This window comes from Lagopus leucura, unplaced genomic scaffold (assembly GCF_019238085.1).
Source record: "Lagopus leucura isolate 7727_CA_CO unplaced genomic scaffold, USGS_WTPT01 Super-Scaffold_741, whole genome shotgun sequence".
NCBI lineage: Eukaryota > Metazoa > Chordata > Aves > Galliformes > Phasianidae > Lagopus > Lagopus leucura.
In genome coordinates this window covers 2587299-2648246 of record NW_024962256.1, presented here as the reverse complement: position 1 = coordinate 2648246, position 60948 = coordinate 2587299, and the positions used below count along the sequence as shown (strand labels likewise).

Genomic DNA, 60948 nt, shown 5'->3' with positions numbered 1-60948 from the left:
TTTCATCTGTGCCCAACAAGAAAAGAAGGGAAGGAAAGCTACAGCTGTAATAAAGGTATCATGGGTATAGGAGGGCTGATAAGATAATGGCAGTTCTCTTAAGGTTTATTTCCTGGCCTTGATCTCTTGATATGGATCAAGATTACAACAGAGTTAATGGCTCTGTCACATGGTAATTGGTCTCAGGCAATTTTGGTTGCTACTTGCCAGACTGCCCTCTCTCTCTCCTTCTCATATGCAATCTGATGCAATATAGCATTGTAAGAACATAGAAGATAGCTCAATTAGGACAATTTAATTAAAAGCTAGGTATTTTGAACAGTTTTCATAAAACACCTTTGCAACAGAAGTTGCACCGTTTAACTGAGATTCAACAGCTGCTTAGAAAGGGCAGTTTAATCTCTTTAATCATTTCAGATTAAATATCATTCACAGTACTGCTTGATAAATGAATTATTAAAATATTTTACATTATCTACATTGGAAAGCTCATTAGAAGCCTCCCAGAGACCCATAACGCCCAGGAAATCAGCATCAAACATTTGGGCTTAACAGGAAAGCTCATTTCACTTTCTCTTATTTAACTTACTAGTCATTTACTATTCAAGTGAAATGAGCAGTACTGCCAAGAGTCCTCTGCTGACTCTTTCAGCCTAGGGATCCATCAACCTCTGCAGGGGTTCATCTCAGCACCAGTCCTCAGTGCACCCTGGGCCCCCACTGCACTCATCCACAGGCTTGACGCTGGTCTTGCTGGGTCAGGCCACTGGTTCAACCAGGATGCTGAACATCCAGGGGTTTCCACTGCCTGATGAGGGCATCCCACCAGGATGAAGTAAAGCTGGGACCCAGGAGCCTGGAGCTCTCTCGGTCTGCTGGGTGAAATAAGGGCCCTAGCACTGGGAACTCAAGAGTTTAGGTCTTGCTGCCTCGGTCTGCACTGGAGGGCAGAAAATGCAGTAATACCACATTACTTTTGTACATCTTCCGCCTGTCAAATGGGCTGGGTGCTGCCTGCTGCAGAGGACTTGTCACTAGTTTAATCAGATGTCTGCAAAATGCTTTTTGACCCCTATACATCTGTTCTTACAAGATGATCATCTTCTGCAATGAAGTTCCTACACAGGATGCTTGTCAGTTTGCCATCATTAATTTTACCAGGAAGGGAAGGAAATTAACCTGAATTTTAATGTTCGGCAAGCCCTTAGAAGTCTCCTTTGGGTACTGAAGCTTTCACAGCATGTCTTAAGGGGCATAATGGCAACTACGTAGCTCTTACACATGTCAATATTTACCTTCTGTTTTCTGCTTTCTTTAGCACATTCTGGGGAGATGGGAATCGTAGAACCACAGAATGCAGAGTGCTTTCCTTTCAACCTTTGTTAAATCAAGATCTTAATCAGAAGACAGCCAGAAGTGTGGCCAAATTTTATCACCAACACAAAGCAGTAAGGTGCTTTTAGCAGCGGGTTACTTCATTTCGAACTACAAGGAGACGTCAATACCACATCAATGCTCTGTGCGCAGTGGTGCTTGTTATTTCTGCCCTGAGCCGGGGCCAAAGCAGAGAGAAATCAATGGAGCACGCACTCTTTGCTCCCTGCTCTCCCCGGGGTTGCAGTGAAGGGCAGGTCGGCCTCTCTTCCTGGATAGGACGTGAGAGAACGACCTCAGGTTGCAGCAGGGTAGGTGCGAGGAACATTTATTCTCCAAAATGGTGATGCAGGGGAACGGGCTGGCCGCAGGAGCGGTGGAAGGGCTGCGCCCGGAGGCGCTCTGGAAAAGGGCAGCGGGGCATTGATGGATACGGGTTAGCGCGCGTGGCTGGGGATGGGCTGACGCTTCTGCCGCCGCGCTCCGACCTGCGTCCAAGACACGGAGCCGACCAGCACATTCTGCACGGCACCGGGAGCACGCCACGAGCACTACGGCAGAAGCACGAAGCAGCTCCGCCGGCACAGCGCTGCCGCGAGGACGGAACCGCACTGCGCAGCCGCGCGCCCTGTTCCGCCGCGCCGCCACCCGGCGCTCCCGTGACGTCATCGGCGGCGGCCCGCGGCGGCGCACGTGGGCGCTGACGTCGCGGTGCGGCCGGCGGGCGGGACGGCAGCAGGTGAGGGTGAGGGGGGCGGCAGGGCCCGGCCTGAGCGGGGTGGCGGGCGGCAGGAGGGGCTTGGGCGGGCCGGAGCACGGCGCGGCCCCCTTAATCGCGCTCGCCGGGCCCCGCCTGTTAGCCGCGGCCTGTGGAGGCATGGCGCGGGTGCCGCATCTCTGCTTGGAGCCAGCCTGTGCCCCGGGGGCTGATTGGTGTGTAGTATATAGGTCGCGTACCACGGCCTGCTGCTGCTCGGCCTTAGCGTTCCCTTCCGTAAAACGAGGAGCGGTCTCTCAGAGCGGTTGCAGAAACAAACCCGTGTAAAAACACAGAGCATTTAATCACGAGGCCCGACGTGTTTTCAGCTCGGGATGAGAGCGCTTTATGGGGTGCGAAGGTTGTGCTGCGTTTCACTTCTGCCCTTTGCTTTCTCAGGCACGTTTCTAAGGCCGAGCAAATTACCGAATGGTGTTTGGTGTGAGGGGAGGCAAGAGGAGTCCGGACGTGGGGAGCAGCGTGGGCAGGTAACGGGGTGGTCCGGTATCTCTGGAAAAGGTAGGGCGGGGAATGAGACCGTGCCCTGCGACCTTAATTGAGCTCTGCTTGGAGAAATTTCTTGCTGAAATGGTTAAATAATGATAGAGAAGCTGTGTTAGCTTCAAGCAGGGCAATAATTATGGATATGAAAGGAAAGGCCACCTGCTAAAATTTATATGAGGATCAGAGTGAGTGACAACGGAAGATCTCAGGGAAAATAGCTTCTTAGCACGTTTTTCATTGCTGCTCTGGGTTAGTTGTGTTTTAGCATTGCAAGTGAATCTTTCAACAGCAAGAATGCTTTTTAATTTTTTTTCCTCATCTCTTTTACTTGAAAACAAAATCATGGCTTGTCAGCAAGGGGCTTTATTAAAAAGAAAAGCCTTGTCATTCCTTGCCTGTTCAAATGAGACTTTCTGGCTTCTGGGGTTAAAGCACAGGTCTAGAAAGAAGGCTGTGTCCTTGTTGCTCTTTAACCTCTGTGTTTTTTCTCTCTCTGAACATAAATCAGCATCAGTGTTATGGAATGTTACATGAACTTGTTATGGAGGACAGACAAAAATGATCACAGTACAGTTCAGAGTAGCTTGCAAACTGCAAAAATAAAATACAAAATTTGTCTTGGATATAAATCTGAGGTATAATCTAATCCCAATGAAAGCACTGTGGTCAAGTTATCAATTTGATGATGTGGAGAAAGGTGACTTATGATCTTTATTTGCTTCTTGTGCTCTGGATTTTGAAAAACAGTATCTGTGGTCAGCTGGATTGTCTCACATATCTGGTGCGCTGAGAAGCTGTTGTGCTAAGAGGTGTAAATGGTGGACTCAGGTTGAGATCTTTACACCTGTAAGCAGCAGATTTTGATTCAGTTCTTGGCTTGGTCACAGCCAAGAACTTGTGTGGCCTTTGTCAAATCACATTGCCTTTCGATGATTCTGTGGAATAGAGGCAGCATTCCTGTTTAGATGACAAAACATCACGGAACAGAGACTGTACCTTACTGTGTTTTGGCACAGGACCATAATGTTTCTTAAGTATTTTGTTAGCTACTGAGGTGTAAATAGAGTTAAGAGCATGGATAAGTAAAAAGTATTTGAGGCCTGCATACTGTTTGCTTCTCCTATCTATAATCTGTTTGTGGACATGGCTGTGAAGTGAGTTGATAAACAAACTGGTCAGAATGAAATACTGCCTAGCATGACATTCAGGGAACACCGAGCTTATTCACCTTGCCCCGGAATGTGGTAGCATTAAAGTTACAAGATCCCATCTGTACTTAAAAATGAGAAAGAAATGGGTAGAGGACTGGGAAGGGGATTTTTGTTTTCTTAGGCACTGACAGGGAGACATGAGTGAAGAAAATGGAGACGATCTCTGAAGATGTTCAAGTTACTTAATCTTCATAGCCGTTCAGGCCAAGCCTCCTGCACAGCTTGCACATCCTTTGCAGTGAGCAGGTGCCTGCTGCTGCAGCCTTCTGCTTGCCAGCACAGCAGCATGGCTTCCTGCATCTCTGCATGATGCTCGCAGCAGGCTTCAGTTACTTGTAATTTTTGGGTAGCAAATTGAGAGGTTGACGTTCCTTGCCTTACCGAAGACGCATCTATTGCAGAATCACAGCAAGGGGTTGTGATTGACCTGTGTCCTTGTTTTCCCTTCCATCCACCTGTGTCCCATTCCTTCCTGCTGGGTCCCAGCTGAATTCTGTGGAGCTTTTGCCGAAGGTCTTTAGAGAAGGTTCCTTTAAGCTGCCTTAAGTCCTCTTGCAGTCACCTATAGGAGCTCAGTGGGCCATTCCTCCTATTATAGTTGTGTTCCTGCTGTGTGAGCTGGCCTGCAGCCCAGAGGTGAATGCACCTAGTGAAATTCTTCTGTCCTTGGGAACAGATTTCTTCTATCTGAGTTGATCTGATTCCCAGTCCAATATGAAATCCTGGACTATAGTGACAGTTTTAAAAACTGCTTTCTTAAGTGGTCCATTTCTGAGTCCCCAAAATGCATGGCCTGCTCTCCCAGCAGTGTGTGCTCCTGTGGCATGTAAGTCACAGTATTTCTACCCCCAGAGTGAAAAGACTGTTTCTTCCTGTGTGTGGGGTTACTTCTGATGTGTGGGGATTTGGGACCTTCAGCATCATGTGCTATTCCTTGGCTGTCACAGGGCTCCTCAAGCTGTTAGGTGTATCTGTGCTTGTTAGGCTTGCCAAGCTTAACACACATGCCACCCCTTCATGGCACCAGGAACCCTATCTTTCACCGGATTGTAAAGAGCCTTAACAGGGCAGACCAGGTTTTGACTTGCTGGGCTCCGACTGAACTCTCATTTTCAAGAGATGTGAGTAAAGTTGACAACATGGCAGAGAGAGGTGATGCTGGCACTATTGTCCTCAAAAGGAGTTTCTGGAGTTCTTAGTGGTTATTGCCTCCAGCCCATGTGTGTGAGTGTCCTGAGATGGCTGAAGAAGCTCTGAGGCTTTGTGCTTTGTTTTAGTTTCAGGTGGGAAGATGAGTCCAAAAATTACAACAGAACTGCTGAAGCAGTTGCGGCAGGTCATGAAGAGTCCTAGGTATGTCCAGGAGCCTGTGCAAGCCTACATAGTGCCCTCCGGAGATGCTCACCAGGTATGGATGGATGAATTATGGGAATGATTTTACTTTTTCTTGCCAGGGATAACAAAAATCATCCTTCATTCACTAACTCTCATGGTTCTAGAGTAACAGCCTGAGTAACCTGAGAACCATTGTTTTGGAAAACGTTTCTGGAATCTATTCAAGAGACTGAAGTTTTTATGTTCTTGTAACAAATCAGCCCGGATATTCCACCAGCAATTTCTCATCATATTGTCTCCGGGGAGAAAAGAGAGCTTGCCAGAGCACTTGCTGTCCCCATCCTGACTGGTGGAAAGTATGGATTTATGTGAGGAGGAAAAAGCATTATCTGGGCTTTAGTTTCCCCGTTAGCACCTCCTGACTAAAACATTCTCTTATATCTGGTGGTTGCAGAACTTTCCCTTTGCTAGATCCAGTTCTTGCTGGAATTTGCTGCTTTATGATAAAGCTCTTCAGATCCTATGCAGAGAGCCCTTGGGAGAGGCAGGAAAAGAGGATGTCACAATGACACTTTCCTTTGGAGTCTGATCTGCATCCGACAGTTCTGTGTGCTAAAGACAAGAGGAGTGGCTCAACATGGAAACCCGTGGTGGCAGCTGTTTCATGTGCTGCTTCCACTGTTTTTCTTGATTCGTGTAGTTCATTACATTATTTTTAAATTATTGACCTGCTTTTTACCTCCCCAGCCTGTTTGTTTGCTTGTCTTACTCATGTCTGCTCTGTTTGGAGACCTAAGAACCGCTAAGGCCTTTTTTTCCTCCTCAGCCGTTTTCAGGAAACAAAAGACCTGAAGCTTTTCTGGCTCACATCCAAAGCTCTCTTTTACCCTAGGGTGTACTAGAGCAAAATGCAACTCAGTCAGAACCTTTGCCCTCGACTTGGCACTGAGGTGTGCTGGGTCCAGACTTGCCTGTGCCCTGGGAGCGTATGTGCAGCATCATGTTTCCTATTATGGAGACCAAACTTGGGCAGGTAGAGGGGAGGCGCTTTCTGCAGCTGCTATTGTCTGCTACATTCCTGCCTCAAGCTGCCTCTGTCCATATATAACTCTGGTATCATTTCACTAGATGTTAAGTGCTGTCATGTGAGTTGAAGAATGTGACCCTCAGGACTTCTGGGTTTTTCTGTTGCTCTCTTTTTCCTTGACAGAATGCAGTTAAGTAGAGAACCCCATGTTGCTATTTCCTGCTAGGCAAGTTGATCAGGTTTCTTTGGAGAATGAATCTATCTAAATGGAAATGATTACTAAAAGCTGCTGATTTTGGTGCCTCTTGACTGGCTAGTGCAGGATTCTGTCTGTCTGTGAGGTTTGGGAATTGCTGCAGATTTAAGCATAGGCGGAAACCTGGTAATCCCAGAATAGCCTTACTGATTCCAGATATCTTGTGATGAGCTGAGATTTGCAGCTTTTGTGTGTTCCAAGCAAGTCTTTGTTTCCTGTATGCAAATAGGAACTTTACAGGCTGTGACTCAGAAGACTGTGGCTTGATGATACCTGAGCTTGAGCCTTTTCCTCCCTGTAGCCTGAGTTACTTCCTGCCTTTGCCTCTCTCAGCTGTTGTTGATGCTACCCAGGGATCCATATCAACAAAGAGGGATTTCCCTCCTGTGATATTGACGCTGGTTTTAGACCAGGGGGAGCATTCCCATTTTGGTTTCCAATTCCTGAATTGGACTGATGCTACAAATTGCTGATTAACTTTTGTTAGTAACCACTGTCACTGGGAATATTTGGACTTTTGTAATGCTTTTAATACTGGTTTTCCAGCCAATGCCAAAAATCTTAGGCTATATTGCTGCCTGGAGGCTTGCCACCAGCTCTTTCCTCTGGTTTCCATGCTTAATTGTGTGAGGAGATAAAGGACCTGCAGAGCTTCTCACACACAGCTGGCTCTATTTCTGGCTTACCCAAGGCTTTTAATACTTTGGGTTTGTGGCTTTTGTAGCCAGCAGTTAATTTTGGCTCCTCTGATTTTTTTTTTTTTTGAAATTTTTTTGAAATTTTGGTGCTGCTGTTAAGTTAGAAGGAGGTGTTTCCTTGGAAGTTTGGATAGTCCAAAGGCTGTTAAGAAAGAAGAGCCAAAAGTGGGCTGAAGTACAAAAAATCCTGCTTGCTTTTGTGAGTATTGTGCTTGAATTGTCAAAGGAGTGTGAAGGGATGAAATGCTGTGCTTTTGGGAGTGAGGTACTTATTTTCTTTGTGGCTCTGCTAAGAAAACTTGTCTAAGCTTTTGGGGGTGTTGCAGTTGTAAATGCAGTATCTATTTTTATGTTGAATTATCTAATTGACGTTGAATCTGGAGTCTATCCTGTGAGGATATTCAGAGATTGGAGGAACTTCCTTCTTAATGGGAGAGAATAATGTTTATATTGAAGCTTGGACTTTGAGCTAGTCACAGCTAACCTGGGTCTGGCTTCCACACCTCAGGTTTTGACTCAGGGAAAACAAATTTAGTCACATCTGACTGATCTTCCAGATCAAGGAGGTACCTACCCAGCTCAGGTCACTGTGTTTGGATTGGCAGAGATGCAGTCTTCTGCTCCTCTAAAATACGTGTTCTTAGCTGAGGAATCAGCAGAGCTATAAAGCAAAAGAGGATATGGCTTGTGCACAGGTTGTACTGACCTGTTCCAGATCTTACTGATGCAGTTAGGCTTTTGGCAGTAAATACTGAGCTCCCTCCGAGCACACAGCAGGTTGTGTTCTTTAATGGCATTGGTGTGGTAGTACTAAGGCCAGTGAACTGCAGTTTTCATTGCTATTCTTGGTTGACATTAGAATGCCCTGAGCAGAATAAGTTTTTAGATGTTAAGAACAGCCATGCAGACTGGTGATAAGCACCACTCGTTTCTTTAGGTTCTTCCTGGCTTGGTTGAGGGCCTCTTTGATGCAGCCCCCATTTTGTCTGCACATTTGGGACTGACAGGCATGGGGGAGAGCAGCCACAAAAAGCCTGAGAAAGTCCAGGTTGAAGGCCATGGGAGCTGCAAGACAAGCCCCAGGGAAATACCTTGCTGTGGCCTGTACTTTGTGTGGCATACGCAGGTGTTCCCCTTGTAATTTTAGCTTGTGCAAAGTACGGGCTCATCTTTGCACAGTGGGGGTTGCTGCATGGAACAGAACAGGTGGGAGTGCAGGAATTCAAACTGACAGATGAATGAACCCTCTTCCCCTCCAGATCCCTCATAAGCCCTCCTGAACCCTGTCCACTTCATTGTAAACTCTTAAAACTCTCTGGGTTTGTGTGTGAATGACACAGCATGAGATGTCTCCCATTCAATCAAGCCTTTTTTAGTTTAAACAACTTTTAGCAGATCTAAAACTGATAGACAAGCAAAGCAGCCTGTAGTCTCTCTGCTGTGTTGGTTAAGAGAAAAGGAAGATAAATCACTGGTCTGTTTTTAGAAATCCTTATGATATGATGCACATTGGGAAATGTCCGGCATTTGTTGGTGTTGGACCCTTGGGGAGTTGATACCCCAGCTGAGGAGTTGTAGAGGTGCACAGGGTGAATAGTTGTTAGGAAATTTTGAAATGAAAGGTTATTCTCCAGTCCAGCCTCACCCTGTTCTGCTGCTGGGAGATGGGTGCCTGGCATTTGACTGTCTTCCTGGAATGGCTTTGTTCTCTGCCTACTGATGTCTCCCTTGTTCTTTTGAGGAGAGTTAGTGGTACACTGATTGTGTTGCCTCATCACCTGGAGGTGCATGGAGGGCATCATCCCAGCCTGAGGGATGTTGTGGCCCTTCTCATCCCCACAGCTGCTGTGTGTGTGTGACAGCCTGCTGGGGGCTGAACAGGAAGAGGCACAGGGAGTGGGACTGCTGCAGAGCTGGAGGCACTTGTAGTTTGATACCTGCTCTATTTCTTCCTATTAGTGGTCAGATAAAATAGGGGATTTCTTGTGTGTAATCCCAGGGTTCTTGTTGGGCTGTCAAGAGCAAAAACTTGCTTAGCCAGATCCTCTTTTGGGCCGTGGGTTTTGCTTTTCTAAGACTCCATTTCAGCAGGTTAGTGGAGACTGGTGATAACTCCTCCTAGGAGAGGAGAGACATGGCTGTTCTGCATGGGTTTTGATGTTGGAGTGATTGGAGACCGAAATCAAATACTGGCTGCTAGTGATTGAGGAAAACTGCAATTTGTGCTTCTCACTTCTGTGCTTTTGAATCCTCTCTTTTCTTTAGGAGAACAGTGAAGAGGAGCAGATTTAAAGGGAGTATTATCTTATGAGCAGATGATTTAAAAATAGTCATATCCAGAGACCAAGAAATGCAATATCTATCACAGCAGGAGCTAAAACCTCCTGAGAATTGGGCTGTGGTTTCTCAGCTCATTTCCCAAAGTGTTTGTCTCCCCACAGCTGGGGAGAGAGCAGCTTTCTGGGCTCAGGAGCCCACTTTGGTTTCAGACCATTTGTAAGGTACAAATCCAGGGGTTTTGCAGATTGAACGTGAGTGCTGTCAGCCTGGATTAAGCTGATTTGCTGAGTTGTGCGAGTTAGTGAACAGGCCTGCTCAGCAGTTCTGACCTCCGAACTTGCCAGAATGGAATTCCATACAAATGATGTGTGGCCATTTCAAGGTACGTTTCTGTGACTGGCAGGTATCTGCGTGTTCTCAGACTCTTCATAATGCTGCCAGTAAAAGTGCCTGCAGAAGTGTGTTTGTGATGGGCTTGGGTTTCTCTCTTACCCACCAAGCCTTAGTTTCTGGTGTAGATGGGGTTTGAGTAGGTAGGGTAGAAGTGAGAGGTTCGGCATCTTATTTTTGAAAGGTCCAAAGGGCTTAAGGTTTCATAGTTTAATCACATAGATGTTTTTGTGGGGGAAAAAAAAGTCTTAAAGGAGTTTTGTTAAATTCTAGTGAGGGGACTTCGTTGAAGATAGTGAATTTTGCAGATTTTATGTGCTGATTACTATGGTCTCAAGATCAAGGGACGCTTCTGGTTTCTCTTCCTTTCACATTGCAGCTTCAAAGGCAGCATTTGTTTGTTGCCTAAAGGGGAGGCTGAGTGTGAAGTAAACATCTGCAAACTCTGAAGCACTTCAGTGTTTACAGACATTTATGGGAGAAAAGTACTGCAGCTTAAAAACCACCAACAAAAAAAAAATGCGCTAAAGCCCCCAAACCAGTTGGATGTAAATACAGTATAATCACAGATGATTAAACATTCTGGTGGAGTAGAGCTCAGACTTTTTTAACTAATTTCTTTCTGTGGCGCCCTTTATGAGGGAGAAAAAAAAAAGCTTATCAGAGTATTTTGTCATCAGCTGATTTATTTTTTTCCGTGTTGCTATAAATAATTTCTGCCTCTTTTGTTTTCCAGAGCGAGTACATTGCACCCTGTGATTGCAGACGGGCGTTCATCTCTGGCTTTGATGGCTCTGCAGGTACTTTTCCAGAACTTGGTTTCTTGCTAATCTACAGAATTCCCCTGTAAAGAAATAGTCCCATTCATGGCATAGAGGCACAGTGGAAAAGAAAACCTATCCAGCTTGTTTGCATGGTCTCCTCTCACTTCAGCATCTGCAGAATAATGTCTTGGCTGCCCACTGGAATTATGTAATATCAGTGCAATAACAAGTTTTCAGAAAATGTTTGACCCCTGAATGAACCTCTCACAAAGTAAAATCCTGTTAACTCTTTAATGTGGTGCTCACAGCCTATGTTTGTTTCTTTTGATGAGAAGGCAGCAAGAACAGATTTTTACATTGCCCTTTAGGGTTGGGTGAGTAGTAGATGGATTTTAGCTAGCCCTCTTGTTTAAACAAGAACAGGGCCAAAATGTTGTATTTGGAAACTGAGCGCTGTGGAAAAGTTTACTTATCTTGCTGAGACAGGATGTTTTCTTGGCTCTAGGATAGGTCTATGTCAAGAGACCTAGTTTTTACCCTAGATATACTCTATGTTACTTTCTTTGCTGTGTGATTGTTGGAAAGTCACTTTAATCTGTTTAGGTGTTTTTTTTTTTCCCAGTTGTAAATTGGCTTAATTAGTACTGCTGCCTATGTGTTTGGGGAGTCCATGTATCAGTTCCTGTGTACTGCTCAGGGACCTCATTTGGAAGCTTGTAAATTCAGGGCTGCAGGTAGATGCTAATGGATAATCCTATGTTAATTTCATGCCTTCCCTATGGCCTCTTCTTAACCTTTCTCTCTATTTTGGGCCCTTATTATGTACTTGGAAGGTCTGTGTTTCCAGCCTAGCTTGCAGCAAATGAGTGAAGTATTACCCAGGAGTTCACCTTTTAAACTCACTTGATGGAAAACACTTCTGTTTCATACATTTTCACGCTGAAGCATCTTGAAAGGGGGGTTTCAGAAGGCAGAGGTTAGTAAGAAGACAAAAAAATTGTATTTGGAGACACTACTCTGCTAATCTGGGCTTCAGTTCCTGTCTGTCTGCATCCCTCCATCTGGAGTTAGTGAAATAGGACAAATACTGAAACCAGCAGAATTTTCTGTTCATTGTTGCTGTTCAACCATCTCTGCTAAAGCTGTAATGTTTGGGAAAGGGATACAGCTGACATCTGGAAGTGATACCTGCTTCTGCTAGCCCAGTAACACCTTTTTCTTGTGAGTTACCAGAGCACAGCTTCCTCCCTGTAAGAAGATGGGATGGTGTTGGGATGCACGGTATATGTTAGTGTGACAACAGGCAGGTGGAAATCACATTCTCTGTTACAGGAGATTGGGAAAGCCTCATTTACCCAGTTGCACTGGATGAGATGTGCCTAAGTTGAATGTATCTGAGGCAGTTCATTAAGCTGTATAGCTGGATGTACTGTCTGTGGTAGGATTTTGAAGGCCATAGTGTAGGGGAAGAGGTGAATGTGAAACAGGACTACTGAACAGTGAGCCAAGTTGCTTTTAAGGGGAATTTAGGCTCTTTTCAAACACGCTCACTACTGTCTGTGTCTTTGCACAGTGGCTTCTGATCTCTAAATACCCTCATGTTTCTGCCTTCCTGCCTAGGTACTGCCATCGTAACTGAGCAGCACGCAGCCATGTGGACAGATGGACGCTACTTCCTGCAGGCAGCAAATCAAATGGATAGCAACTGGACACTCATGAAAATGGGTATGTGGGAGGGTGGGAACAGAGAACAAGTGCTGGCTGATTGAGCACTTTGTCCACGGTACAGCAGGGGCTGTAGGGGTACCCCATCACACTAGGTGTCTTAGGTATGCTGTCAGATCCTGCTCCTGCCTTAGGGTCCTGTGACTCTTCTTGCACGCTGACATGCATTAAGAAGTCTGGACTAGACTTTTTGGGTAGTGTGATGCCTTATTTGAACCTCTTTTCTCTCTTTTTTTTTTTTTTTTTTTTTTTTTTTTTTTTTTTTTAAAATCAATGAAGGTCTGAAAGATACACCAACTCAGGAAGACTGGCTGGTGAGCGTCCTCCCAGAAGGCTCGAAGGTGGGAGTGGACCCTTTCATAATTCCAGCTGGTTGGTTTTACTTCATTTCATAACTGGGCCAGGCAGTTAATTTTGCTTCCTTGTTTCTCTGGCTAAGCTGTTCTGTTGCTGCTGATGATACACAGCTTAATTTTGCTGTGTTTCAGCTTAAATGAGGTGGTGGTGAGTTAAACCATTATGCAAAATAGGTTGGATTTTGGTTTTAGGCATGTATTGTGAGAGCTTTGCAGCAGTGCATTGGCTGCATAACTCTGGATTTACGATGGACTTACAGTAACCTTATTTGCAAAGCAGCATCCCAGTCCACCTCCTTTCCTCTGTGCTTGTCACAGGCACTTCAGCACAAAGAGGCTTGCATTGGCCAACATACAAGCCAGAACACCAAAGCAGAACTCACTCTGCTCCTTTTGCTTGGTGATTTCAGTATCTCTGCAGTTTTCTCTGTAGGAAACACATTTGTGTAGAGGTGCCAGTTGTATCAGATGAACAAGTATTTGTATATTCATGCTTCAGAACATGCAGCCCAGTTGAAAGTTCACAGGGGAGATCTTTCCTTGGTTCAGATGAGCAGAGAATCAGACTCATGGCAGTGTCACTCAGCTAGCTTAGATCTAACATTCTGCACAGGAGTAGAGGAGATGGTTATATTGTTCTCTGAGGTGTTTTCTTACAGTGTCTTCTGTCTCCCAGCTTAGCAGTTCTTCAGCAGTAGCATGAAACTCCTGGGCTGCAAGGTTCTCTATCTGCTTCTGACTGCTTTTGTGAAACTGAAATTAAAATAGTTTTTCTTTTGCCTTTTATGGGAAAGGGAGGACGGGGAGCCTAGAAAGAAAGGAGACCCAGATTCCCAAGCTCGCTCGCAGTTAATGGGGCTGTTGTTCAACTGGTATGCATTCTTTGAAACAAACCTCTTATGTCTTTTCCTTTTGGTAGACCAGTGGAAGAGGATGTCCAAAGTCTTGAGAAGTGCTGGCCATGATCTTGTACCTGTCAAAGAAAACTTGATTGATACAATCTGGACAGACCGTCCTCAGCGGCCCTGCAAGCCTCTCATCATGCTAGACCTGAGTTACACAGGTGAGAAACTTTACTGCCGATAGGCGGACTATTTTTACTGCCCTGTCTCCCTTTGGTTTTGTCTTACAAAATAGTGAGATAAACTCTACTGGAACGGAGTATGATCCACTGTAGTTAGGTTGAGAAAGTGGTCGGACTAATGACTCTTTTGTCCTTGAAAGTTCACATGACCATTTGCTAGAAGCTGGATAACTTCTAAACAAATATATTGATGTCTGGAGAGAGCAAGTTGTTTGAGATAGTTTGTATCAGGTTATGAGGCAGGACTGAAGAGTGCAGGCAAAACAGTGTGCTTTGAATATCTCCAGAATCCCGTGCATTTGTGTTTCTGTTCTTATCTCCAGTAAAGTTGGTGACTGTAACCTTTCACACTGTGTTTTGCAGGGGTCAGCTGGAGAGATAAAATTGTAGCCCTCCGTTCAAAAATGGCTGAGAGGAAAGTCCTATGGTTTGTAGTAACAGCGCTGGATGAAGTAGCATGTAAGTCTTTGCCTTTTCCTTTTGTGTTCTTCCTATTAAATTCCCTCCCTGCCTTAGAAAGGAAGAACCCTGACAGAGTGAGAGGCATTCATGTCAGCCAGTGTGTTTGGAAGAGGTTAACTTGTATCAAGTGTAGTTAAGAAACGAGGTTGTAAATGATGAATCTGTACTTTTGTGCATTGCCTTTTTACACCAGTATAACTCCTGAGTACATTTTTGGCCTAGGAAATGCAAGCAAATCACCAACTTTGAGTAACAGCCTGGGAGAAGGGAAGGTTGTAAGGCTGTAATATAAGCCTGAGGCAGCCTAAAAACAAACAAACAAAAACAAACCACCAAAACCTGTGAGATTTTCTGACTGCAAAATATCTTCATGCTGCCTCATCCTATGGGAAAACGGAGGCAGTTTTCTGCTCTGGGGGCTGTGCTACAAACAAAGCAGTGCAACATGTGGCTTTGTTTACGTAAAGCAGGGGTGGGGTTCGCAGTCATCTTTCTGATCTTCACAAATTTTTACATTGATCTCTACCTCTCCAGAGTTTAGCAAATGCTTTGGTTAAAGTGAATGTCAGAGGTCAACCTTTGTTTCCAGATCACTTCAGCTCAGTATCCAAGGGTCCTGTTAGAAGGTCCCCTCTGTATTTGAGACCCCAGGTTAACTACGTCTCTACATCATGGCTCCCAGCCCCAAACATAGGAAGGGTGCATGTCCAGAAACAGCAGTGATTTCCCTGTGACTCTTGTTACTGGATTTGTGCATCCCAGTGTGCAGACTGATGTAGTGGGAAGATAGTCTTGGCAGGATGTGTGGTGCTAATGTATGTATTTTATGTCTAATCTGACAAAGTAAAAATAAAAATGGCATGTTCCTAGTTTCAGTACTGAAAACACAAAGTCACTGTCACTAGGAGAAGCCAGCATGTGGAGGTCTGTAGGCTCTCCTGGATCTGGGACGCTGAGCACAGGGCTTGTTTAATGAAAGAAATACTTACAGGAGTGGTGAATATGACTCCTCTCTGGGGATTCCTATGTGAGCAGAGATTGTCTGTCTCACCTTTTCAGGTGCATCTCCAATTAAATTAATGATAAATTGATGCCCTGAGGTGGTTTCAGATTAAATAACTTCAGCAAAGCTAAGCTTGGTTATGAATCAAGAGTTTTTAAGATGGACCAAAGGAGGTCATGAGAGAAACTTACTGCCACATGCCTAGTTAATTTCTTGTCCTAAGCTCAGGGAGGAATGGAAAGGTCTCTCTAATTTTATTTAATTCAATTTCCTGTATTAAACTCCAGACAAGTTTCTGGAGACAAAGAGATGGCTACAAAGAAGTCTATTGCCTCCTTACTGCATTGGGAATCGGCTGAGCAAGGAAGTTTTTACCCTTACAGTAAAGAGTTCTTTGTGGCTCTTTCCTGCTTTCAAGTGACCCGCTCCTTCCCTGGGGAGAATCTAACTCTATTTTTACTTTCATGGCAGAATTTGCACAGTTCAATGAATGCAGTCCGGGTTGTGATTTAGGACATGCTGGTTTTTTTCTTTCCCCAGCTGTCCTGCTGGCTGGTCTTATTGCCTTGAGTAACTCATTTCAGCTAATTGGATATCCTGGGGTTTTTATTTGACCCTCAAATCGGAAGTTTGGAAATGCTGAACATCTCCTTCCACTCCTGGCTTTGTATGCTGTTGTGAGGAACCTTTGTTGGAAAAAAACATGAAGACTGCAGTTTCATTCTGAGATACTGGAAGCCAAAATAAGAGGCCAAAAAAAGAGGCATTTTTGGTATCGCTTATTGTTTCCCTCCTTCCTCTAGTATCAAAAGAAGAATTGGAATGGAATAATATATCCTGTTTTAACTTTGAACTTTTCTGGCAGTTGGGAAGTGAGCTCTTACCACACTGCACAGACAAGAAAGGACAAATAATACAATTCTTTTGTTGTTTTTTTTACACTTCCATAACTTTTTTTTTTCCCCTGTACCTGCTTTGTTCTCAGCCCGCCCTCCTTTAGAAGTTAAAACCTAGTTTTCTTGCTGGATTACGGTGTTTAAACTGCAGTTCTGGTGCCATCTCCTGGCAAAACCTTGGGATTGCCAGAAAAACAGTAGGATGTGGGGACAGCTGGCTGTGAGGTGAACCCATGGCCTGCACTCATGACAACTCATTGCTTGACTGTATTTTGGTTTTCTTCAGTGCTGCAAGAGATGAACCAGGACTGTGATTCTTGGCATTCTTATTTTCCAGGGCTTTTCAACCTCCGAGGCTCTGATGTTGAGTACAATCCTGTGTTTTTTGCATACGCCGTCATAGGAATGAACACAATCAGGTGCTTGTATTCCCCTCTTCTGTTCCCCAAGATGCATTTTTCTCTGAGAGATCTGTTTCAACAAAGCTTTCGTCTTTTTAAAACACCTATGCTCCGATGTTTTAATGTTGCTTCTGAACCCTTTTGTCTTTGATATTAGTTAATTTTCTTCCACTGATCAGAGCTAGAGAGTTAGCCAAGTGCTCTGCTGTGCTCCTCGGCACTTTGGCTGACTTTCTGGGTGACTTTGGGCAGAACAGCTGATCCCTCTGTGTCACCCTGGGGCCCTGGGTGAAAAGCAGGTAAGAGTGAATACTAGCCTGGGTATTGGAAGACTTCTCTCTAATGCCATGGATGAGTTGCTTCAAAGCTTCTGAGACTACATAGTGAAGTTCAGGGCTGGTTTATGACAGAAGGCTTCTTTCCTGTGGCTGCACCATAAAATGAGCTTCCACAAGCACAGGTGTTTTAGAATCATGACCAAGCTGATTGGTCATTTGTTGATTGGTACAGGCTGTGTGTGAAGGGTGAGCTGAACTTTCCAGGTCAGTGAAAACAGAAAACAGTACAGTACTTAAAGCAACAGTAGATTTTCCATTTTGAGATGTTACCCTTGAAAATGAGGGAATAGCCATTATATACTTTGTTTCTCTCTCTTGCTTGAAGCATATTGATGGCATTCAGCCATTTTGAAATGTCATACAAACAAAAATGCTGTCAGCTCCTTCTCAGCAGGATGATGCATCGTAATTTCAAAGCAGAATTTCAGCTGCATGAAGGCCATTGGATAAAACAATAGAGAGCAGAGTGTAAGGCATAGTTGATAAACTCCCTTCTCCTGAAATGTCACCAAAACAGCATGGTTTCTTCCCTACCTTCCCTACCTGCTAGATTAGCTGCTGTCAGATGTGGTCCTACCTCTCTGCTCTGATTTTTTTTTTTTTTTTTCTCAGGCTCTTCATTGATGGTGACCGGATGATGGACCCAGCTGTGAGGGAGCATTTACAGCTTGACAGTATGCTGGAACCAGAATTTAAAATCCAAGTGATGCCATATGGATCTATTCTGACAGAACTGCAGGCTGTTGGTGGAGGCCTCTCACCCAAGGAGAAAGTGTGGCTCAGTGACAAATCCAGCTATGCTCTAACTGAGGCCATTCCCAAGGTGTGTGGCTCTTGCAAAGGAAAAAGGCTTTTCTACTGTATGTTCGGTGTGGTCAGGAATGGTGTTAACGAGGGGCAACTGGCCTCAGCTTCCCCTCTGCAAAGGGTGCTGCAGGTTGGAGTGGAAGGCATCCGGCCATACTGAGGTATTGAGACGTTGTTTAATCCTGGGGGTGCTCTTGATGGTGCTGCCCTTCCAACTCACTAAGCTGATTTACCCAAAGAATTGTCAGCTTAAGATAAGACAAGTACAGTGAGGGAGGGGAGGGAAAGGAAGAGCAGGGTGAACTCGGGTCAGTGTGCCTATAGCTGGAGCATCAGCATTATGTGGACCAGCAGTATGAGGTGGGAACAGAAATTGAAGCAGGAAAGTTGGGCTGGAGTTTTGAGAGGAAGCACTGGTTTGGTCTGAGTGTCTGAAGATGGTTCCTCTTATATCCTCAAGCCACTGAAATAAGTGGGGCAATGTATGATGTCTTGTATCAAAGACAGGAAGGGCAGAGTGACAAGAGTTGTAGCAAAGACCCTTGTGAGTACACAGATAACTTGGAGCTGCTGGTTGTCCGCAAAGCAAGCACATCTGTTGAGGGACAGTTGTACCATCTAAATAATTTTAGTACAGCTCTGTGTGCTGTATCTTACCCTTTTACTTGAACCTGGCTGTCTGGGAGCCCTGTGTTTCAACCTGGAAGTCATGAAAGCAGATGCTCAAGTTAGGACAGAACAGCAGCTATAGATTGATAAGTGAGATTTGCTATAGATCGCGTTGTCTCTGGAACATCATCCAGTTTACATCAGCATGTACTAAAAAAATATTGTGAAAAAATACACTACACAGCAGTATGGCTAGGAATCAGGGATGAGTGGGTATTTTCCAGATGTTGCCTTGGAAGACCAGACCCACAAAACGGAATCTGTGTTCATGTTGAGTTACTAAACAATCCAAGCTTACTACTTTAGAATTGCAAATTTGTTTAAAAAACAAACATAACCAAACCACAAGGCATGGTACATAAGCAAGACAGGCATATTTTACCTTTGCTTAGGGTTAAATTCTCTGGCACCATCAATCTTTCTAGGTGCAAGTAGCATCTGAATACAGAGCACTGACATTTTGCCCACTGCCTTTTGTTGAGGTTAGATTTTTGTTGAGCATAGATTTGGTGAAGCATCCAGGATAAATCGTTGTTAACCTCTTGTCTTCAGATTAGAGAACCTCTTGTTGTATTGTAGTTGGTGTCAATAGAATAGCCCCACTTTGAGTAAGTTGCTGTAGCTGATTCATACAGGGTATCCCTATTGACAAGTACAGCAGGTCTGGCCTAGATTAAGGAATGGGTCATGGGTCCCTTTCTCAGTGCAAACAGCCATTGCAGTGCTGGATGCCCTCTGTATATGTGGGGAGAGGCCCTGCCTCAAGGAGCTCTGTGCTATAGAGCATAGGAGCTGAGGAACTGAAATATCTTGATTTAAAAACACCTCAGAAAGCACTGACAGGGATGGAGATTTCCCAGTTCTTCATGCTGGGTGTTTTTCGCTAGTTCTACACCACTTCGTAAGAGCTGAGCAGCTGATCTGGTGTGCTTTGAAGAACCTCGGTGCTCTAAGTCCCTTTGCTGCCTGTTTCCACCAAAGCCAAATATTGACATTGGCAAAAATCCAGTTTGTTATTAAACACAGATCTGCAAACCCTTTACAGATTTGCCTACAACTGCATGTAAATATGCTTTTTCGCAGAAGATTAATAGAACCTGCTGGTATCTGTAAAAGACAAGTTGATCTAATACAAAATCTAGCTGTTGGAAAATCTTGTCCTTGCTCTGGGAGAATTTTGCCATGGCTTCTTTGAGACTTCAGTTTCTGCCTAAAGTAGCGCAACTCTCCTGCTAAAAGAATGTAAGAGTTTGGAAACTGCAAATTTGGTCTTTGCTGAGGGTCTGCCAGACCTTCCCTGTAGATTTGAGTGGTGTTTATTTGTATGCTGGTGTACTGAGAGCATGAGAACTGTGTGTTGCTTGGGCTTTGCTTGCATAGGTGTTTTGACCCCCCTTGTAGGGGCATAACAGAGGACTGTGGAGCAAAAGACTTCACTTTTGTTCCATCCTTTGATATTGACTGTGGTAAAACTTTGATAAGGATCTTCAGTGAATTTCTGAAGATATGCAGAGAACCAGCCAAGCATTCAAACCTAAGGGCAGCTGGTGTTTGGGGAAGCACGCAGTGGAAGGGGATCAGTTACTAGTTCTTGATACACAGGAAAGCTTTGTCTCAAACCACTGACATAAGCTTCTTTCAGAAGAGGATAGTATGTAAAGCTCAGCTTTGTAAAGTCTTTTTGTGGCTTTTGGGCTATTGAAGTATTTGTCAGAGCTGATGATCATTAGAAGTACTGGTACTCTCTGCTGCAAGAGCCAGACCCTTAAGGGGCTCTCCATGTTCAACTCCAGCTCTCAGTACCTGGGCTGGCTACCCTTTGCTCCCTGATGCTAGCAGTAAGGTAACACGTCAGGGTGGCTATTGAGATCTGTTTTCATAGCTTAAATTTCCCCTGAGTCCCTGGAATTGGTCTTTCTCCCTGGCTATCTCTGGTTCTTCAGGGTACAGCATTAACAGGAAAGCCATAGCTCAGATATTGATACGATATTTAGCATATCCAGTCTTGATCCTGCTTCATGACATGCTGTTAACCCTTCAGTTCCCTGGATTACCCTGATGGTTGATTTTTCCTTTAGTCAGGAGATGTTCCTGCTCTTTATTCCCCAGTATGCCATCAGTATCTCAGTGCTGAAGGTTGAGAAAGACTGCCAAAGTATGAATTGCGGCCAGGCTGAGTTATTAAACCTGTAGGATTACATAGTCTGACTAATCCACAAGTAATCCTGTCCTTCTGCTGCAGGCTTACCGGTACCTCACCCCATATACCCCCATCTGCATTGCAAAAGCTGTGAAGAATGCATTGGAAACAGAAGGCATGAGAAGAGCGCATGTAAGTGAAGCCTTGAGAGTCTCCTTGCACATGGCAGGAGGTTTGTTTTATCTTCAGGGGAAGAAATGGTATTTTCCTTTCAATTTTAGCGTTTGGGATTAAAAAGTAAGTACTAATTTGGATGGCAGATTAAAAAGGGTTGCCTACTGCTGTTGAAACACATCTTTTTTGGTTACAGTTCCCTCGGAGCGAAGAGCAGGATTTTAATTGCACAAGGAGCCAACCTTGCTCTGTTGGAAGACCATGCAGACTTGAAGTGTTTAGAATCTGAGCCCTCAAAGGGATGTTTTTTCTCTGCTGATAGTTCTATTGCTGGTCTCACTGAAATCTTAAAATTTTTACCACTTGAATAAACATGGCTTAAAGAGCATAGAGTGGTTATTGACACATGGTGCAAATACAGGCCACGATTGTCAAAAGCAGCTAATGTCCTTAGAGCACTCTGTTTTTGCATCACCATTGTGACACTCTGGAAATGAGTCCGATTTCCCAGGATGTTTCACATTTTCAAGCAAAGAAGCTGCCTGCGAAACAAGTTCACAGTGGAGCTGAAATTTTCTGGTGTTTATTTTGTGTTAGTTTTAAAGCAGAAGGTTTCACAACAGAAGAAATGTGCCAGTGAAAGCAGAGCTGACAGTTCTGGGGTTTTCTCATATTGCTGTTTTCTTGGGATCTGCTAGCTCTTATTTCAGTGTTTGTTTTAATAAGGAAAAAAAGCACTGAGCAGAGAAGGGCATGTTCCCCTGTTACATGGCCAGATGTGTTGCATGGTTACCTCTGATGAGCTGAAATGCATAAAAGACACTTGAAAATCATACAGCCGTGTTTGCTGAGTACTTGGTAATTCTTCAGAGTAAGATGCATCCCAGCTGAAAACCTGTATTAACATTTATGTATTTGTCCTCATATGTTTCCAATACTTTCAGTAATTAAAGGATGCAGAAGTTGGGAAGACCAGGTTACTTCTTAGTTTGTATTTCTGAAATTTGCAGGTTGAACTGCTTTGTTAAGAGCAGTATTTGTACTGAGGCTTGATATTTTTTTTTTCTTCTTCACAATTCAATTTTCATGTGCTTATTTTAACACAGATTAAAGATGCTGTTGCCCTGTGTGAGCTCTTTAACTGGTTGGAGAAGGAGGTTTGTATTATTGTTGTTATTATTTTTAAGTTGGAAACATTATTGCTAAGTAAAATTCTCCATTAGGGTAGACTAATTGTAACATTCTTTATAATGCCTTTGATACAAGTGGGGAAATAAGTGGGGTTTCTTCTCTTTGGTTTGGGGAATTTCAGTTATGCTTCTATCCAAGGCTGAATAAGTTTTGTTGAAAACATATTCCTGTTTATTGTACAAAGACCAAAACCAGAGCAGGTAAGGAGTGATATGAATACGCTTAATGTAGTGGTGATCACTATCTTGTGCTGGTTTAGTAGTGCAAAGCATAAAATAATGTCTGTTTTGGTGCAATACTATGCAGGTATTCCAGTGATTGTCAGCACTGACTGGCAGCATGGACAGATTTGGTATTTAAGAATGGAGAGGCTCAGTCATGGCATGTACAGTAAAAATGAAATAAAGTGAGATTACTCATTTGTCTCAAGACTGAGTTAAAAGTACATAGTGAAGATACAGAGTTCCAGATGTTACATAGTAACTTGTAAAGCTGCACTGCTGGTATGCTCCTGCTTGTCTGCATCCGTTGAATTCACCTATGGAAATGATTTGGTGCCTCCCAGACTGTGCCTTTTCACATCTCAGTGCTTCATGAAACCTGTTCCAAGGGCTGTGAGACCTCCCCCTTGTCCTCCTTTGCCTGTTCAATCCAGGGGAGGTTGATTCAGTTGCTCACAGATTTTGATTTATCACATGCTTAATGTAAAATTTAACATCCTTTGTTTTTCTTGCAACTGCTTCCATCTCTAGATTAGAGGCATAAAATTTCTGCTAATACCATATTCTGTTGAAATGGATGAGACTGTTCAAACTTTCTGTAACTTGTATTTGAAGAGATGTTGCCTTGGGAGTTGTTACTTTGTGCGTATCTCAGAGAAATCAATACTGCACTAAGTGGTCCCTGGGCAGGGTTCAGCAGTCATGCCCTGAGCAGCTTCCTGCTTCTCACATGCCACATACAATACTGCTGGGTTTGTGTTTGTAGTTACTGAGGAATGAGGACAGAAAACCTGGAAACGGGCCACTTTGCGCTTGGGTTTCATAATGCTCAGAGGGGGTCCTGCTGCTGAAGCATGCAGCATTTTCTTTGCTTGTTGGTGTACTAATTCAACCTGAATCTTTGTCCACTAGGTTCCAAAGGGAACAGTGACAGAAATAATTGCTGCAGACAAAGCAGAGGAATTTCGCAGGTAAAAAGTAAATCCCCTGTTTTATTTTCGTGAGGGCAGTTTTTTCCTTTGTTACTATTTTATTCTGTAGAAATCCAGCTCACTTGCAGGTATGTTTCACCTGAGGACAAACCATAACTCCAGCATTTCTTGAACATTTGAAAGAGTTGGGGGAAGAATTGGGTCTCCTAGAAGGTCCAAGTCCCAGCCCAGTGGATCCTATCTGATTTCCTTTTGAGATAGCAATGAGGTGTGCTGCAGGTTATAACACTTGAGTATAAGACTATTGCTTTGTTACCACAGAGGAGCTCATGTAAGCATTTGATTTAATTCTCTCCTGATGGAAAATTAGTATTGAGAGATACTCTAGTGTATATCTAATAGGATCTCTAGAAATGCCTGGAAGTAAGTAAAAAGAAGAAATTGCTGAGGACATCTCTTCCCTGGGTAGTATGAGTGGTAACCTTACATGTAAGAAAAGGATAGAGGTGGAAAACCTTTCCATGTTGTTGAAGGGATAGGGTTGGGATGTGTATGGTTTCCCTACCAAAGTGTTTCTTGCCCAGGCAGCTAACTTGGCTAAGAGGATGGCTGAGATGGAGTGCCCCGTCCTCAGTTTCACTTCATCTTTTGTATTCCTCTTGCATGTGCTGTTGTGATCACCATCTTTTCTTTCAGCCAACAGAAAGACTTTGTTGAATTGAGTTTTGCTACTATATCGAGCACTGGTCCAAATGGAGCCATCATTCACTACAAGTAAGAGAAACACTGCTGCTTCTTTCATCCATCAGCAAACATAGTTGGAGTGAGTTGTCTAGCTTCTTAGTGGAGTCACAACAGGGTACTCCAGGGAGGTGTAGTCACTGTTTGCCATCTTATTTTATTCCACCAGAACTTCCATGCATACTAACTAAAGATCTCTCCCTGCTGGCAGCATGCATGTGTTATGATGCTGATCTGCTCAGGGTCCATGGAAAAAGGCTTTTTTGTGGGTAGAAGTCGGAGAAGGACAAATATGAAGTGCAAATTGTTCTTCAGTACGTCCAGGAACAGATGTTGAAGGCTTTGCTGGAAGGAAGAAATCTATTCTCTGTACTTCAATGCTATTTGTTGTAGAAAATAAACTCCTTAGTATGATCTACCTGTTAGATTTCCATAATTGCCACAAAAAATCAGAACTGGTGCATCCAAGTGAGCGCCTGGTAAGGCTTCTGGGTTGTAGATATGAGCTGGAGGCCTTAAAACTGTGGACCAAACAACTTTGTGTTTAACTGAACAGGCCAGTTCCTGAGACCAACAGGACGCTGTCTGTCAACGAGATCTACCTCCTGGACTCAGGAGCACAGTACAAGTGAGTGGGATGAATGGGACAGAACCACTGTGTTTTCTCCTCCTAGTGACTGCCCTGCCCAGTCAGCTCTGGCAAGCATGGTGATGTGTGATTTTGACTGCAGTGCTGTTTTGCAGGGATCCTGCTTATTGTATCCCATGTGAAGGAAGATTGTGGGATTCCGAGTGTAGCCAGGAGCATCAGTCAGTGGGTGACTGAGTCAGAAGGCACTGAGCTAGTTTCTGGGCTGCTGACTGGGGCTTCTCTGAGTCATGTGATTGTAGCTGTGCTTTAGCTGGTGGGGCATGTTTCTGTTTGTTGCAGCTCTGCTCACTGATGATCATGTTAGTGTTGTGGGGAGCTGGGAGGAAGTCTGGCTATCCAGGTTTAGCCTTTGGCTGCCCACACAGCAGCCTGCACAGCTAAGTAAGGCACTTACCCTACCAGGATGTGGGCAGAAGGTAACGATTTGGTTGATATTGAGGTTGGAACAAGGTGGGGCAAAGGAGCAGGATAGCACTGCCCTGTGGCAGTTTTTGCCTTTCCAGAGAGAGGCTCAGGTGCAAAGTTTCTGCCACTTGGGTGTCAGGTATGTTTTTGGGCAGGTGTCATGTCTTTTGATGCACTCTCTGCTCTTTTGGCAGTGGCCTCAGTTCTCTGCAGCTGTTTATTGTGAAGCTCGGACTCCACAGATAATGAAGGAAGTAGTGTTTTCAACCAGTGTAAATGTATGAGAAGTGGTTTGTTCAGAGATGCAGGATAGACCTGGCTGTTCCTCTGAGAGCTGTGCCTTTTTGTTTTGTCAGTCAGGAAGAGCTTTGAAAATGAACCATGCAGGCATCCTTTGATAAGGCTTTTACAATGAGATCTTTACCCCACCTCTCTGATGGCCTAATTAGCAATTTCCTTGGTGCCACTATGAAAAGCAAGTCTTTGAATAGAATGTAAGCTGGACATCAATGACACTCAGCAGAGCATTGTGACAGGGATGCTCAGCTTGTCACCACTGAGAAGTTAAACTGTGAGTTCTTTGTTTCTATGGCCTGTATGTGCTGGGAAGAGTGCTGATACAGGAGTGAATGTTTCAAAGGTAACTCATTATTTCAAGAGCCTCTGTGTTTGACAGCAGGCTCAAAATAATATCTGCATATATAATATAATAATAACTTTCTGAATGTTTCAGACTAAATCCTATCCAAATGATGGATAATTTCTAGTAGCATAAAGCATCCTGAGGATGACGAGGACACTAAACCTGCTTACACATCCTTCTTCTGAGCTGTTAGCTGTAATTTGGACATATATATAATAAACATATATCTTCAAGCTGCTAATGAATCAATTTTCATACAATGGAATAAATTTGGCCTTCTCTATTGTGTTCAAGTGGGCAGGTAACAGCTAAACAGTTGAACCCCAAATTCACTTGATTTTTATGAGCAGCCTAGATTCTGATTTGAGAAGAATTTTGAGATCCTTATATTTGAAAGAGAATGTGCGTGTTCAGGAATTTTTGGGATTAGGATCTTTTATACAATCAGTTTTATGTAGCACAGAGCAAATAACTTTACCCAGTGGTTAGACTGGTTGCTTTTCTGCAGTATGACTGTTATTTTGTTTGTTTTTTCAATGCATTTTCACTTTGATCTTTCTTTTTTTCTCCTATTCTTTTCTTCCTGAATCTTTGTTTGCCGCTGGAAGAGATGGTACAACAGATGTGACCAGAACGATGCATTTTGGCACACCGTCAGCCTATGAAAAGGTGGGTTGCCCTCTCAGCATGTTCTGCAATTTGACCCTTATTTAAGATACTTAATCATGATGATGGCTTAAATTTAGTGATGTGCCTTACTGCTATGCTGTCTAAGGGATCTATCAAGTACTATGTCTTTAATAATGAAAGTGACAACGCTTTGATTAAGACTGAAGAGGAAGCTGTCAGACTTGAACTTTTTGAATATAAAGTGTTTAGAGAATGACACTGTTTTTTATCTCAAAATATACACCTCTAATTTACTAAATAGCATGTCTTCTCTACAAGGTAATAAAATGAGTGGGCTGAAGATACACATTACTGGTTTGCCCAACATGGGGTACTACAGGAGTTTAATTTAGCTTAAACCTCAGTGTCTAATGTAGAGCTGCATTAGTGGTTTGTGTCTACTGTACTGTGTCAAGAAAAAAAAAATACTCTGAGACTGATCTGAGGAGGTCCACATTGGAAATTCAGCAATATAATTTTCTTCATTTTAAATTGTTTCTTTAATTAACACCCAATTATTGTGGTTTGCTCAGTGATGAAAATAGGATATGCTTAGGAAGTGAAGCTCCTAGCCACAAAGAAAATCAGTCATGCAGGTCGGGAGAATCCTGCTGCTAAACTTGCAACTGTCCATATTAACTGAGGAAGATCTTCAGAGTAATTTAAACTCTTTTCTGCTTGTGCTTTGCTTTTGCACTGCATTGTCATAGGAGGAAATGAGCAGGTCTCTCCACATCCTTTGCATTTTGCTACCAGATGCTTCCTTTCTGTTCTGGGGACGGGCAATGTTTTGTCTCTCCCTTTTTATTTACAGTATACATTTCTTTGGCAGGAATGCTTCACCTATGTCCTGAAGGGACACATAGCTGTGAGTGCAGCCATTTTCCCAAATGGAACCAAAGGTAAGTTGATGAGTTGGAGTGCTTGACCATGACGGTGACTTCTGGAGAACCATTAAGTGATGTGAAAGCAGCATTATGATTGATAGGTCCTGATGTGTTGGGCAGATGTTGGTGTAACTGTCTGTGTCTGTTTCCATCACAGCATGTTGGATTCTGGATTATTGATTTCCCCTTCTTTTAGCAGCCACCAGTGATGAAAATTTAGAGAGAGAAATCTGAAGGGTATTCTGAGTGCTTTGTTTCTAGGGTGGTGGTGATGTTCCTCAGTGACTGGCACTCCTAGCACATCTGTGGCCTTTTTGTGCTCTGAGATTGTCTTTATGCTTTTATTCTAAGACTTATCAAAGCGATAGGTCACTTTCCAGTTCAAAAAGACTCACTAATTTTCTTCCAGTTAATGTGGAATCTCTTTCATCAGTGAATAGTGTGGCAGAAAAACACGTAGAGGAGCTGATTTGATTTTGTGCAGGAGAACGTGTGATATACGTTCACTGCTGGTGAATGCTGCAAGCTCTTTTCTCTCTAGTCAGAAGCTTGACATTAGCATGCCTCTTTGTAGGGTGGCTTCTAGTTCACATTCTTATGTATGTGAGGAAAAAGCATCTGGCTGCTGGTGTGCGAAACTCCAACTGAAATGAGCAGTACAGAGAGTGTCAGCACTTGCACGTAATTGATGTTTGCATGCAGGCAACAGAAATCCCCTACATTCTGGTTGAAAAAGCCTGAAGTGATGGAATCCAGGCAAGAGGTTTGGCTGGTTAGTTCACCAAGTAGAATTGCCAGGTCTTCCACACGAAGTTCTCTTCATGTAGCTGCCTGAATTCTTTGTGGGCCATTTAACTGCTAGATTCTTTCTTGAAAACCCAAGTAAAGCAAGCAGCAGTGTGCAACGTTTTGCAGGCTGTATTCTGAAGAGCTTTGCAACTTGAATGGGAGAGGGGTTCTTTCAATGAGGATGAGTTTGAGTGGCAGACTTCTGTTCTGTAACTTCTGACAAACCAATGACTTTTGTTTTTCCCCTTTTAAAATTTTTGTTTTCTTTGTGCATTTTCCAGGTTTGAACCCTCGATGTGATTATCAGTCTGTGAGGAAGCCTGACTTGAGCCTGAGTTGATCAAGTTTTCTTTCCATGTGTGTCTCTTCCCCTTGGCCTGCAGGTCACCTTCTAGATTCCTTTGCCCGTTCTGCCTTGTGGGACTGTGGTTTGGATTACCTGCATGGGACAGGACATGGAGTTGGCTCTTTCCTAAATGTACATGAAGGTCCTTGCGGCATTAGCTACAAAACCTTTGCAGATGAGCCCTTGGAGGCTGGCATGATCGTCTCTGATGGTATTTAACATTGACAGTTCTTTCTGGCTATTGAGGGAGGGACCAAGATCTTAAGATGCAGGGAGAACTCAGTGGTGAAGGGAGGATGTGATCGTAAGCTCTGGTCCTGCCTCCTCACTTTGTTACTTTGTCACTTAAGCTTTCTGTGTAAAGACACTATGATTTTAGCTGTCCCTATAAAGCATCTTTTCAGTTGAGTTCTGCAGACCTGCTTCCTTGTTTGTAAAGTGCAAACCTCAGCAGATCTGTGCTGCTGACCATAGTAGTTTTGGCATGCTGCCTCCCATTCTGCAGTGGAAGAGCTGGCTACAGAACATGGTGAACATGAGATTTTTCAGGAGCTATGCTATGGGTAATTTGAAATAGTTAATACATGCCTTATTTTTCCAGTAAGAAATAAACAACCTTGTGGGTTTTACTAAAAGACTTGCATTCCTTCAGGACTGCCAAGTCTTTCAGGGAGTCAGGAGAGAACTCTAAAATAATCTCAGGAAAGGGGGTTTCCTATTGGCCTTTTATAAAGAGATGAAGGCTTACAGAGTTTCTGGTACTTAGAACATGTACTTGGTGCTCTCTGTTGACTTGAAAGGAAACTCTCTGAGCTTGAGGGCTGTCTGTCTGGTTTCTCCTCTCTTTGAGAACTTCTGCTGTCACCTTGCTCGGGGCTTCTGTGCAGATTAAGTAGAGTCAGAAATTTGTTTGCCTCTCTGGGTGCCTGATGTCAAGATTGTTTAGCAACCTCAGTGAACTAAAGCTATGAAGGGGAAGTTTTGCCATAGGGAATAAGCACTTTCATAGTATAGTTGTGTGTCTTGGTTAATTATTGTCTGTTTCTACAGAGCCTGGGTACTATGAGGATGGGTCCTTCGGGATCCGAATAGAAAATGTTGTCCTTGTGATCCCTGCTGAAACCAAGGTGAATAACCTGCACAAGTTGTACCTTTCTTCATGACTCAGTGTCATAAAACTTGAGGTGGGACAGTGCTGCGGACAGTTAGTCCTACTCAAGACCGCTGCTCACCAAAATCCTGCTTTGGTGAAGACTGTTTCTAAGTCTCCTCTGTTAATGAAGATAGAGAAGACAGTTCTGCTTCAGCGGAGTTTCCATGGGTTAACATACATATTTGAGAGTTGTTCTAAAATGTTTTCTGTCTGGGTATCAAAGACCAGAACCTTCTTTAATGCAGCCACTTGAATTTATTGCTGTAGCATTAGTTGATGTCAGGTCAGTCCCCCCTGGCAGTAGAACCAAACCCACAGATAGATTTTGACATAATAATTTCTGGTCTGGTTGGGATATGCTTTTAGAAGTGCCAGATTGGAAGTTACTGTATGGTCATCAAGTCCTGTACAGTTGTGTATGCTCTTTAGAAAGTGACTATTGAAAGAAATGACTAAGATTTATATGGAGATTATCTCTTTGATATATGAGGAAAAAGTTTTGGTAAGTTGCTACCTTCTTATCTGAATGATATGAGGATGTTTTTCTAGTGGTCAGTGATGATATGAGCTGAACAGTATGATCTTGCTAGAGCAATTTCTAAAAATTTGCAACTTCATTTGTCTTTTGCAGTACAACTTCAAAAACAGAGGAAGCCTAACTTTTGAACCCTTAACACTGGTTCCAATTCAGACAAAAATGATTGATGTTAGCTTGCTGACACAAAAAGAGGTGAGTGAAAAGAACAGGTTTCCACTGTTTTCTATACGCTAGAACTGTGTTGTTCTAATTACATGAACCATTGTCCTCTGTTCTAGTTGGAAGATTTAGAGAGTGATTTTGAAGAACCTGACTTCATTTTCAACTTGATCCAGTTGTGGGTGGCTGGGTGGAATAGATGACTTCAGAATTCTTATCTGAATTATTCTGTGATGAAGGCAGCGAGGGTCTTCCAGTGATGCTTTAACACTGTATTTGCTGTTCTCGTGTGTTGTCTTTTGTGGCTCCTGCATTCATTTTCAGACTCTGGTGCTGTCTCCCCAGAGACTTACACTAATTACTGCCCCATGTTGCTGTCTGTATCTGATCATGATCTATCCCATTCAGCAGTGCCACATTTTGCAGTGCATATGGCCTCTGGGTAGACATCAGTCATACTTGCTCAGCAGCATTTATTTCCTAAATAGCTTTATACCATAGCTTTCTCTTTAGTTTCCCATTACCTTCACCTTGGTGTGTTTCATGCTGATTCTTATCATACTGTTCATTTTTCTTCAGCTTATCCTGCTATTCTGAATGATAATTCCATTTTGCGTTTCCTTTATCTGAAGAGGACTGTGAACAGTGCCAAGATTTACCTTAAGGTTACTTGTTGAGATCAATAGGGCAACTTGTATCTCAGCAGTGCATTGTTCAGAGTTACAAATGTGCAAAGCTTTTAATTAAACTGTGCCAAGGTAGCTATTCTGACTTGTTGGAGGCAGTGATTTGCAGATTTTATTTGAACAGTCATTTGAACTGAACTTCAGCACCTCTGAAAACCCAGGACTAATTGTTTCAGTTCCTTCTCTCATCAAATCTACAAGTCACTAGAATGCACTGGGGGTCTGTCTCTGGGACAGGGTGCCATCCCAGCCTCACAGCCCAGTTCCAAAGGGCACAATGCCCTACTAATGTCTTTGCCTTTATAGCTGTGTACAGCCACCAGCTATTCTGTGTTTGTACTGAATGTTGTATCCCTCCTTTTCTCTAGTGTAACTGGGTGAATGACTATCATCAAAAGTGCCGGGAAGTAATTGGAGCAGAACTGGAGAGGCAGGGTCGACATGAAGCTCTTCGATGGCTCATCCGGGAGACAGAGCCTCTAATCAGAGTTCAGTAGCACCGTGGTTGTCTTTGGTACGTGGAACATCAGGACTGCTGGGTGTCACAGCAATCTACATCTTCTTGGCTTTTGACACCACTGGGAGAAAGTTCTTCAGTAAACCTTTGGAAATCAGGAGGGGGATTTTGTTCAGTGTTTTTCTCCTTCCCATCGTGTGCGGGTAATGGAGGGAAAGAAGGGTTACTGACTCAACATTTTTTTTTGAGAGGGAGGGGAAGGTTGAGAATAGAAAGCAAATAAAATACGCAAGCATGTTGCTTTTAAAATGGAGGATCTTGAAATAATGATTGTAAGAGATAATACTGGAATATTTTATATGGTCTGTTTTTTTCACTGTGAAAACTCAGTATTTTTACATACTTGGGTTCCAGTTGCTAAGATTCTACCCACACAGCAGGACTGATTACTGAATAAAAGTTTCCAACCTGTTATTCACTTTACCTTCTCTTGCAGTCAGTGATGCGTTGAGTTTGACAGCCTGAAGAAGGGCAGGAACCAGAAAATTCCACCCTAATGTGTGTATCCAGCTCAGACAGTGAAGAAATACACATAGAGCTTCCTTGTGCTAGGAACAGGGCAGATGTTATGAAAAGGCCTGACAGGAGCTGTCAGTTCTGTCTATGCTTTGTGACAGATCGTGGAAGGGATTTGGTGATGCAGAGGGTTGTGCCTGTGGAGCTCTCTGGCCAGTACTTCTGTCTGTTGTTATGATGTACTGAGTACTTGTATAACCCTTGGCAGCACAGGATGAGTTGGCAGTATCACGGAATTACAGCTCTTCCTGGACACAGGGCAATTATTAAGTTAAAAAAGAAAAAAAAAAAAGATACAGTGGACAAAAGAAGGCTTCTGTGCAACTTTGGTTCAAAATCAGCCTGACCTCAGACAGCAGGAGCAGTACTCTGGATTGCTAGGCAGTGCACAAAGACATCTAGTGGCTAAGCGAGCTATTGCAAGGTAAGCACCGATATGAGCTCATCCCACCCTTCACCAGAGGGAGAATGTTCTATTCTGCAGTCTTCTGATCTGTCTTCTGAAAAATCCCTGTGTGCAGCCTCATCAGAGCATTGTCCATAATGCTAAATGGTGGTATAAGAATATGCTTACTGAAAGAAAAACTCATAATGTTTTAAACTGAAAAATCACTAAAGCTCAATATTGGATATAAAAGGAACAATTGGGTAACTCGCTCAGATTCCTGATATTTTAAAGAAATGGTCTGTGCAAATGAAAATGTTCACATATATATGTAGAATTCTCTTTTTTTCCTGCAAGAAATTCGTAGAGAGAAATGTTAATCTCTGTTAAATGGCATGAAATTGGTATTTACTGCAAGAGTTCCAGGAATTGGAAGCAGTATCATGTATTCAGACAGAAAAGAACTTGGAAGAGAAACTAGGGAGGAGAATTCCAGGAAATAACGTTGCCTGGCCTCCCAGTTATCTTGTCCAAGAAAGTGTAAAAGCAGAAGTGCAGTAAGTTCTTAAAAGTTTGTTTTGATACTACACATCCTACAGATACATGCATGCATTTAAATAGCCAAGTGGTTTCCCACCACTGCCTGCAAGTATTAACCATTAGCTGTCTGTGGGATTCCCTGCTCACGTATCAAGCAGTCCACATGAGTCATGAGTGCATGCCATCTAAAACAGGCTGGGGAAAAAGCTCTTCCACAGGTATGTATTACCTTTGATGGTACTGACTGCTACAGGATCAAAGAACAAGCAGGGGATCTCTGTAAAGGTTGTTACTTCCCAGTGAAATCTGTGCAGTAAGGCTGAATGGTTAGGCAAAAGAGAATGATGCCTACCAAACAGTGAAGCAGAACAGCCAGGGAAGCTGTTGTCCTTTATCTCAAACACAAAGCTACTGTGTTTGGCTCAGAGACCTCAGTGGGAAGTGAGGGATGGGGGATGTGACATCCAAAGCAATTTGTGCACTGCTAGGTTTGAATGGCCCAATTAGTCCTTCTTTCCCCCTGGATTACCTCTTTATGGGTTAATATACCAACCTGGGGTTGTTCCCACCCACGTCCCAGAAATATTTGGCCCTTTGCCATCCCTAAATCCTCTCTGCAACACTCTGAAAACACAATAAACACAAGTGCATTCTCTACTTTTTCATGTCCAAGCTTCAGATTCCTAATGGAAATTACACCTTTTATTTCTTCCAGATTTTGACCTATTCTGTGCCTACTTCTGCTGCTCCATCCTTCCATAACCCCTCCTTCCTTAGTCTGAGAGTATTACCAAAAGTGTGCTAGGCAGCAGTAAAACCCCTCTGCTTTTAACTTATGTGACTTGTAACTCACCTGTAACGGAAACTGCACTGTTTGTTTGCATGGCTCTTAAACCTATCACTTTACACAGCAGTTTTGAAGCAAGTTTTGGTTTACCCCAGCCTGGCCTTGGAAAGAAAAGTGAAACTGAGAACTCCATTGTTGAGGACCTGGCTGTCAAACCCATCAAACCCAGCTCTCCTGGGGACCAGGAGGTGACATCTTTCCTTTTCTGTCGTGTGGTGGCTTGATGGGGGATGTCCTCTGGGCAGGATGTGGGGTACACCAACATTTTGAGAAATGAGAAGCTGAGTGAGGCTCCTCAGCCCTGCCCAAAACATGCCTTTGTGTTCGCACCTGCTGCCTGGAGAGGATCTGTTGCTCCTTTTGGCACTCAGTGGGGGTGAAGTGACTGCTGGTGCTGAGGATTTTTGCTGTTTATTTCTGTTAACTTGCAGCAATTCGCACCTTGCTCCCTGAGTCTCCTAGGTCTGCTCCATTTTTCTGCCTTGTGTGAAGTAATTAAACTGCTTTGAAACTTCTCTGTTTGACCAGGGACAGCAGGATACCTTGCTGCAGGGTGGCAAAAGGGGACAGATCCTTCCCTAAGTCTTCTTTTTAGGGGACAAATTGGGGGTCCAGTGTCTGGTGGAGGTGTCTTGTGATCAGGAGTTAAATTGCCTGGTGTCAGTGCCCTCAGCTTGTTTTACACGATAAGGACAAAAGTCCCCATGGTTTTGGCTGCAATAAGAAAAAAAATGAAACAAGGGTCTCTAGAGGGTGGAAATATGAACTGGGTTAGTACTTAATTAAGTTGCCTATTAACAGTTGTGTAGCAGCTTGGAAGAATTTTAATGTACCAATTAAAGCAAGGAGCTATCTTCTCAGCTTCCCACCACCTCTGGGGACGCTGTCAAGAATGGGAAGCTTCACAGATCAAGTGCTGTTTATTTTGTTCCTTCCAGCTTGTTAAAAAGTGTTCTAAATTTGGGATGTGGTGGATGCCCATGGACATGGTTACTTCTGTGATGCAGTGAAGCATCAGCTGCCCGATAAGGATTAGCATAGAAAAGAAACAGGAACATAATGCTGTCTGACTCCATTAAAAACAAAAAGCAAACAAACAAACAAAAAAAAACAAACTAGTTTCTTATGATTCCTCTGTATTGCTTCATGAGGAGAAAGAGGTGTGGGGCAGCTCTGGAGCAGCTCACCCAGCTCTGTTGTAAGCAGCAGCGTTGGAGGCTCCCCACTCTGAACATGCCTTGTGCAAGATGTTTTGAGAAAGTTGCTGCTCTGACAGCTGGGGATCTTCAAATTTACAGCCAAAAGGTACTTAGAGCTATTTTAGACCAATTTGTTCACTTGCTCAGGTTGCTCTTTCTCCCTGGTTTTTCTCCCGAAGGTGCTGCTGAAGAGCAGTTGTGCCCTGATCACTGCATGTAGGCTCCTTATCCTTCCTCTGGGAGGAACTTGTGAGATAAGTCATCAGCAAAACCACACTTATAGAATGGCTTTAACCATCACATTTCTTGAGCACTGCTATTTTGGAAGAAGTAGAAATTTAACCCCAGAGTTGATAATGTCATGTTTTGTTCTCAGTCACATGCAATGTATCTCGTATTCAATCAAGCCAGGCTCATCTTACCAAGCTTCTGAGTGCCCCAGAAGGAAAAGACTGAGCAGAAAAGGTACATGTAACCTGGGGAGATGGGGCCCAAGGAGAATGAGAGCCATGGACCTTCCTGTGTCCAAACATCATGGGATCCGATTCCCTTCCATGGTGGTTTTGAAGGAGGGGAGGACAGATGGGTTCCTTGCATGAGGATGTGTCATTGGTACCTCAGCTGGGGAAGTGACAGCTTTCCACCCACAGCCCTTTAGGGTGGGCTTGGCTACAGGGACCAGAGTCTGCTGAGCGGATTTGAGGACGGGGGTTGGAATTGTCCCTCTGGAGCGGAGGCCCTTTTTGTCTCCCTAGACAAGAAAACAGAGGCTGAGCAAACCCTGCTGAGTTCTCCACACCTGAAGCTGCCATGGTGAAAACAAGCACTTGCAAAGCATTAGCAGAGGAGGGGCTCTTTAGTGCAACTTGATGGAATTCGTTGCACCTGGCTGGGGTTGGACTGGCTGCAGTGCCCATGGGGCTTCCTTGGAGCTTTGCTTCTCAGCACCTGGCACGTTGCCGTCACTAAAAGTTCAAAATCATCCTCAATATACAGACTTGGCTGCAAATGACAATTTTTCAGCTTCCCAGGGCTGACCAAGCCACAGCAGCTGCTGTCCAAATGTGCTTTATTGCAAGCTTGTGCTTCCTCTGCAGAGATGCTGCAGACCCCTTACTGCTGTCAGTGGGGCAAGTCCTGGCATCGAGGGTGTGCCTCAGAAAGGTACAGCTCCAACCACAGGCATTGCTTAAATTAAAGCAATGCCTTATGGAAAAGCATTATGGAAACCTGTTTTATTTGGGTATTTTGTCTCCCTAACGTTGGGAACACTGTCTCATTTAAAGCTGTTTCTAGATTTTATTGAGATAGCCTGGAAATCAGTCGGAACTTCACTGTTGGTGTCAGCAAAGCATAAGATGTGGAGGAGGATATAGAAACCAGGGTTAGGAGACTGTACAGTCACATATCTCAATTCCTTTAACAAGCCAGTGGTGGGATGAGGAGGGGGCCCCAGGTTTCTCAACTCCCATGGTGTGGTCTATTGGTGAATTTAAGTGCTGTGTACAATCCTGGCTTTAAATGCACACAGAGCCAGCAGAGAGCAGCCTAAGTCATATGAAAGTATAGATAATCTTTTTTTTTTTTTTTTTAAATTAATGCATTACCTGTTTTTTACTGGCCCAGGGTTGGGAAGTGCTGTAGGGAAGTTCTGTTCTTTGGGGCTGTCTCCACTATCTGCAGAGCCACTTTTACAGCTTAGGTGACATTTAACGAAAGAAATCCAATCCCACCCTTCTTCATTTGTCGTAAGGGTTCCACCAGAGCTTTCAGTATCCCTCCATCACCTCAAGTCAGAAAGCCCTGGACAGGCATCCCCCATTACTGCACTCCATCCTGCTCCCCGTGCATTTCTCCTCCTGTGCAGATGCTGCTCTGTGTGTGACATGGGACTCGGTGAGCATTCTCCATGTCCCTTGTGTGACATGGGACTCAGTGAGCGTTCTCCATGTCCCTTTGCATTTGGCTCATGTCCTCTGATAAACACTGCTGTGTTCCTCTTGAGGTTTGAATGGAGAATGAGCTGTGGGATTTTAGGCAAAGGCAGCATTATTTTGAAGCGCCACAGCCTTCCAAGAGGGATTTAAGGAGCTCTGAGTGGTTGGGAGAATATCTCCCCTCAAATCTGAACAGGCAGCTCAATAAGTGCAAAGTTGAGGAAAGTGTCTTCTCCCCCTTGTATGCCATTAATATTTAGGGCTGGCCCTCAATTATTCATTCCTTCAGGGTGTGCTTTTATCATCTCAGTGCTACAGGATTAGCTTGTGCACTGTCTCTGGGCACTCAGAAAAGACCTTTCTTTAAGATTTGTGAAATTTCATATCTGAGAGGACTTTTGCAGGCAAAATATATGCCATGCCATTAGTCAAAGAAAGCAAACCTTCCCCATCCCCACCCGCAGCTCCTTTCAGATCACACACTGCTGAGCACTGGCAAATGTGCAGGTTGCAGCTGTGACTTGAACATGTTGTCTCCTCCTGTTGCAGCAGCAGGGTACAGCTGGAAGGTTCTGCAGAAACATCAGAGGGATGTTTTGTCATTCCCAGCTGGAAAAGGTACTCCTCCAAGTGCTTTTCAGACCAGCATTTGTGGTGGGGTGACTAGATGGTCCATCTGAAACTTGTTGGATAATTAGCTAATGAGAAGGTGTATAAGGTACTTATATAAGGTACTGTGACTCAATCAGTTAACACAGAGGTCATGGCACATATGAATATAGGAAATTTGTTCCAGATGCAGGGCTAGCAGCCCAGGGCCAGACCCTGGACCAGCTCCATGCACCTCCATTGCCTTTGGCACAGCTGGATTATTTGTCTGAGCTGTGGACAGATTGAAGAAAGTGGTGATTAAATACCCGACTTATTGACATCTGCACTATAAATATCTGACTTGTTAATAGCCTGTCTTCACGCTGGGTCGCAAAGTCTGACAGTCATCTTGCTAAGAAAACCATAATCAAACCACATGTTTGGGAGCACAGCTTGATCAGGGCAGGGGCTGGGAGGAATCCCGTTTCATTTACTCTAATATTCTTTTTATTTAATTAAGCAAAGTTAACTATGGAATTAGCATTGCCTTTCTCCCTTCAGGAGCCTGAGCTGTGAGAGGCACGGGACCATGCTGCTGCAATCACTGCAATGGCAGAGTTGCTCAAAACAAGGAAAAAGCAGGAGGTGTTCTTTTTTCCTGCCTCATGAAGGTATTTTTTATGGTAATTCTTTTCTGCGATAAAGCCACGATAAGTTTTGCTAAATAGAAAAATTATTGGGCTTGAAACAATAACGTCTACCAAACATTTCATTTTCAGAGGTTGTGTAAATACTGACAATTCTAATTAAGCAACCAATCAGATTAATTTTTAAAGAAAAAAAATAAATTATAGGCTTTTCCATTTAGAAATTGCTGATTTAAAGCATTCTGACAGTTTTTGGAAATGATTTAAAATATTTTGGGGCATAAAACTAATGAAACCTGGCTGTCATTCCCTGTGCTGATTGGATTTGGAAAAGCATTGCCAGAGCACAGTGCTCTGTGTCTGCCTCAAGGAGGACTCGTGGTGCCCATCAGGGTGGGCTCTGAGGCAGGGCTCAGGTAGGTTCTGAGGTAGGTTCCCAGGGTGAGGTGGAAGAAATGTAAAAATCCTGAAAAGATCAAGATGCTAAGCAAGGAAAAGGCAGTGGCACCAGGGAAGCACCAGCATCACAAGTAACCTGATAAGGACCTGTAGTAGAGGAGGTTTCTGTTATCTTCAACATGCAAAGCAAGTGAGCTTCATGCTGTTACGGTCAAGCATTTAAAAATACTTCTAAAAATGATGTAATTTTGTCTGCTTAGCATTAAGAATTGTACTGCAGATGCCTGATTTTACTGGCTTTGAAACATCAGCAAATCTGTTTTTGTTCTGTAACTGTAGAGATAAAGATAGCCACTGTGAAGATGATACTGTTTTGCACTTGGTGCGTTTATTGATGTGAGAAAATCAGCAAGCATTAATTTAAGTGATTAATTCAGGCCAAAACATGCAAATGTGATGGCTGGATGAAAGCACACAGATGTGTTGCAGAACTGTGATTTGGTTCCTTGTCCTCTGGCAAGCAGAAGGAAAAAGAAGTGAGGAAAATCCTGGAAGCAAGCCTCCGTGCTTAGAGATCATGTTGGAGAACATGGTCACACAACCTATCCCTGCTCTTTGCTTTGCTTATTGAATAAGGCTCAGCTATCCGTGACATTTTCACAGCACTTGACAAAATGAAAAGTACTTTTGAAAAAAGCCAACCCAGGGAGAACAGCCCTCCTACCCCTCCACCTCACAATAGAGGAGCTACGGTGGGGACTTGTTCTCTCCTGAGAATCAAACATTGGCTTACTCTGTAATGCATGCATCCCAGCTGGCAAAGACAAACTAGATCATTAGGACAATAGGAACACTGTGAGTACAGAGCAACAAATGGAAAAATGACTCTGAGATGCATTCACATTTTATACATTTACTGGGATAAAACTCGAAGCCTACAACGTTAAATCACAATGTCAAAGAGAGAGCTTATGTTAATTTAATTAAAGGCAGCATCCTGGCACACAGGGATAAGGAGCAGAATTAATATTGTGCACCACCCACTAATTTTGCCTGCCATGGGTGTGCTTAGCTTTGGATGTCATGATGTGCTCACAGCTCTATTTGTTTTTCTGGACAGGATGAGTGTCCACACCACCATTCCGCCAAAATTGGGCAGAATCAATTTTTACACTTCTCAGTCCTGAATGGTGTGTGGATGGCATCTCTGGCACAAAGCTGGACACCAATTAATCTGTCTGTGCTGGAGAAGTGGGAGATTTTGGCTGCCTTTGCTTCCAGTGGGGAAAAAAGAGAAGTTTCTGGAGGATGTCTGAGGGTAAGTGGTACAAACGCTGCTCTGAGCATGAAACAGAATTGAATCGTAGGGTCAGAGAATCATTAAAGTTGGAAAGACCACCAATATCATCTAGTCTGACCATCAGCCCATCATCACCATGCCTGCTAATACATGTAACTCAATGTGACATCTACTTTGAAATTGCCTGGAAAACCAGATACATTGTTAATGGACTTTGGAACATCATGAGGGTGTCATAACCCTTCAGCTCCACACATTGTATTTCTATATCCCAATTTCACTTTTGGGCATATTCTCCCACTTAATTTGTGTGGGAAAATCTGAAAGGGATACGGATCAAATGTTTTGCTTGAGGTCCCTGTGCCAGGACTCTGGTACTTGTACTGCACAAAAATGCATTGTGGTGGTCAGAGGGAACCTCTGATGTTCCAGTTTGTGCCCATTGTCTCTTATCCTGGCACCCAGCACCACATGAAAATGGCAAGATGACCTACTGGAGCTGGAAAAAACGAGACCCCAAGGTAGGCATTCAGTCTGCAGTTGTTAGGACTCGGATTTGCACTTACTTTTGCTTCCCACTAAAAGCAGTGAATGAAGCCAGTTAATAGCTTACCTGCCCGAGGATCTGTAATGTCAGACCCCCGGAGGAGTTGGAAGGGCTGCTCTCACCCCTGGAAGATTCTCACTGGCTACCAGGTATTCTTTTATCACCGTCCTTTAGAGAGAAAGCCCTACATTTTCTCTGTGTCCGTATTGCAGAACATAACTTAGGAACGTTCTGAATAGGAACTTCTGACAGATTGCTTTTTGTAAGGGATCTTTAGGAGAAAAAAGCAGCCATGACCCTCTGCTAAATGACACCTCCTTTAGAGTGCTGCATTGACAGGTGATGCTGTTGGCAGCATCTCACCTCGCTCAGTGAGTGCCGCCAGAGGGACCCCGCGGAGCAGCCAAGTGTGGCCTGGGGGGAGCACAGCACAGAGGGGTGATGGGCAGTGGGGGAAAGCAGGCTTGGCGTGGGGATGGCAAGCTGCTTCCAAGTGAGTGTGGAAAAGGGCAATTGGAGAAAGGAAAAAAAAAAAAAAAAAAAAAAAAAAGGAAGAAGTGACTAATCATGGCTTCCTGTTAGTCTGAGATTTGATGGACATTATTATAATTTTTTTGCATTTGGGATGATGAAGGTAGAGATGCCCTGATAATTAAGGCTTGCTGCTGTTTTGTTTGTTCTGTACTAGGCTTGTTCGTGATGTTGCAGATGTGAAGGCACCAACAGGGAGTGATAATGTGTTGTTTCAGGTGAAGGTGGGAGCTTGGTCTCTTTTCTTAGGGGACCACATGTGCCTGCACATGTGATGGTTAGAGGATGACTGTGCCATGTCCATCCCCCCAAAAAAACAAGCCAACCAACCACAACAAAAAAAAACCAAAACAAAAACAATTCTCCATGGATTTTCTGTGGAGAGTTACAAACCAGCAATTGGAAGAAAGAACAACCCAAGGGTGATTGTTACATTCCAGCGAACTGCTGGGCTCCACTGTGCTAAAAGCTGCAATTTTAACAGGCACCTGGGATGATTAGAAACTCTGGTGAAGTCACCTGCAGTGTGTTTTCCACCCTTACTCAGGGCTAAACTTGAGACTGGGGCCTTGCACAGTGTTTTGCCAATGCATCTCCTGGGTGTGTAAGGAGCGTGAGTTCCCCAGCGCAGCTGAGAAGGCATGGCACTGTACAGGGCACTCTGCACCAAGGGTATGTGCTCAGGCTGTGCAAAGAGCTCAAGGAGGTTGTGGATGCTCCATCCCTGGGTACATTCAAGGCAAAGCTGGATGTGGCTTCTGGACAGCCTGGTCTAATGGTTGGTGACCCGACCCGTGTTAGGGGGGTTGAAACTAGATGATCTTTGAGGTCCTTTTCAACCTAGACCGTTTCTATGATTCTGTGAAAGAGCTCCTGGGACTCCCATACGAATTTTGCAATTGAAAATGCTGCAGAAAGTTCTTGCCTTTCTGTTGCCTTTCACAAACTGCCAGATGGAGGGGGAGGGCTTTTCATGGCACTGATCAAGATTTCATAGGGAAGTCAGATGCTTTGTGTTCTTCTTTCTTTTTTTGTAAATGATTTCCTTCCTTTCATGATCACTACATGCAGAGCTGCAGGAGCATCCAGGAGACACCAATTACAGACAGATCTCCAGCAAGGAACTTTTTCCCCTGCTGAAGTGGGAGGACAAGCTTCTGTCCTGGCAGTTTTGGCCATCTGTATTCATTTTTGGTCCTACAGACCTTCCTGCAAAGCCAGCGCTGTGCCTGAGGTGCAGCGGCATGACTAATCCTTAAGTAATCACTTGTGTGGGGAATGTCACCTCTCCGTGTGCTGTTTGTTGGGCCATAACTATACCTTTTAAAGTGAGAAAAGTGAAATAATCCAATCAGCATTTCCTGAGGGGAGAAATGATCCCGTCCTCATTCTTCTTGTCCCCGGAGGAGCACAAGGAGCACACAGAGGTGTGTGAAGAGGTGGGAATGTGAATCTCATTCCCTTTCCCTTCCCATTTCCCGTGTGAATTCATCCCATTTCCTCACCCAGCTGTTTTCCCTGGGTCGAGGATCCTTCTAGTGCTGGTTCTTGATGGTCTCTTCATGAGACTTGATGGATTTGGAGCATGTAGTTTATGCCTTAGATGTCTCTCATACTATCTTCTGATATGTTGTGAAGCACAACACAGCAGTTATTCTTTAAGGCTCCTGGCAAGGCTGACAGTCAGGAAAAAGGTGTATTTTTTGGGGGCCAACCCCCCCAGCAACCTACATGAAGGCACCAGCCTCCTTAATGCTTGGCTCTTGGACATAATGCTTCAGCTTTCATGTCCTACTTAGCTCCAGTGGAAAGAATGTTTTCAGTCCAATTTCCTTCCGTTTTTTCCACTTCATGCCTTTTTCTTCATATAGCTCAACCCAGGAACTTGGCAGCTGGAAGAGGAGGGTGTCGGCAGGCCCTGGGGCTGGTTCCTTGCTCTGGGCTGTGTCCCAAAATGTGGTTTGAGCTGTTGGCATGACTTACCCTTGGAATTCTACCTCAGAGGAAGTTCAGCCCATTGCAGGACTGGTTGCTATGACATTTTGCAGATCACCATGCAAGATGCAAGATGCAAGAGTAACCTACATCCTGCCTTGTGTCTGGGTAAAGCCTTTTTGACAAGAGCTCTACAAGTTTGGCATGAATATGTATTATTTGGGCTTTGCAGACCAGTAAAAATCTCTATTCATTCTGCAGTGATAGGGATAACTCCTGTGGGTCATTATGCCTTACAAGGGATAGGTTGAAAATAAAGCTATTTTTTGTTCAGCTAATTCTTCCTTCAGCAATAATACCCATTGGTTGCAATGTGGTATAATGATGAAGAATTTCTAGATGATGATTTGATTTGAAAGTTAGAGAAAAGACTTTCAAAGAAGCAACTCCCACCACATGAATAGAAAACTAGGCTGGCTTTTTCCTCCTATATAAAAAGGTCAAAATGGGCATTTTTAGACAAACCAAAGTATATCTCTGCCTTGCTCGCTGACAACTGGAGGTGGTCCATGGGCTGCTGGTCAATGATCTCAAAGGATTTTTAAGTAGGACATTTTTGGTAACTTTCTGTCGACATCTTCAGTGTTGCTGCCATGATGGAATATAAAGCTGGCTCATATGAAGATTGGGATCTGGATGTCTGGTTCCAGGAGCATTTTTAAGAGAATGCAAACTTTCTTAAGGCTCTTTTTTTTTTTTTTTGTATATATGTTCTAGTTCAAACTGCTGTTTAATCTTGTCTAGAGTCTGGTGCTTTAGAGCAAGGAAAGGAAGAATGAAATGAAATCATCTTGTAGATCCAGAACATTCAAGTAAACTGCAGTTTTTCTTGTCTTAAACAAGTTTAGCAATCATTAAAAAAACAGATCTCAGGAGAACAGTGCTGGCTTATGGTGGTTTCCGTGATATTATCAATATGGCCCTAGGCATGAAGGCCTCATTTTCAATGCCTTCTATTAAACACCAGCTCAAACGTCATCATGGGGTCACTGACAACATGTGAATTAGTTACTTTTCTTAGTTACTTTTCTTAGCTGATGTTACTACCTATTTTTGGCTTTGCCCTTTGGCTTGCCTTCTAGTAGGAATATGAATCAGTGTACAGGGCTGACAATCTTAGAGTCTCAGAGGCAAGCTGGAGATGTTCCGAATAAATAATCAAAGCAGCTAATGAGGCTGCATAATGCTGGGGGCTTGCAGGGAGCTTCCGTGCTATGTGGTCGTGAGTGTCACAGTTGTTTGAGAAAAAGAGGGAAACATGATGTTTGCTACAGCGGAGAGGAAATCTGACTAGAATATTTTAAGATAAGAGAGTAACAGCTAACGTGTGGCTTAGATTTTCTTGCCACACGTTTGGGTATATTTGTTATTTATGATAGCATTGTTGGAGCTGCAGTTGTGTAATGAGGGCAAAATGAGTTTTGTTGAGAGAAGTAATAGCTTTTGGTTGCTGTAACAAAAACTATTGTCTGTACCTAAAAAGTTTTTCTGCATTGCTGCCACTTACGTGTCCATGGCTGGGGACTGAATGTATGGGTTGCAAGCTGCTTTATTTTGACTAGGGGAATTGTTCACCAGAAGTTTATCTCCTATAGGAAATACCACTTGCAAAACCGCCTGTTATTAGCTCCACTCCTCAGCTTTTGTGGTCATGATTTGGCACGGCCATCACTGTCCTTTCTTGCGTGATAGCATCTGAGCAACCCCAGAGCTGCTTGTGCTGGTATTTGTTCCTCCTCATTTTACATGACTGAGCCACAGCAGTGTTCCCATAAAGGCTCATCTCTAATGGCTTGCTGATGGTCTTTGCTGTTTGAAGAGTTCTTAGAAACCCAGAATGAAAGAGGAAGGTGGAAAAATCTGGTTTGATGGAGATAACTGGAACAGTTTGTCATGTAAAAGCCAATGGGATCTAATAGGGAACAAGCTCACTTCATCAGTTCTCTGTAGGAACTTCTCATCACATTTTGAGTATTTTTGAGGCTTTTTTCTCTCCTGCCCGTTTTCTAAATGTTGTTTGGAGTTCCCTCATTTGTATAACCATGTATGGATGCTGGCATCTCATGACAAATGTGAGGGCTTAGCAGTATTTTATGAACCCTTCTCCAACAGACGTGCTGAATACCAAGCTGAGCGTTTCACTTCGGCCACAAGGGATGCTGTCCTTCCTTACCCACCCAGCTGGGGACCTTTTGCATTGTGGTGCCCACTAAATCCACCCTCTGGCTGGCTGTGTGTGATTGGTGGGGATATAGGATTATAGAATCATTAAGGTTGGAAAGACCACTAAGATCATCAAGTCCAATCGTCAGCCAATCCCACCATGCCCACTGAACCACGACCTTCACTGCCACATCTCCACATTTCTTGAACACCTCCAGGGATGGTGACATCCAGGACGGCATCCCTACTCCCTTGCAGTCCTGGGCTGGGAGGGCCTGATTTGTTTTTGCCTTGCAGCCTCAGGACACGTTGCCTTGAGGAACACCTTTGTGTGTGGCCCAGACAAGCAGAGTAGAGCCACCAACCACTTTAAAATCTTCTGGCATTGTAGGCAATGCTCAATTCAGTAAGCCTTAGCCTTTAAAATCATTAGTCAACAGTGATCATTTTTTTCCAATTACAGGATTTAAGAGATTAGGGCAAGCTATTACTCTGAGGTATTAATACCTGCATTGCTTCTGGAATAGTTCAGGTGAGGAGCTACAGCAGCTGTACCCGAGACCAGAGAGCATGACCCTTTCTTATAGTCTCCAGAGAGGAAATGAAAGAAAAATGTGCCCTTGTGCTAAAAATTCAGCTCATTCCACAAGCTCTTCACTTTGTCTCTCAAGGGGTCAATTAAAGCTTCACAGTCTTTCCTGCCACACTGGCAAAAAAAGATCTTCATCTCCTCTTCCTTTGATTAACTGTGTTTTTATAAACAGACGATGCAGCACAAGCAAGGGAAACTAATATGCTTCCCCCTGAGCCAAGGCCCCTGTAAATGGATCAATTAATTTGAACCAGTGCACCCCTGTGCATGAAAAGGTACAGTGCTGGCACACAGCTACAATCTTGCTGGACCTTGGTGCTGTGGCCTCATATATGGAAATCCACTCTTGCACATAGGGATGTCATACGTGTGCTTTTCCTGCCAAGGCTGTTTGACTGCTGCAGATGCCTCCCCCAGTTTAAGAGATTATTTTGGCCTCTCAGTTGCACCAAAAAAAAAATGTTTGTAGCAGGCATTTAAATTTTTATGAAGTGCTTGCTTTATTGTCTTAATAAATCCTTGTTTGGTTTGCAGAATGCATCCCCATCGAAGTTAAGAGTTTATATGAAAATTAAAACGGCACTATATCTTCTTAATTGGACAAATGTATAGATAAAAGGAAACGAATGTCAGCTGGCAGAGGAATTTAGGTTTGCTGAGAGAGCTCTTCTCATTTCTCTCTCAAGATGTTTGCAGAGGTTAATGCTGGTGCTGCCAGCACTCCATGGGAGAGCAGAGTTGCCCCTTTTCAGCAGGTAATGCATGGGCAGCTCACTCTTCTGTATTGCATGGCTCATCCTTGCTGAATTATTTACTTCCAAAAATAAGTCATATAATTATTATTGCATAAAAATTAAGCAGATTTTATTTTTCACAGGTGAAGAGCCAAGGCTAAGCCCATAAAGCCTTTGCTCTGGCGTTATCTTTGAAGGTACACTAACTTACAGGCTTAATTGGTGAGAAATGATGGGAGAATATTGATCAATGAATTTTTTATTCAGATTGTTTTTGGCTTTCAGGAGCAAGATAATTCTTAGGTCATTAATATTTCTTACATCTCCTAATGACTGCAGCTGTAAATCAAGGGGACTTGTTCCAATGTTCTGTACAAGACAGTGATTTTTTGGAAAGGACAAGAAGCAAATTTTAGCTGAATTATGGAAATAATTTCTTTCTAACTTACAGCTGTCTGCAGGGTGGGCCTCAGGCTGCGTTTCTCCTCTTTGCTACACATGGGCAAGAATTCCTGCTTCTCACCCTGAAATGCAGTAGTAAGGTTTCCTTCAAACCTACTGGTTTTGAAGGAAATTCTTGTAGCTGTTGAAGCTTAAGTCCAGACTTTTGTTAGTGGGTTTTGTTCCATGGAATACCTTGGGATAACTGTTGGGATAACTGGGTTAGAATAGCAGAGTGCCTCTGGGACTCCTCATTGTCCTGCCTGTGTTGAGGTGGATGGAGACGCGAAGGAAGCATCAGCCTGGAGATCTTCTGCCATAGTGTTTCAGGAGAAATTCTGTTTTCTCTATGGCTGTAGCATTGCTGGCTGCAGCATCTATCTCTCTTCTTGTTGTGAGCAGTGCATATCAGTAAGTACCTGCTTTGGCTTTGCAAGGAAAATATAGGCATCATCAAGCTGCTGTGCAGCACAAGTGAGACTTGCAAAGCAGTCACTGCAGTGTTTGGAAAGCAGAGGATGAAAAAAGTAATACTGTGTGTGAATCTCTCTTACAGAAGATGGGTGCTTTCTGTGTACTATGCAGCTTAAAACACTGCTGCAAATGAGCTCTACTTAAGCAGTTTTTCATTTTGACATCTTGTGCTTCTTATCTTAATACATTAGGAAATTAATTCTACTTTTAAAGGGAACCTGACAGATTGGAGAAGACTTACACATTCTTCAGACAGAAGCAAGCCCACCAACGCAGGACCCAGGTCGGGGCAGTCTTTCTGTCTATGAGAAATCACTATTGATAAGTTCAAAGCAGCGTTGAGTTGTGATGGTTTGGGTTGTGGATTGGGTAGGAACCAAATGCATTTGCTGCCTGGATTATCTGACCTTCATCTCTCCTGGCAGAGACAGGATAAGACCTGCAGGTGTCCTAGTGAGAGCAGCTTTTGTGAGGGAGAGTGCCTCTCCCAGAATCACAGCAGCAACCATCATTAGTTATGTAGTAAGCGTATCTTCCACATGCAGAAATCAATTCTGAATATTTTATGGCTTTAATTGCACGGCCCTGCACGGGCTGCAGTGAAGGGGTTATTAGGCTGCCGGATGCTCATTTCCTTCTGGGATGAGCTTTTTATTTTATTTTATTTTTTTCCTTCATACTTTTCCTGCTTCAGATGGCAAAATATCGGATATAAGAAGGTGAAAGTTTGTGACAGCACTGAACTTGTAGTTGGGCTCAGTGCAAGAGATGCCAGGGCAAAATGCCTTCTACTCTTTTCCAATAAGATTCAATAGTGGAGCAGGCTTAATGATAAGGCCAGCAGCAGTGTATGGATTTCATATGGTATGAGGAGAGTGTTTATCAGTCATACCTGCTGCCAGATTGCTGCTTCTGCCATCTGATCCAAAAGCGTTTGGAGTCACTGGGTGGTGATGTAACCATCAGGATACGTGGATGGCTGTTGTAGAGCAGGAGAGCCATGCTGAGGCCATTGCTTGTCTCTGGAGGTCTATTGGAGCTCTCACTGACAGGGGCTGGGATGTTTCCGAGTGATTTCTGAGCTCACTTGCACACTCCATGCAGGCAGGTCCTTGAAAAGTCAGATCTAAGGAAACAACCAAAATACGATGAGCACAAATCAGAGCCTTGATAAAGAATTCAGCTCTTCTTATCTAAGCCATCTGTCTGCCTTTCCCCTGGTATCTCTTACCAGTATTGATCTTTCCAAGTCATTTATTCTGACAGACTGCACAATGACACGATACAGCAGATGCTGACTTTTCCAGCAAGTAATGAGTTCAGATATTTTGCTTTGTACATAGATGCAAAGAGCCGTTCCCCTCAGGTTGTATGGCCTTGGCCTGTTGTCACATCTGCTCTCATAAATGAGACAGGACCGAGCTGGAATTATCTTAGCATCTTCCAGGGAAGTGGGGATGGTGGTTGAAGGAAGCACATCATCCCTGCTGAGGCTGAATTCCAGGTCCTGGCCAGCCTGGGAGAAGCTATCCAAGCACATATGTTTGTTCTGGAATTCCCAGATATTAAAATACATCCATACATCTTTGGGCTATCATGGGCAGGGGGGGTAGGGGGGACGTCAAAGATATTCTTTGCAAATGACTGAGTGCTTGAGTTGCTCTCATCTCCAAAGTGGATTGTGCTGTTGTGCTGTGTAAAAGATCCCCGTCCTGCCCCAACAGAGGCTGTGCTGCAGTGGTGACCCCTTTAGTCACAAACTGTGGCTTTGACTGGATCCAAACAAAATGGATATGGCTGGAAAATGGCTCTCCTCAGTTCCATCATTCACTGATGATAGAAAGTAGCACATCCATTTCACTTACCTTCCTTGGTACTGGATTAATCATCAGATGAAGTCAAGGGCAGCCACTTCACTGACTTAAGGGAGCTGTCTTAGTTCCTTAGCTATTATTTAGTACAGTGAAAGTGTATTGCATGACAAGGGAAAACAATCTATGTTACACAAAATTTTGCTCTCCTAGATTATCTACATTCCTTCTATGGTACTGTTTCCCATGACTGTGGTATCTTAGGGAGCTTATTTTGTTATGCTGATCATTGGTTTTGTTATGGAGATCATTCTCCTCCAAAACTCTTCCAAATACGCCTTTCAGCTGTGGTTTTTCACTCCTTTGGTGCAGCAGTAGCCTTAGTGCCTGTCAACCTGTGTCTAGCAGATCTGTCTTCTTAAGAACTCTTTGGCTTCCTTTCTAAGGCAGCGCAAGGAAATGACGCTTTTGATACAAGCGCTTCCATAGCAGAAGTTTCTCTGAAGTGTGGGGTTCCTCTCCCTTTCCATTAAGCCCAGCTGTCCTCGTAGACTCCTATGAACATTAAGACATTCTGAGTATAAAAGAGCCATTTCTCATCCACCTCTTAAAATCTTCAGCCCTTACTTTTTTTCTAAGTGGTGTTTTTTCAGGAGTTCTTGACACTCGTGTGTGAATTTGCTGTGCATTTGGAGAGTGAGTTGAAAAGCTTTTAGTGAATGAATCTCTAACAGCCCTCAGTCTGGGGTTCTCACCAAATACTGTGTTGGGGGGGAGGGAGATTACTAAGAATTTTAGTATAAATCTGGAAAGTTTTCCAAGAAGAAACCTGAGCCAGTTGCTTCCTCCCTTCCTTCATCTTCCCTCCGTAGAGCTTTTTTTTTAGCACCCATGGGAGAGCCCAGGTTATTATTTATTGCAAACGGGGAATCAAGGTAAGAAGTTGGTCTGGCAGCCCTGCTCATTCCCAGAATTTTGTCATTTCTTTTGTGTGTGAAATAAAAGATTGTCTCTCCCTCTCGCTGTTCCTCTCTGTTCATCATTCTCATGTTGTGGAAACAGCCACAGTTGAAATTATCTTCTCATATCTTGATGATTTTCCCACCCCGGCAAACGAGGCGATCTCCATCTATGTTTATCTTTAATCTTATCCCATTGCCTCTGCTTCCTTATGTAATTTCATACAGTGTCCCTTATGCTTCTCTTGGAGAAATTTAGAAAAGCACAGAAAGATCCTTGTGATGAGAAAATGTGCTCCCAGAGGTACGTAGCAGGTAGGAAAGAAATAATGATTGCAAGATACGTGTATGCTATTGCTATGGGGGTCAGAGTTAAGGTTAATTAAATGTCTTCATTTCGCATTGTATTTCCCTTAAGGTGTTTGAGAGCCTTCTAAGAGAACCATTAACTTTGAACAGCAAAGGTTTCTAATGAATACTTTTATTGATTGCTCTTGCAACAGGTTTGGTCTTAACTACATGTACTGTTCATGTATTCTAACTTGAAATTATGTTGAATCTTCCCAATGCAATATTAGTAACTGGTAAATTTTTAATCAGATGTGGCGTGTAAATACTCCTTTCTTCTTTCTTCCTTTCTTTTTTTTTTAAAGACAAAACCATCAAAGTGCATATTGTCCATTTTTTCTTTTTCTGTCTTTATATAAACATAATAAGAATAAAATAGTCTGAGAATTACATACAGCTAACAAAGGTGCTCCTACTGAACTAGGCAATTAAGCCATCAGAATGTGAATGGTTTGGCTGCAAGGTATGCAGAAATACCTGGTTTGGGATTTCATACATTACACAAGTTTTAATTTTAAACAGAACATTTTTGCATCTAGATAAAATCTCAGAATTGTTAGGTCTCTTGTATATAACCTGCACATTAGTGTGAAAAATGTAAATTGATATTAAGTAGGAGCATTTGTGATTCATTCCTTCTATATGTATGAGCATTTCTTTTCAACGTGTTTCTTAGCTTGCATGAAAACTACCGTTTTGCTGCCATGGAAATGAGAAATAGTGAAAGTTAATGGAATGATGAATCCCCATTGCTTGAAGACTTTCAGTCAGAGCTGGCTGCCTCAGAGAGTTACTGTTTCTGTGCAGGAGGAACCAGAGGAGGTAGTGACCTCTGTCTTTCTTTAAAGACCTGTGTCTTTGTTTAAAGCCCTTTTCTGTCCCTGAAATGATGTCTGTGATATAAACAGCTTTGGTTGTTTTTTTTTACAGTCGACTTTCCAGATCTCCTTGAAAGTCTCATGGAGGAGCTGAATGTCTTTGGGAATGCTGGACAGGACAGTTGGACAGGAACTGGTTTCTCTAGAGTTCATTTGGCATTGAGTTCACAGATGCCTAATTGACAGGAATCTTAGCAGAGAGCTTATGTGCCTTACCACTGCTTGTTACTTGTGTATGGAAACCTCTCAGGTCTCTTTTGTTATTAGAAAAAGAAATTTCAGCCCTGCTCCTGTTCAGACGATCTATTGGCTCTGTGTTAGAAAATATAATAGCACAGATCTGAGAGCATTAGTTAAAGACGTGAAGAATCACACCCTATGTTGTAAACGTAAATTTTTGTGAATTATATTTTATTTAAGTACGCTTGGGAAATTTACATATAGATTAAACCCTAAATATACGAAATGTCAGCCTGTTTACATCCTAATGCCTTCACATCAGACGGTGTATGGATTGGGTTCAACGCTGGAGCACTCCCCTCATTACCTTGAACTAACACGTTACAACAGTGAGGGTTAAAAGGAAACATTACAGACCACAGACATGCTGGGGAAGTGTTTGAATTGCTTGGACTTTGCTATGAACTTGTCAGAATTTTAATGCACGTTGCCTGAAAAGCTAATGAGTCTCCATCTGGAGACAATATAACTGATTACGGGCTTAATTATTTGTCTTACCTGAACAGCTCCATTTTTTGTTCACACTCACTTCTACAAAAGCAGCAGCAGCAGTGTCAACTTGAAGGCTGTTATTGCTCAGATGTGCATTCCATACAGGCAAACACCTTGTTTCTTTGTGGCTTTGTCTTCTTTTCCCTCTAATTTTCATTTCTTGGGCATTTGAAATGCTTCCTCCCCCAGGGTGATCTTGTAGTGGTTAGCAGTTCATCAGAGAGGATGTACAGATGCTATTGATATGTGTCTTCATGGATGGGGCAGCATAATCTAATAGCTCTCGCACTGAGAGTCACAACAGTGGGATAATATAGAATGATCACTCCAACTGAAGTATAATAGCACTAAAGGAGGAAACGGAAGCTTGCAGAGCAAAAGAAAGCTGAAGATGGACTTGAGTTGTTTGGATATTGATACAGCACAGCAGGAAAGAGTCCACAAAACCTAACCAATGGGGCACAGCTGTCCAGGCAAAGGATTTGGAACATGCCTGTAGACTCACTGCAGTCCCCTTCTTTCTGTCTTCATCTGGAAGAAATCGGGTTACAAGCTGCCTATATAAAGACTGTGCACATTCAGCGCCTGGGGTTGGGTTCAGTGTGGCTGGGCTATCTGGAGTGCTTTGCTGCAGGGTTTGGAAACCAGAAGCAGTAGAGTAGGTTCCCAAAGATAGCAAAACTAATCAGTGCATTTCAGTTAGCGTGTTTATTCATCCATTGGTGTAAGGGCTTGGTTTTATGGGCGCTTTTATTTTTCAGTGTACTAACTGTCATACTTTTCCTCACTCTTTTACTTTATTCCCATGAGCTGAAGCCAACCTGTCTGGGGTGACCAGGTGACCTCCAGCTCTGTGTTATGGAGGCATCAGGACATAAACACTGATGAGGCAATGGGTGCAGCCACGTGGTAATGAGGGCATTAAGATTTCAGTTTACTTTGTGGGAATGCAACAATGATGTTTTGACTTGCTGGAGACAGCGATTCTGTGCAAGCAACAACCAGTTTCAAAGAGATGAAAAAAAGGTTTTCCTTGCTTGGCTAAAACATCCATCAGAGAAGGTAAGTGCCTATGCCCTGCTCCTGCAGGCAGCCAGAAAAATGTCCCCAGTTCTTCCAGGCAGCTGTGAAATGAGAACTTTCTCCTAACAGATGATACATTCCTCTTATTAGTTACAGCCCAGTGGCCACTGTCAAACACTTATTAATTATTCCTCTATTTTTTCCTTTCTAGCACCTGCAAGAAGATTTTGCCTTCAGTAAACAGCACTTTATTGACCAGCAGTTTGCTATTGATTTCTGTATTCAATAAAAATGTGGTAAGTGGGGACATTAGATTACTCTACAGCTCTCACTTTCAGAAAATCCAAGGGAGGATGGAATGCTGTGATGTTTTGTTAACATACATATGGTAAAGGGAGAGAACTTGTCTGAGTGAGAGACTACCAGAAATGTATCTGCTTCAGTTGCTAATTGGATCTGTCACATGCATGTGCTAACACATGTGCGCACACACTTGTGAAGTGCATTTATTCTCATTTGGATGAAAAGTTAACTGTAAGGCTGCATTATGACATTCATCAGGCACAACTTTGGGAACGGCCCCTCTTGCGATCAGACCAGAAACAAAGCATGATGTTGGGAAGGGATCTGGAGCTTATTTTGTTCAGGTTTGCATTCAGGCTCAGAGTTGGTAGGCCTTGCACAAATAGCTGTGATATGTGGGAACTGGTGGAATTTCCATGTTTTTAATACTGAAGTCAGTGACATCAGCTTTGTGCTGACAGCTTTGGGGTTCTTGTAGATGAATATCTCAAAATTAAGCATCCTTCCTATCTAGAAGTGGATACTGCATTTCCCCACACAAAGCTTGCCTTGACCTACACCAAGCATAAAATTACCTTAGCTCTAGAACAGGTGTGTGTGATTGTAAACTTGTTAGTGAGAGTGAAATCTGGTGTGAGAAGGAAGGCAGGTGGGAGTGCTGAGTAACAGTGAGAGCACATATGATGTCAGTCGCTTCTGTGTACTGGGTGAGGTTTCTTTTTTTCTTGTTCTGATAGCTCTGGGTTTAGAAAAGAAAAAAAAAAAAAAAAAAAAGCCCTTGCTTTGCTAACTGTATGATTTCTTCCCTTTTAGGGCTGTAATATATAGATACAGGATTCCTGATTCTCCTTCCATGCTTGTGGAACTCAGGAGAAATTGATTTTGAGCTCCATGGGATTACCTGGTGGTGGTGCTGTGGAAATGAAATGTTTGCCTTTCTGCCTTCTCCAGTCTTCTGTAATTCCATTCCTTTACGTGCTGGCTTTTTTGATGTGGGTTAAGGAACGTGCCATGGTGACCTTGCTCTGCTACTGCTGCATACGTGGCTGTGTTAAGAGTGCAGCTGATAGCATTTGGGGCCTGGGGGAGAAGAGGGGTTGAGGACTCCTGCATTGCCAGGAGGGGCCAAGGGAAGGGGCTGGGGCTCCCACATCAGCATCACTGACCTGGGGGAATGTTTACATCCTACTGGTGCATCTTCTTCCTTTGGAGGCTGTTGTGAAGAGGGAGAAACAAGCTATGGTGTCCATGCGTAAGAAATGCTTGTGCTTAGACTGATGTTTGCATAGAACAGGGAAGGAAAAATGGGGTTTGTGCCTTGGTGACTCCACAAGCTCTGCAGCCCCAGGACACCTTAAATAGCCCTCCTGGAGCTTGAACTGCTTCTCTGCTTTCTCTGGGACCTTGAGTCTGTTGGACCATTAATATGTCATTTTTTTAGGAACACACCAATTCACTTAACGTTCTCCCACACTGTCTCCTTCCCAGCTCTCGCTCGGTCCATTTAGTTGATTGCTGTGTACTCCTGTTAGTGCTCTGTTGGGCTGCTGATGTATGTTTAGTAACTCTCCATAGCAGACTAGTTCTAAAAAAAATACAGTGCTAAGAATTTTCAACACAGGGAGCTGAAAGCCAAGGGCTGGGATTGCAGGGGGAGCCCTGCTCTTGCCTCCAGCCAGATGGGGTTGACAAGAGGAAATTTTTGGTCCATGCCTTTGCATTAGTCAAACAGCTATTATTTATTTGTTTATTTGTTTGTTTTGCTTTCCTGATTAACTATACTTTGACAATCATGCTTGGTGATGATCGGAGCAGCTCTGCATATAATGGATGTACTCAGGTAATTAGCTCTTCTGTTTAAAAAGGCCTGGTGGACAAATAAGCTTCCCTTTCTCGTTTTGTTTTCTTTTTCTGAGAGCAGAGAGAAGTGGAATGTTGAGCAGACCGTATCCTGCAAGCCCCTGCATGTGTCATCCATGTCTGCACAGGTGCAGAAGAGCAGGTCTCATTCTCATGCACTACAGCGGTGTGTTGGCTTCCTGAACTTCCCACCCTGCAGTGTCCTCACGCTGCCATAGTGCAGTGTAATAGCAAAATCTATTAACGCTTGGTGCTTTCATGGCCCAAACCCGTCAGGCTCCATTTCCCTCCCACACGTAGTGTGCTGTTTTACAGCTTTCTCATGCCTTGGGTGAGCAGAAGCTTCCTCTTGTTTGCAGCTCTGGCAGGAGAGTTATTGCATCCCTCCCTGAGTGGGGGTGCTCAGCCGTGGGGTAGCCCTGCAGCATGGGTAGGATGAGCTGAGCCCGACTGCAGCACGAACTGCTCTTGGCTTCTACTTGACCCAGGCTCAGCAGAGGCATGAGCACGAGGGTCTGGTCTGCAGATGCTAAATGGGGTCAAACTATACTGCTCCTGCCAAAATGATTGCTCAGTGGGTGGCGGAGTGAAATTGCTCTGGCTCAGATTGAAAAGTGAGCAAAGCCAGTGGAGGTTTCCTTTGAAAGTGCCGACCTGGCAGGGGCTCCGAACTGGTCACATTTCTAAAGGCTGGGTAAAAGGCGCTGCAGAATGATAGTGGTAGTTACTCTCAGGGTTTGCTGCAGCATCTCATCCTTTGTGCGCCTTACCCCTGTGGCACTACCTATGTGCATTGCTGAGGGAGATGATCAGCTGCAAAACCTTCAGCTAATTAATGTAATCAGGTGTTTTCTAAAATATAACCACAGATTTTAGCAGGGTAACCACAGATTTAAAATTTTGTCTGAGGTAGCAGGAATTGTTCAGTGGATATTCTTTGCTTATGATTAAATTTCCATTCTTGAAATCTCCTTAGGAAGAATAATTAGGAAGGATCATTTGTCACGGAGGGTTCATGCATATGATTAATTTATTGCACTCCAGCAATTCACTGTGGATTGTCTGAGTGACGGGGACTGTCTGTTTGTGTGTTCCTAGCCCCAAGCACATATATGGGTCTTTAACGTATATTTTACATGGCAGTATGTTTCTGTATCGTGAATTTTCAAAGAAAGTAGTGAAAAAGCCATTAATCTTCATGGAATTGTTCATATTTTTGCTATTCTTGTGCTGTTATGGTATTGTGGCACTCACACTGTAGCCTGGCAATATATCCTAAACATGGTAGTGCAGTTAAGTTAACCTTCCCTGGCAGACACTTTTCAGGCTGTATCTTATCAGCAGTGAAGGCTTTGCCCCCAGCTGTCACACAATTCATCCTTGGTTTCGTGATCTCGCCTTCTAGAAAAATTCTTGATGGTTTATGGAGTAAAAACTTGTCTTTGATCTGATGAGTTTTGTTCCTGTAAATGCTGCTCTTCTCTGTATCTAGTACAGAAGAATTGTTTCTCCTTTCACTAACTTTATTTTGATTATTCTTCTTTCTTATGTATCAGATTTACTTAAGTGCATCACGTCATCTTGTGCAGAGTGATTCTGAGAGAGATTCTGCAGTAAATGAGTGAAGAAATCGCTGGTGCAGGATTGCTGAATTCTAGAGGATCTTTTCTTAACCTTGTGTCCAACTCAATTGACTTCAGAGTGGTTCTTCAATTTTAAGACTCATTATTTCTGAGGCTTTCTTTTAGAGGTTGTTTCTTCTGAGAAGTGGAAAGTTCAATGTATGTGCACAGGCACACACCTATGTAAGCACATGCATCTGAATGCGCACAGACGTACGTTTCCTACATGTATAATGTTTCAGATGATGGAAAAGTGCCAGGATAAGATGGAAATGCCATTCCTTTGGGTACCCAGCACTGATTTCTGATTGATACACAGTCTTATACCAAGTCCTTTTCAAACTGATGTTCTTCCAACTCACTTGCCATTGTGAATACTCCACTTACATGAGCAGAGCTCACCAGGACTGTACTGCACCCAGAGAACACTGCTCGGAGCTCAGCAAACCACCACTGCAAGACAGGTGTTGTCCTTCCATGGTGGGAGCCCCAGAGGAGCTCCCTGGTCAGAGTAGCCTTCTGATCTGCTGGGCTCAGACCCTCAGTTCTCTATAGATTTAGTTAAGGCTGAGAGCGAGGGAGATTATGAGTTATTTTTCTTTTGTCTTTCAGAGTGTTATTTGTATTTATATTGCAGCAACGGCAAGGAGGAGATTGCATGGAAAGAAGCCTTGGCATCTTCCTAGCTGAATTTTTAGCACAGAGGAGCCTCTTAAAGAGGTCATCCTATAATTGTCTGCTTCCCAGTTCCTTTCACCTATTGGATTTCACAACTACTGGATGTGCTAAAAGCCAGGACAGGCTCTCCTGACACCTTTTCAGCTTTTGCTGTGCCAGCAAACAGGGTAGTGAAGTGAGCCAACTTTCTTCACTAATTAGAAAGAGCTTGAGAAGCCTCAGTTTGAGTGCACCAGTGCATCCTTGCCCAGGACACTTGTTTACGGGTGCAGTGCTGTGCCTTTTGGATTGACCTGCCCTAAGAGTGGGTGTAAACCATGCTGCCTTTTTCTTCTGCCTGGTAGTGCACTTACTGGGGTAGTGAAGCAGGAGGAGAAAGGGACCACTAAAGAGCAGATAGGGAAGGTCTTCTCCTGACCATTAGTATCTAACTTCCTGATGATGTCATTTTGCCTTTAGCAGGTGGGACTATCATGTTCAAAGAAATGTCTGAAAAATGTAAGAAAAAGAGACAGCAGAGCTTTTTTTGAAATATAATAGAACAGCAAATGTGTGTATCTTCAAGGATTTGCTAACACTCTCTTGTATGCTCATTTCTTTTGTATTATTCTCTCACCTGTGCTGTTTGGGTGATGACATAAGAGCTTGTCAGAGCAGAGGATCGCACAGTTTTTGGGGGGACATCATCAGAACCTCGTCCTTCCAATAGATCCAGTTTGGAAGGCATGGAATAGAATAACATATAGATGTAGACAATAATGGCTGTGTGCCTGCATTTCTGTCTTTGAAGTAAATTAAAAAATGATGGTGTAATATTTATAGGCTTGTAATTTTCTCTTAATGCATTCCTTTTGGTCACTTTGTCACCTGCTGTAGGGGAGCAGCTCTCTGCCCTTAATGATGTGCACAGGGAGTGGTGGCGTAGCTGCTTGTGATCAGAAGAGGCATTTGTCTGTGTTATTTCCCATTAAGCTCTTAAAATAGCAAATATTTTGGTCTGCCTGCTATGTCTCTATGTAAAGACATGCGTGTGTATTTGTTTTTAGAGCTGAGTGAATAATTGGAAACAAATAATTTATTTAACATGTTTTCCTTTAGCTGAATCTATAAAGAAATGCAGTGTAATTGGGAAAGCAGCTCTGTGCCTTTCACTGCAGAGTCTGTGAGTAGGGCTGATGCAAAAATTGCCTGCAAGTCATTTCTGAAGAAAATATCCTTCTTCATCAGAAATCAGGGGAAAGAAAAGTTTTCTGTATTTCTTCCTTCCAAGGAAAACATTTATTTATTTATCTATTATGAGCAAAAGCAACGGGGGGCAAGGAATGGGAAGCATCTTCTCCAAAACAATTCATTTTCAAGACTTGGGTCAAGGATTTCTTGCACTAAAGAACAACAGTCAGATCTCTGCTGCACAGCCAACAACCTGAGAGCCTTATGTCCAAGTTCTCATGTGCACAGCACGAGGATGTGGCATATAGCTGAGAATAACATTCTCGGCGATAAGACACAGCCCAGAGAACCATTTCTCAAAATATTAATTTAATTACAGGGTTGAGGAAGAGTGTGTTTGAACAGAAGTGACCTTATACCATTGGTACCCAATGATACAACAAAGCCTGATATTTTCCACAGTTCTTCTCAGCTCCGGTGGGTCATTTTAAGCTGGGAATTAAAGCTCTCTGTCTCACATCAGCAAACACCTGCTATTATTTGATAGCAGGACCACTCTCCTTTTTCACTGCCAAAAGCTGCTGTGGGAACGATCAGCTCTGTGGTCTTATCAAGGCATTTGTTGTGGAGTTCCACAGTAAGGGCACAGGACAAAAGTGATTGCTAATTGAGTATCTCTCCTTGCTTTGAGCTTCATCCCTGTTGCCTTCACTTGGTCATGGTCCTTTTCATCCAAGCTGTATCAGTTCATTACAGTAGGGTAAAATACATATTCATATGTTTGGGAAGTAGCTTAGCACCAAGTGTGTTTTTTTGCATCTCACTGAAAGTTAATGGCCATGAACTTCATTGTCTGAAAAATTTATTTGGTGTGTTACGATTATCATAATGTCTCTTGGGGTGCATTTATCATTCATGCTTCTGAAGTGAGTCCTGTGAAAAACAAAGGTTGACATATCTGTTTCCCTGTTCAATTAGCAGCATTAGCTGCTCTTAAAATATTAATCTTCCAAGTTCAGTTGCAAAGGAATTTGTGGGAAGAAGACAGCCCAGGGCTACAGGGATGCAGAAATGCAAGATCTCTTTGCAACTGTGCTATCATCCTGAATGAAAACACTTTTAACAATAAGTGTGCTGCAGTTCTTTGATACCTTCTGTCTCGGGATCACAAAGCATCTCAAATGTCTCAAACCAGTGCTTATGTTCTCCTTAAAGTTACAAGGCCGCACAGAGCCAAATGATTGACTCCAGATTGTTGGGAGGATCAGAGAAGCTACAGAGAGTAGAATCTGGTTTACTTCATAAAACTTTTCTTGAACTTGCTCTATTTCTTCTTTGAAAACATACCTGTTCCCTCAGCTCATCCTGCCCCGTTCTGTATCTGTTCCACATGTAGGGCTTTGTGACCAGCTCTTTATTTTGCTTTTCACAGGGTAAAGGAGGAGCACCTGCAGCGAGGACATGAAACATGGAGTTTGCTGCAGTGAGCTTTGGGATCTCAGGATGTGGTACTTTGAAATTAAATTTCTCTAGTTAGTCTTACAAATAAGCAGCATGCTACCTATCTTAAAACTGCTATAAACAAGTTTCAATCATAGTAGGCTTGCCTGAGTGCAATCTGCACACCCCAGATAAGAAGGAGCTACAGTTTACTTGGATATGCACTTGTCTGGTGGGTGGTAGCTTAGTTCATGTCTTCTGAATTCCCATACTCACTTTTGCTGGAACTTGTATCTCTACACTGAGACCCACAGGTGGTGATCTGTGCATCTGAAGACAGATCTGGATGTAAGTGCTGAAGTTTGAGTGGAACTCTGGTTTTGAATGGAATTGTTTGGTTTTCTTTGGTGGGATTATGGCTAAATCTAGGCTCTGGAGGTGCTGAGTGCAATGTGTAGTGCTAACCCAGATGGTCCCTTTGTCTCCTTATGCTCCTTTATGCTTTATTTGTTGTTTTACCAAATAAAAGTGCTGAAGGCAAGAAACTTGATTTCTTGTTTGCAGAGGATTCAATAAGAGCCTGTCTTATGAATGAGTCCTCAAGGCACTGCCAAAGTAACATAAGTGATAAATAGTAATAATTATGATAATAACGGAGATGGCATCTATTAGCAGAGACACTAATAGAGTTCTAATAAGAATCACAACTGAGTGATGCTTCTTAATCAGAATTAATGATGTGTGTTGGAATACTTTAAGGCAGGATGACGTTGATTCGGCAGCTGGGTAACCAGCAGCATTCCCCGACCTTTCTCCAAATAAGTTCAGGCCAAATGTAATTAGCTAGAATGCAGATAAGGAAATTTTATTAAGCTGCCTTTCCCTTCAGAGGTACAACTTTTTTGCAATAGAATTATTTATCACTGAATTATTGGAGTGAACACATGAATATGCTGTTAACCATTATTGCCATTGGAAGATGTGAATGTCTGCCACATTTCTGAATTTGTGTGCATGTGTCAAGCACAAAATGCTTTGACATCATACTTTCATCCTCCTCTGAAAACACTGAAACAAGTTGTCCTTCAGGCAGTGCTAGCAGAAGC

The 60948-nt window shown here is 43.3% G+C and overlaps 1 protein-coding gene across 2 annotated transcripts; it reads left to right on the top strand.

Annotated features, from left to right (window-relative positions):
• Positions 1-2063: 2063 nt before the first annotated feature.
• XPNPEP1 (X-prolyl aminopeptidase 1) lies at positions 2064-31603 on the top strand. 2 transcript variants are annotated; one of them, XM_042863715.1, is made up of 21 exons: positions 2064-2113; positions 2531-2619; positions 5124-5254; positions 10569-10632; positions 12217-12321; positions 12601-12693; positions 13597-13740; positions 14125-14220; positions 16460-16541; positions 17474-17684; positions 20580-20669; positions 21758-21808; positions 22976-23034; positions 23692-23769; positions 24293-24364; positions 26045-26105; positions 26938-27007; positions 28165-28338; positions 29178-29254; positions 29912-30010; positions 31032-31603. In XM_042863715.1, the coding sequence occupies exons 3-21, from the start codon at positions 5138-5140 to the stop codon at positions 31158-31160; spliced, it is 1872 nt and encodes a 623-aa protein (XP_042719649.1). In that variant the 5' UTR covers positions 2064-2113; positions 2531-2619; positions 5124-5137; the 3' UTR covers positions 31161-31603. The 2 variants fall into 2 exon arrangements, with proteins under 2 accessions (XP_042719649.1, XP_042719650.1); XM_042863716.1 differs by lacking the exon at positions 2064-2113 and adding an exon at positions 2228-2307.
• Positions 31604-60948: the final 29345 nt, after the last annotated feature.

Excerpts from the sequence above, each read along its gene's own strand:
- XPNPEP1 (XM_042863715.1), top strand. The coding sequence starts at position 5,138 with ATGAGTCCAAAAATTACAACAGAACTGCTGAAGCAGTTGCGGCAGGTC. Across the intron at positions 13,741-14,124 it reads GCTAGACCTGAGTTACACAG|GGGTCAGCTGGAGAGATAAA; the intron begins GTGAGAAACTTT and ends TGTGTTTTGCAG. Across the intron at positions 26,106-26,937 it reads CACCGTCAGCCTATGAAAAG|GAATGCTTCACCTATGTCCT; the intron begins GTGGGTTGCCCT and ends TTTCTTTGGCAG.